At 32.1% G+C, this 70,726-nt stretch overlaps 10 protein-coding genes across 13 annotated transcripts; 7 read left to right on the top strand and 3 right to left on the bottom strand.

The window, feature by feature from the left end:
* The first annotated feature begins 2,153 nt into the window (after nt 1-2,153).
* LOC120261884 (chaperone protein dnaJ 11, chloroplastic-like) lies at nt 2,154-2,902 on the top strand. The gene has a single exon (XM_039269895.1). It carries the CDS (start codon nt 2,178-2,180, stop codon nt 2,634-2,636), a length of 459 nt encoding a protein of 152 aa, XP_039125829.1. The 5' UTR covers nt 2,154-2,177; the 3' UTR covers nt 2,637-2,902.
* Nucleotides 2,903-9,330: 6,428 nt separating this feature from the next.
* On the top strand, nt 9,331-10,468 carry LOC120261425 (glycine-rich protein 2-like). The gene is given in 2 exon segments (XM_039269313.1): nt 9,331-9,723; nt 9,725-10,468. Coding segments are annotated over 2 exon segments (711 nt in total). The 5' UTR covers nt 9,331-9,427; the 3' UTR covers nt 10,140-10,468.
* A 5,902-nt stretch (nt 10,469-16,370) lies between these two features.
* LOC120262397 (thaumatin-like protein 1) lies at nt 16,371-18,635 on the top strand (the record flags this gene model as incomplete). Its single annotated transcript, XM_039270503.1, has 3 exons — nt 16,371-16,464; nt 16,547-17,258; nt 18,345-18,635. Coding segments are annotated over 3 exons (984 nt in total), but the record flags the coding sequence as incomplete, so codon positions are not given.
* A 4,128-nt stretch (nt 18,636-22,763) lies between these two features.
* LOC120259941 (endoplasmin homolog) lies at nt 22,764-29,214 on the bottom strand. The gene is given in 16 exon segments (XM_039267401.1): nt 22,764-23,315; nt 23,648-24,052; nt 24,440-24,590; nt 24,697-24,838; nt 24,957-25,122; nt 25,228-25,443; nt 25,571-25,752; nt 25,880-25,997; nt 27,841-27,979; nt 28,080-28,206; nt 28,294-28,405; nt 28,489-28,569; nt 28,662-28,703; nt 28,705-28,816; nt 28,909-29,035; nt 29,130-29,214. Coding segments are annotated over 16 exon segments (2,451 nt in total). The 5' UTR covers nt 29,197-29,214; the 3' UTR covers nt 22,764-23,051.
* A 2,024-nt stretch (nt 29,215-31,238) lies between these two features.
* On the top strand, nt 31,239-36,984 carry LOC120264856 (peptidyl-prolyl cis-trans isomerase CYP21-1). 2 transcript variants are annotated; one of them, XM_039272723.1, is made up of 7 exons: nt 31,239-31,527; nt 33,688-33,766; nt 34,546-34,593; nt 35,738-35,761; nt 35,930-36,112; nt 36,381-36,456; nt 36,544-36,984. In XM_039272723.1, exons 1-7 carry the CDS (start codon nt 31,429-31,431, stop codon nt 36,704-36,706), a joined length of 672 nt encoding a protein of 223 aa, XP_039128657.1. In that variant the 5' UTR covers nt 31,239-31,428; the 3' UTR covers nt 36,707-36,984. The 2 variants fall into 2 exon arrangements, with proteins under 2 accessions (XP_039128657.1, XP_039128663.1); XM_039272729.1 differs by lacking the exon at nt 35,738-35,761.
* Nucleotides 36,985-37,436: 452 nt separating this feature from the next.
* On the top strand, nt 37,437-40,581 carry LOC120260342 (proteasome subunit alpha type-7). The gene is made up of 3 exons (XM_039267788.1): nt 37,437-37,734; nt 37,820-38,234; nt 40,166-40,581. The coding sequence occupies exons 1-3, from the start codon at nt 37,562-37,564 to the stop codon at nt 40,304-40,306; spliced, it is 729 nt and encodes a 242-aa protein (XP_039123722.1). The 5' UTR covers nt 37,437-37,561; the 3' UTR covers nt 40,307-40,581.
* A 3,956-nt stretch (nt 40,582-44,537) lies between these two features.
* On the bottom strand, nt 44,538-45,796 carry LOC120260348 (myb-related protein 308-like). The gene is made up of 2 exons (XM_039267801.1): nt 45,515-45,796; nt 44,538-45,074 (listed from the first exon to the last, which is right to left on the bottom strand). The coding sequence occupies exons 1-2, from the start codon at nt 45,775-45,777 to the stop codon at nt 44,624-44,626; spliced, it is 714 nt and encodes a 237-aa protein (XP_039123735.1). The 5' UTR covers nt 45,778-45,796; the 3' UTR covers nt 44,538-44,623.
* Nucleotides 45,797-48,399: 2,603 nt separating this feature from the next.
* LOC120261985 (protein POLLENLESS 3-LIKE 2) lies at nt 48,400-50,366 on the top strand. Its single transcript, XM_039270019.1, has 4 exons — nt 48,400-48,747; nt 48,824-49,036; nt 49,135-49,290; nt 49,389-50,366. The coding sequence occupies exons 1-4, from the start codon at nt 48,580-48,582 to the stop codon at nt 50,196-50,198; spliced, it is 1,347 nt and encodes a 448-aa protein (XP_039125953.1). The 5' UTR covers nt 48,400-48,579; the 3' UTR covers nt 50,199-50,366.
* A 33-nt stretch (nt 50,367-50,399) lies between these two features.
* On the bottom strand, nt 50,400-54,297 carry LOC120261965 (synaptotagmin-2-like). 3 transcript variants are annotated; one of them, XM_039269991.1, is made up of 12 exons: nt 54,118-54,297; nt 53,466-53,564; nt 53,337-53,387; nt 53,133-53,256; nt 52,442-52,560; nt 52,212-52,313; nt 52,042-52,116; nt 51,747-51,823; nt 51,415-51,661; nt 50,988-51,341; nt 50,771-50,899; nt 50,400-50,677 (listed from the first exon to the last, which is right to left on the bottom strand). In XM_039269991.1, exons 1-12 carry the CDS (start codon nt 54,226-54,228, stop codon nt 50,549-50,551), a joined length of 1,617 nt encoding a protein of 538 aa, XP_039125925.1. In that variant the 5' UTR covers nt 54,229-54,297; the 3' UTR covers nt 50,400-50,548. The 3 variants fall into 3 exon arrangements, with proteins under 3 accessions (XP_039125925.1, XP_039125932.1, XP_039125941.1); XM_039269998.1 differs by lacking the exon at nt 54,118-54,297 and adding an exon at nt 53,783-53,788; XM_039270007.1 differs by lacking the exons at nt 53,337-53,387; nt 53,466-53,564; nt 54,118-54,297 and having other exon boundaries at nt 52,442-52,564; nt 53,133-53,218.
* Nucleotides 54,298-63,883: 9,586 nt separating this feature from the next.
* LOC120263095 (protein MCM10 homolog) lies at nt 63,884-67,822 on the top strand. The gene is made up of 11 exons (XM_039271007.1): nt 63,884-64,032; nt 64,123-64,309; nt 64,392-64,466; nt 64,563-64,800; nt 64,900-65,024; nt 66,035-66,068; nt 66,166-66,212; nt 66,354-66,488; nt 67,142-67,206; nt 67,310-67,376; nt 67,475-67,822. Exons 1-11 carry the CDS (start codon nt 63,927-63,929, stop codon nt 67,596-67,598), a joined length of 1,203 nt encoding a protein of 400 aa, XP_039126941.1. The 5' UTR covers nt 63,884-63,926; the 3' UTR covers nt 67,599-67,822.
* Nucleotides 67,823-70,726: the final 2,904 nt, after the last annotated feature.

Here is a 70,726-nt window from a genome sequence, read left to right as displayed (position 1 = left end):
TTTAGAGTAACCATTGTTGTTGACAGTCTTCATAAGCCATTTTGGAAAATTTTTGCCTGGATGGAATAGAGAGGCAGTTTGCAGATTAAAGTTATGATAGGTCAAGCTGATGCCAATTTTGATCCAATTTGTCGGAATTAGATTAATCGTCGGTTAATTAATATCAAAATAATAATGGATTCTAATAAAATAATAAATCAGTGGTTTATCTACGCTATTTAAATATTTATATATAATATGAAATAGCAACAAATCAATTGCATGTGTTAGTTAATTAGGAGTTTTAGGAAAACCATGTGATATACATCAGCATCTTTGACATGCAAAGATAACAAAGCAAGCAAGGTTTCCATTGTAGGTAGAATGTAGTTGGTGCAAATGTCATACAAGCTAATAAATTTCATAACTTTATATATATATATATATATATGAGCTTTGCAAGCATTATAAAGTGAGAGAAAAGTTTTCTAAAAAGAGTGTGATGTAGTCCATGTGGTCTTGAATGCATTTCTTTTCTGTCTTAACGAACGTTTTCTTTTTCTCTAATTATGATATGTACTCATGCATAATTTCAAGAGGTAAATAAAGCTAGTTAGTGGTTGACTCGATAATTGGTTTTTTAACTCATGAAATATTTTAATTTACTGTGAAAAAAAATATTTGATCAGTTAATTAATTAATTGAGCTCACCTTCGTAATAATCTAGTAATAAAATATTTAACTTTCATATTAAAGGTGAAACATTTGACCCTTTCTTGATTTATGGTTACATGTAAATAAGTAATGTGTAATAGTTTATCTATATTATTAAAATAATATAAATAATTAATTAATACTTTATATTTAATTTAAATTTTGTCAATGTTGGGTAAACATATTTTATATATATATATATATATATATATAAAGGTAATGGGATTTTTACTATGAATATTTCATTGTATGTGCTTAGAAAAGTAAGATTTTGTTTTTAGTGGTTGTAATTAAGAGCATTTCTCAACGAATTACTAGTGATTTTAGGTGAGTTAAGTTTTTATAATTAATTGTCTTTTTTTATTTTAATTTTGAGTTTCTTATCACGAAATATGATTAAATAAAGAAACTATTTTAAAAACGGATACGCAAAATTTTGTTTTAAAAACCCAAAATAAAATTTTGTTTTAAAAGAACTTGAGACACTGCAGAAGCACGATCACTTGTGAGCGTGCCTATGAAATTTGGCTTTTTAATAAAATAAACAAATTACTTACCTAAACCAATATTATTACAAAAGGGAGTGATCCATCTACCTCTCATTTGATGTTCATTTCGGGGGATGTAATTTAAAGTAGGGAATTGAGGAAAATTTCACTTCAGTGAAGTAGGGGAAATGATATCATTTTTCAGTATAACTGATGTTTATTTGTCAGAAAGTAAAAAATAAAACTGAGAAATTTAGATGTTAGGTGAAATCCTATGATTTCAAAAATAATTTTAGAAGTGAAAGAAAGTGAGTTTTTATAAATTGACTCACTTTCTCTTATTTCTGTAAAAAAAAAATACCGAAATAGATTTAGTTCAAAATTCACTTTAATCGAAAATAGAGAAAATAATACTTTCACCACTTCTACACAAATGAACACTAAAATATATCCAACTAATCACATATTTTCAAAATCTAGATTTACAAATCCTTCAATACAAACTTAAAATTTTGACATCCATCATTTTTAATTACAGTCAAACAAACACTAGATTTGACTATTCTACATTTTCAACTCTATCATTTATAAATACACTGTAATTAAAAATCTACTGTATTTTCAATTACATCTAATTAAATATTACCTAAAAAATCAGATCACTTCCCCTCACTTTTTTCACTTTCCCCATAAAACAAAGAGTAATCCCAAAAAATAAGTTACCATTACCAACCAATTTCTCATTACTTATTTTTCTTTAAAAAAAAAAAAAAAACCTCAATTCCAATAATTTACTAGCATATATCCCTACACTCTACAAACTCATCCTTGGGCCCCACCATAATAATATATACTATTAACTCAAGGGTTAACCCTCATTATTAACCATGGTTAACTTAACCCAACCCCACTCTAACCCCATCATCTTCTTCTATAAAAGCCCATCCTCTCCCACCCTCCCACTTTGACCCTTTCTCTTCCCTCGTTCTTGCTCTCATGTTCTCTTCTCTCCCTCTCTCTTCCCCTCAAACCCTAGCTTCTCGGATCTCCGATCCTCGCCGCGTTAGCCTCTCAATCCCTTCTCGATCTCGGATCTCGGCGGCGTACACCTCGGCTGCTGCGTGGTCTCCTCCGATCCGATCAACCGTTGCCTCGGCTTCGCTCTACGACGTGCTGGGCATCGCGGCGGCGGCGTCTGGATCCGAGATCAAGGCGGCGTATCGCCGCCTCGCCCGCGAGTGCCACCCTGATGTCTCTCAACGCGCTTCTGGGGATGAGTTCATGAAGGTCCACGCCGCCTACGCCACTCTCTCCGATCCGGAGAAACGCGCTGATTATGATCGGAAAATGGCTGGGATCTGGCGCCGCCACCCTGCTCCGCCGCCTGGATCGGATTTCTCGTCGGCGTTTTACGGCCAAGCTTCTCGCCGGTGGGAGACTGATCAGTGTTGGTGATTGACGATGAATCACAGCCGTTAGATCTTTTGTTTTCCAGATCTTTCGATATGACCCCTTGATTTGTTGCAAATTCGGAAGACGAACTGTGGGGCTTTTAGAGCCGTTGGATTGAGATGATGAGTGGTCCTGATTACTCACTCCACCGGTTTGGATAATTCTGTTAACTTAGCAGTGGGATTTTGTGATTTTCCCATTTGTTTTCAGAGGATGTGTATATAAATTATTGAAATTAGAATTTAGAGTAAAAATGACTTTTTTATATATATTCTTGCGGGTTTTTAAAATTATATCTAATAAATTTAAATTATAAAAAATAAACTAAATTATAAGTATAGTTTAAATTGTTTATATATAATAAAAAAATCAGATTCCAAATTATAATTTTGTAAAAGTAAAGTACTAAAAAGTTTTGCATTGATTTTAATTTATATGTTAACCCACTTTTATGTCCAATCAATTAAACACTCTTTTAAAAAAAATCAGAAATATAATTGAAAAAAACTAAAGATTTATTTTTGATTATATAAACCCACATATGTAACTTTATTCTCATTTTATTTTATCATTTCAAATTTACACCTTCTTATTCAAATCCAAACATCCAATTAAGAGCATCAATGGTTTCTACAATGGAATCCAAAATGACAACAAAATTATTTAAACTACTGCTTAATTTTTTTTTAATATTATTATTATTATTTCAGTGCACTGTGTATTAAAAATAAATAAATAAATAAACTATCAAGACATGACATGTAGTGAATAATAAACAAAGTTAGATACCATTTTCACTCTAATAACCAACCAATCAATCACTTTGCCTCTTTCATAATGTTTATCAGACAAAGTGATTGAAAGTCAATGCATGCACATAAATACATAATAATACATTGGAGATAAGATTTAAGAGAGTGATGGGCATTGTCACTAGCTTTGGCATTGAGCCATATAACACCACACAACATCACCACTTGCAAATATTGTGCTGTGTTTCTCAATGAACTTGGACTGAATTTTATGCTTTCTTATTTGTCGGCAATGGATGAGCTCATTTACTTTGTTTTTACGGATAAATTGTTGTTACTTTTGTGACCTTCCTTTCTTTGTGTCAAACTTATAGCCATGTTCTCTTTATATAAATAATATATAATAATTTTTATTAATGATTTTGATGCTGTTTTTTAAATAGTAAAAACACATTTTGATCAATGAAATTTATTTGATGGCGCACTAGCTATCCAATGGTATCGCTAGATGTAGAAGAAAAATCTGATCGAAACTCTTTTTCTATATCGTCACACATTCTTTTTAGCAAAGATTATTTATCGATTGTTAAATGGATTTTATAGACCCCTATGAAAAGTATTAAATCCCTCCTTTTCAAGGTTGTATGACAAGAGAAATTTATTATTTTGATTTGATTCATAAAAATTTTCTAGGCATGCACGTAGCAAGACTTTTATCACCCAGTGTGACAGCTATCCTTGTTAATAAACTTGTTAATAAATTTCTAAATGGTTCATAAATCATGTGTGTACTATTATATCTCCTTGGTCCATAAGAACACTTTATTGAGGTTTTTGTCATATATATATATATATATATATATCATATATAGTATTTAAAAAAATCAAAAATTGTTCGGTAGTTTATTATTTTTTAAAAAAGTGTACTTTTTATAGAAAAAATTCACTATTATCTTTTTCATTATATAAAATATAAATTGCTAATAAAACTAGAATTTGTTCATGAGTTTAGTGTTGTGAATTTGTAATATATAAATAAATATGACAATAAAAATAACTTAAAAAGGTGAAAATATCCTTTTATAGTGTAGATATTAACTTTAATTTCTTAATAAACATGGGGAAAATGTTTGACATGTACTTAAAAAGATAATGCATTTCAATTTAAACGTTTTACTACATAGCTTTAATTTACTACCATTAAACTAAAGTTAGTGATTTACTCCACTAATATTTATCTAGATTAAAGTAATTTAATCATGATTTCTCACATCAACAAAACTATATCAAATAGGAGTTATTCTTATTTATCATTTAGTTAGACAAGTGATGACTAGTAAAAACATTAGCAAACTAACATAAATTAATCTTAGACTATAGTTTATATTTAATTATTGGCCTTTGGTTAATTGGTTGTTTCTTTGGAGCTTCTAGAAGATGAAGGCGATGAGGCATTACAATCAAAAGTCATAATCAGAGCCAGAATAATAAAAAATATAAACTAAGTTGAATTATTTTGCATGAAGGGGACCCTCCTACATATTGGCCACTAGTTTGAAGGTAGGGGCACAAGAATTGGAAAATATATTAATGATCAAAGAATAGCTATATAGACTTTATTATTATTATTATTATTATTATTATTATTATTATTATTATTATTATGTGAAAAAGACTTTATTATTATAAAAATATATAGTGGCCTTCATTATCAAAGGTGTTGGCATGGAAGCTTCTTATTGCCAACTCTTGCATTTGTGGAAAATATAAAAAACATTGAAAATTTTGTTTTTATAAACCATCATGTGACTTCATGGCTATGGATGGTTTTTTGTAATTACATATAAAATATATGCACATATGTGTAATTTTGATTGATGACTTTCATGATAAAAAAATAATTTGAGGATTTTTATGTAACTATGTTAAAGATTAGGAGAAGATAATTATTTGTATTAGGATGGAAAAGTTAAAATTTTTTTCACAATCAATCATTTATCATATATATATATATATATATATATATATATATATATATATATATGAGCTCACACCTTACGAATGTTTGTAAATTTTAAGTTTTGTACTCACTCTTCTCTTTAGGTCCTAACTCTACCCATCCCTCTCAAGTGCCTTTTCTCTTACCTTTTTTTTCTTACTTGAATGTCTATATATCTCCAAAAATTGAGTTCTAAAACCATCCCAAATTTTAATAGAGTTTCTTAAATAGGTCATATTAAGATTTGGTACTACCTATTAAACCATCGGAAAATTGCTTTCTCAAAATATAATTAAGGCTATATAAACATTTGTGAATTAATTTATACAACCATGCATGATGTATGTTACATGTATATATATATATATATATAATATACAAGAAAATTTAATGACATATGAATGCCAATAAATAGTTGTATGATTTTATTTTATTTTAGTCTTTTGTCAACGGCCTATGTGAATGTAAAAAAATTAATTATGATAATTTATTATGCATAAAATTCTTATATAGGAAGTGAAAATGATTTTTGCTGAAAAATCTTACTGATTTTTTTAAGGTAAAACCCCTGCTTAATTTTTTTAATAAACTCTTTACATTTTAAAGGAATTTTTATTTTTTTACTAAACACCATTTATTAGTTCTTCATTTTCTTTTCAAGTCAAAGTCATATAACTTATCCATACTTAAAAAAAAATTTTAAAAAAAAACACCTTTTAACAAAATTTTTCTCCAGAATGAAAGTTTTTTTATTAGAATTCTTTCCGATATGCACATGCGAAAGATATTTCTATTATTTTTATGTATATTTCTTTTTTGCTCCAACATGAACAGTCCAGCCCAATGAAATGAAGAGAAACCGGTGCAATTGGTTAGCCCATCATTTTAATTTATAATGTTCATATTTCGATATTAATTGAATCAAAAAATCTATCGAGGAAAAAAATATTATTATATTCTTATTATATATAGAGTACGAACAACCTCAGAATGTTCGTAAATTTTAAATCTATGAAATTTATGAAACGTTTGTATCAACTATTGGATTTAATCTAGACGGTTATGTATAGTTCATTCAACAATGATATTGTGCTTATGAATAGTTGTATAAAAAGTGAGAAACTTTAACTGTGGCTTTATAATTTTTACGGTGCTTAATTGTGAATATTCTATTATATATATATATATATATATATATATATATATATATATATATATATATTTGACAAAATGCAACAAACCATGTATAATGAGGGCATATACATGTAAAACAACTTTAGGGTATGTTTGGCTGCAAAATAAAAAAAAATATGACATAATTTTATAATGTAGGAGTGCAAGTGATTATTACAGAAATTATAGCATATTTTATTCCTACAGAATGAGTGTTTGGTTACCAAAATAAAAAAATTATTAAGATCGACCGATCGGCAACTAGACCACCGGTGGACCTGTGGCCGGTCGTAGGGGGTCGACTGGAGCACCGGTGGATCACCGGTGTGTCAACGGAGGCTAGCCGAGCAGATCACCAGTGGATCACCGACATGTCACCGGAGGTTGGTGGACCGGTGACTAGTTGCCGAAAGCCTGCCGGACCACCGGTGGATCGCCGACGTGTCACCAGAGGCCGGTGGACCGGTGATTAGACCGTCGGTTGACCAATGACCGATCACCAGAGGCCGGTTGGATCGTCGGCTGGACCGGTGGCCGGAGACTGGCCGAGCCACCGGTGGACTGGTGGCTGGTTGCTGGATCAAAAAAGAGAGAGAGAGTTTTTTTGCAATATAATATCAATAATGTTTATATTATGCCATAATTTTATACTTTAAAATAAGTACCCAATCAGCTAATATGACATAATTTCTCAAAAAATATTAAATTATGTCATAATTCTAGCCTATCCAACAGGCCCAAGTCTTTTACGTGTATTTAACTTGTGATAAACCCTAGCTTTGAGGTTTTCATAATATACTTCTTATGAAGTTGGGTCAATGGTGTTGGATCAAAGACTTATAAAGATAATTTGAGTGCTAAAAAAATTGATCCAAAAAAAGTTTGCATTAGAACAGTGAAGTATGAAAAATACATCTAAAAAGTAAAAACAATGCGAACCAAAAAAACACTGAAGAGTTGCAGCTTTATTAATTAATAATTATTAAAGTTGTCCAAGTTCCAAGTGCTGGTGCTTGCTCTGAGAAAGGCTAACAACTACTCTGCCATGCCATCAAAGCTCCTATTACTTTGGAGCTAAGACCACTCATTCTAGTACTCAAAATATCCTTCAAAAACCATAACCAAAAAAGAAATACTCCACAAGATAAAAAAGTAAAAAATAAATAATAATATTAAAATAAATTTTTTTTTAAAAAAAGGCATTGAAATAACACATGATTTGGTCTGGCTGACATGTCCCATCTTTTATACTCCATACAAGAGAAACTGAGGAAAAGAGAGTTATTAATTATTATTATATGCTTATTATAATTGCTGTGCTCTGTGCACTGTAACCTGACAGTGCCTCTTATTAAAGCATTTATCATGTCTATTTTAAATTAATTACTGCACTTCATGAGTTTAATTTAATTTAGTTTAATCATTATTTTTTTTAAATATCAAAATAATCCCTATATTTTTCATTTTCCACTTTTTTAGTCCCTCTAATATAAAATCCGTTTTTTTGATATTTATATTTACATATTTTCATCCTTTAGTTGTAAAATCCGCTCTTTTAATCCTTATATTTACATATTTTTATCTTTTTTTTGTCTATCTAATTCATTAACTGAAAGGACTAAAAGGGCAGATCCGTCAATTAGAGGGATCAAAAAGACAAAAATATGAAAATACGAGAATAAAAAAGACAGGTTTTATATTAGGGGGACTAAAAGGCTCAAAACACAAAATAAAAGGACCATTTTGATATTTTGACCTTATTTTTTTTTTAATTTACTATTATTATTATGAAATTATGGTGTGATTTTCATGTTAATATATGATCTAAAGAAAATAACCCAACATGCCATTCCCATGCCTCATCTTCATCCACTTATTTTTGGGTAGTGAATAAAAAGATAACAAATAATAATTAGGATTGAAATAAAACAAACAAAGAATAAATATTCATTATATTTAATTTTCAAATTAAAAAAATAATAATTTTAAGAATAAACCAATACAACGGATGGTTATTAGCGAAACAAAGCATAGTCTGGATCACGCATAGGTTCTCTAAATATATCGCATAATCATATTTTTTACTTTTAAGTAGAGAACTATTAATTGACATAAAACTTTATATTTAAATTACTTCTTCATCCTAAAATATAAATTGGTTGGTTTAAACAAAATCATTACAAAAATAGTTGTTTATTTATAATATCAAAATAGTATTTTAATATTTAATTTTCTAAATTATAAACGAAAAAAAATATTTATAATTTAAAAAATAAAAAAATAATTTAGTAATTTAGATAAATTTTTATTTTAAATTTTAAGATAATTATTGATATCTTTAATTCAACTACAACATCCTTAAACAATATTTATTTCAAGTGAGTATATGTTACTATTAAAATTTAATTTTCAGATCTCGAAAGGAAATTAATGAGAAATAATACAATTTAAAACTTAAAAAAAAACCAAAAAAAAAAGGAATAAAAGAATTAATAAAAAAACCACTTTGAAAGCGTGTGAAAGAGAAGCCGGCCGACGCTTCGGGAATCGTAGGCGATATCAAAACACGATCAAGTGGGTCCCACAACCCAAAGTCCGAATCACAAAGCGAATCAGACCGTCAGGATTCCAAGCTAAGCGAATCTCAAAGCGCGTCCCGTTGGACGGCAACCGTACGATGCGCTCTGAAACTGCTTACGTGGCACGCGATGCGGCATCCTCGGTCCATCTTGAGGCCCTTATATACACCTCTTCACCGCCGAGGACTGTATCGCTTTCATCGTTCTCTCGTTCTATAAAGAGAGAGAGAAACCCTAGGTTTTTTTTTTGTTTCTCTCTCTTAGGGTTAGGGTTAGGGTTAGGGTTTCGCGATGTCGACGATGGATCGCGTGCAAGGGACGGTGAAGTGGTTCAACGAGGTGAAGGGATTTGGCTTCATCACGTCCAACGATGGCAGCGAGTTGTTCGTTCATCAGACATCGATCAAGACCGATGGCTTCCGGACGCTATCTGAAGGCGAGGTTGTGGAGTTCTCGATCATGGATGGCGATGATGGCCGTGCGAAGGCTGTGGATGTGACGGGACCTGATGGATCTGCTCTTCAGGGAGGTAATGGTGGCGGTCGCAGGGATGGGTATGGTGGAGGATGGGGTGGGGGTGGTGGGGGGCCGTGGAGGCGGTGGATTTGGGGGAGGGTATGGGTATAATGGTGGAGGGAGAGGCGGTGGTGGCAGGGGTGGTGGTGGTGGTGGTCGTGGAAGGAACAGCGGAGGTGGTGGTGGTGGCGGTAGTGGAGCGTGCTACAAGTGCGGGGAGATGGGGCATATGGCTAGAGACTGCTTCCAGGGCGGTAGCGGCGGAGGCGGAGGCGGTGGCGGAGGCCGAGGTGGGTGCTATACATGTGGGGAAGCGGGGCATATGGCTCGTGATTGCTACCAGAACAGCGGTGGTGGCGGAGGTGGAGGGAGATATGGCGGTGGCGGAGGTGGCGGCGCCGGCGGTGGTGGTGGTGGTGGTGGTGGTGGTTGCTTCAACTGTGGGGAATCTGGGCATTTTGCTAGGGAATGCCCTGGGAGAAACTAAGGTTGGATAATTCCCAACCTTTGTCTCTATTTGTTTGGCTTGGCTTCTATCTGCGTTTTGGGATCTTTCTGCTATTCTGATCTTTGTTTTATCTTGTCCTTTGAAAGGATTTACTTTATGGTTCTAGTGTTTTTGGTTTGGTACCAGTACCGTGGTTTTGTTTTCCCGGAGGGGGATTGGGGGAAAAAAGCATTAGATGGTGATTTATGGTTCTATTAGGTGAGAACCAATCTTACCATTGTGTCCAAGTTTCTCTTCTCCATTTGCAATTTGCTCTGAATTATTAAAGCTTTTATAGTTTAATTTATACCATTTGGTGTTTTCCTGCATTGGTTTGCCATTGTTCTGCAGGTTCTTGTGATAAAGATTGCATTTTTATTGATTGTTTTGGTGGTGTCATATATATATATATATATATATGATGTTTTTCTTGCATTTATATGATCTCTGCTTGTGCATATGATTGTTTGAATGGGGTGAGTTCTTTGTTGTTCTATAGCATTTGCTGTTTCAAGTTTGCTGGTGATATGGTAAAGCTAAACTAGTCAATCTCTGTGGATTCCCCCAATAGTTTAATTCATGCATATCTTCTTATACTGTTTTTGAAGTTGCTTGTTTGATCACTGTTGCATGTTGTATTGTCATTATGTGTTTATTGGTAATTAATGTGTTTAAATTGTTTCTCTCTACCACCAAAAGTTGTCCCAATTGGTTGTGTTATCATTTGCAATTCCATTGTTTATATGACATGGGTGCCTTTTTTTCCCCTTTGTGATTGAAAACTTGTATACAAAGTCACAAACACTAATCCTGTGCCTTCCAATGTATTACATAAGTTTATTCTGGTGAAGTGACATGCTAATGAAATAGGTTACTATTTAGAGGTGGTCTTTTCACTTTCTCAGTGAATTGATTTGATCTAGCTATCAGGAACAGAGTAGGGCTAAAACCAAAATCCATTGTTTACATCATGTTTTCTTCTGGTATTTTACTTTCCTATTGCTGTCTTTGACCATCATGTTCAATCACATCCAAAAGATTTCTGCCCAACTTTCTTGTCTTGATTTTGTGCCTACCAGTAACATTTTATCTATTTTTGCTTCTTTGTTCAGCTTTTCTTCTCTCTCTGCAAGTTTCATGATATGATTACTCTGCTGTTGTGATGTCATTGTTTTTCATGGTTCTTGTGACTTGTGAGTATGTGATTGTAGTTAATTCATGAAATTATTGACCCATCCCACAACTATTGTGTTTTCTTTTCCCATAATTTTTTGGCTATTTGAAAATTCCAATTTATTGCTATTGTAATAAAAAATTTAATTTTCTTGTATATATTTCTTGGTCAATTTTGATGGCTAAATTTCCTCTTTTATCTGCCTGCCTCTATTTTGAGTCCAAATTTGAATTGAAGTCTTATATTATTTGCTTTTAATGGTATTTTAGTGGTTTATATTTTAATGGTATTATTTGAAGTCTTATATTTTAATGGCATAGTATTTATTGGTTCTTTATTACTTCTTCCTCCCTTCCATCCCTTTTATTTTTCATATTTTGAAAGTTATTTAGTTTTTTATTTATTCATTGAAAAAAAGATTTAAAATTTTTTTATATTTATTATATATGTATAACTTTTAATAAATTATATTTAATCACATATTTTTAAAATATATTATAAATAAAAATAGTTTCGAAAAATTAATATAATTTTTTATAAAATTTAGATTGCTAATTAACATCAACCAGTTTTTATTGATCGATATTTTTTTAATCAATGTGAATTAGATTAAGTGAACAAATAAAAAAAACTAGATGAGGGAATTTATATGATTGTGATCTTTTAGATGCTCTGGTTCTGTATGAAATGCTTAAAAAATTGATGAAACGGAGTATATTCATGACCATTGTGATTTTGAAACTCTGGTTTTGTATGAAATTGTTAGAATGATGATACGTAGCATGAGTTTGGAGAACCGTGCCAGCCTTTATTATTAAAGACTTTGAAAATTAATAATATTGATGAAATGCAACCACCTAATCAAAGAAGCACAAAATCATGGGCAAAGTAAAAGCTTAGAAGAAGAAGAATAGGCAAGTTAGGAATCCCTCCTTTATTCCCATTTTGGCTAAATCTTTTCAATTAAAATAGGAAATACTAAGGGGTCGTTTGGTTCGTGATAATATAGGAAGATTATCATGTGTTATGTGGTAATTTTAAAAATATTACCATGTTTGTCATTACTAAAGGTGGTAATTTAGATAGTAATATCATTTATCAACTTATAAGTATTACCAAGAAAATGGTAATTCTATTATCACCAAATTTGGTGTTTATTTTGGTATCACCGTAGTAATCTTATAATTTTTTTATATTTTAACAAATTGATTACTATAACAACCAAACACGGTAATGAATACCGTAATATTTTCAATTATATAACATTTTCACTCATATTACTATAGTAATCTCGTTATGTAGTAAAATATCATTACCACGAACCAAACACCACTAATGGTATTGCCTCACTTAATTTCTCCTCCTCAAGGACCTCAACTTATGAATATAAATTTAGAAGTTATTTTAATTCCTAACAAAACCCTCATAATGATAACTGACGGAGACAGGCCCAATATTGACAGTTTCTTCCCTTTTAAAACAATGGCAAACTCTGTTTATGCATATCACATGATGTGGTTTTCTTTTAATATGTATCAGTAGATTCAGTACAACACCTTTAAGAAAATTATATATCAGCCATAATCCCAAATATATATTTTTCCATATTCCTCTTAAAGAATATAGGTCTATAATGTAGCAAAAATTTTAAAAATTGTTAGAATTTATATGATTATGAACCCAACATACATTGATGGTCATGGCATCAAGGTAAGATGATGTAGTCATGTAGGTAGGTTTTTGGGATGTGAAAATCATCATCATATGAGATTTATGTGTATTTCTTTTGACATCAACACAGAGTGCAAGTTAGTGGGTAAATTTTTTTAATATGACATGAAAATTATGGTCTGTTTTTATTTTGGGTTCCAAATTGCAATTTGAATCAAAATGATGATTCAATTTTAATTTTATTTCACTGGTGGTCATCTAAAAAATTTTGATCTATTTTTTTTTATGATTTGATGTTAGAAATTTTTATTCGAATGTGAGATATAATTGTCAATTGAATGGACAATGTGTCATACATACGTTGATAAAGAATTTTTGACATTTATATCATCAAAAATAAAAAAATAGATTGAAATCTCTCGAGTAATCACTTTGTAAAACAAAATTAAAGTTGAATAATCATTTTGATTCATATGGGAGTTTAATCGACATAATAAAAAAAATAATAATTTATTACCTTTACACACCAAAGGTTTTATTTTGACCATTTCCCATGAGTGCACAGTTTTTTTACCCATTGTTTATAATGAAACTCCACTTCCGAACTCTTTTTCTTTTCTTCTTTAGTCCCTCCATTCATCTTTGCATAATTGCATGCATGTTCTCTCATGATCTTGTGCTTTTATTCCATTTGGAAGGATGAGTTATTTTTCATCTTTTCACATTAACCACTAATTCAAACCAAGTTAAATATCAAATTTATTTCAACTAAATATGGGTAATTCACTCTGTGGGGGTGGTGGACATGGAGTGTTATAAGCTTGGGAACATTTGCAGCATGAAATTAAAATAAAATAAATTAATATAGCGAATGTATTTTAATTTTTGAATCAAATTGTGTTTCATCTTAAATTAAAATTTTATTTATTTTGATTTTTCGAACTATACAATTTTTTTTCATGAGCATAAATTGCCTGGGTTCACATTTATTTACTCCCTCCGTTTCATAACTTTGCACAATTATTAAGATCGTCATTAAAACTTCTAAAATCTAAAAATATTTTATAATTAAATACTTTTATTTTTATTAAACTTATTTACTCCTATGAATACACATATATCTTTTTAAATAAGGAGAAATGCAAAATTGAAAAAAAAAAAATAATAATTAATGTTTTATAAAAATTATTAAAAATAATAAATAATTTGTAAAAAAAATTTAAATATGATAGTTAATACAAAACAAAGGGAGTACATAATATGAACTTTAAATAATATATGGAAGATAAAGTAAAATCCAAGGTTGTCAGACCCGGCCCGGGCAATGACCCAGCTAAGCCCAGGGGTCAGGGGTCAATGGGTTAGACCGGGTCGAACCGGGGTTGAATCGGGGTGAATAATAAAATTTTAAAAAATATTATAATAATTAATAATAAGCAAATATAATACTAAACCCATAATCATAATATTAAAAACTAATCAAATTTGATATTTAAATTGATAAATTATCTTATATATAATAGTGTTTTCTAATTATGTCATTTATTTTTATATTTTTTAAATATTTATAAATTTAATATATTAATATATAATTATCGAACTTCTCTCAGAGTCATTTATTTATTTATTTGTTTATTGGTTAATTTTGTTAAAATAGATAAAAAATTTAATTCACTAATTCTTATATCTTGAGTTTTTATTTTGTTTTAAATTTTCTTATATTTTTTATTTAATTAGAATACTTTATTTTTATATTTTTATAATAAAATTACATTTATTTATTGTTTTATTTTCTTAATAGATTTTATTTTTAAATGTTAATTTTTGTTGGTATGTTTATGATATATATATATATATATATATATATATTGTAATTCTATTTATTGATTATAAATTATAAATTAATATTAATAAATATACACGATTTTTGTGGTTTTACAATGAATAATAATAATAAATTATTAAATATTATAAAAAAATTTAAACATTATGACCGATTGATCGATCCAGATCAAACCGGGATTCCGATTAATTGCCCGGGTCATTGGGTTAACTCTTGGGTTTTTAATACGGGTTCGATGAGAGTATCACGAGTGGGCGTATAGCAGGATTCCTGTTTTTCGGTTGAACCCAGTAGATCTGACAACCTTGGTAAAATCTACAACTTTTTTTTAATGAAAACTATTTAACCATTGTCCAAAAATTGTGATTTATTTCATCATATTTGACAATTTAATAATATCTTTCATTTATTGCTTGCGTAGTCCAATAAATTTGATATTGTTGTATCCCAAAGTTGATAAGCGTGGATTATTACTCTGCTGTCATGCCACACTTCCTTCATTAATATTTTAGATTATTAAATGCCTTTTGGTTTTTCTGGTTTCACGTGTAGTGATTTTACTGTTTCACAGTAAACAAATATTTGTATTTCTAGTAGCAATATTCCATTTCAATCATGACCATTCATCATTTTCTTCTCCATATAAATGGTTAGATCTTCTTGTTAGCGATTGACTGCATTGCAAACCTGGTAATTAAAATATTTCATTTACAAGTTTAAAAGATTTTATTTTTTTGAAAATGTATGGTTGAAATATAAATAAAATATATGTATAATAATTTATTTATATTATAAAAATATAAAAAATAACTGATTACACATATGATATATTACTGGATTTAAACTCTAAAGAATTTTTTTTCATCGAAAAATCTTTAGAAAACTTACACCAACATTAAAAAAAAAAAAAATACTGAAAAGCTCAGTAAAATAATAGATTTTTTTTCTAATAAATATAAAAAATATTGAGCTTCTCAGTAAAATAATAATAATTTTTTTTTCTAATTAATACAAATTAACTCTGATATATGTGGTTAAATTTTAACTTTTTTTAATCATATGATTGAGACATAAATAATATATATATGTGATAACTTATTTACGTTATAAAATAATAATTAAAAATAACTGATTACACTAATAACATAATTTTTTTTTTTTTCACCATAAAAGTTCTCTGAAAATATACACCAAAACCAAATAATAAATATAAATCAGAATAAATAAAATACCAAAACTCTTAAAGAAAAAAAATAAAATAAAATAAATCTCTCCTAATAAACTTAAATCACTAAACTTTCATTAAAAATACGTGTCTTTATCCAACTATATATAAAGATAGAAACCAAAGACATAATCTAGTGGTTTTCTACCTTACTTATATTTAAAATATTTCGAGTTCAAAACCTCTCAAACACAATTAAAAAAAAAATAAAAAATACTACACTAATTTATAAAAAAAATATTTATATAAATTAATAACATTTAACTTTTTAACACCAATAAAACCAAAAAAACACACCTTTTATAATCAAACTCCCACATCTCTCCTCCTTCTCCCAAGCATCATCAATGGCATTCTCTCTCTTCTCCTCCTCCTTCTTCTTCTTCTTCTTCTTCCTTCTTCACCTTCAAAGGTATCTCCATTCTCTCATTCAATCAATCAATCATTCATTCACTCAATCATTCATTCTTTTTTGTTCTTGTTCTTGATGACAGTGAACAGCACAACCTTCACATTCACAAACAAGTGCGCAAACACAATCTGGCCAGCAACTCTCTCCAACTCCGGCACCGCTCCACTCTCCACCACCGGCTTCATCCTCCCTTCCGGCACATCCCTCTCCATCCAAGCCCCAACCGGCTGGTCCGGTCGTTTCTGGGCTCGAACAAGCTGCAGCACAACCCTCAACCACCTCACCTGCGCCACCGGCGACTGCGGATCCGGCCAAATCGAGTGTTCCGGCTCCGGCGCCACTCCTCCCGCAACCCTAGCCGAGTTCACCCTCGCTGGTCCATCATCCACAAAGGACTTCTACGATGTCAGCCTCGTCGATGGGTACAACATTCCGATGATGGTTGTGGCGGCGAATGGTGGGTGTGAATCGACGGGGTGTGCCGTGGATCTGAACAACCGTTGTCCGGCGGAGCTTAGGGTTGGAGAAGGGTGTAGGAGTGCTTGTGAAGCGTTTGGGAAAGAGGAGTATTGTTGCAGTGGAGTGTATGCAAACCCTAGTGTTTGTAAACCAACAGTGTATTCAGAGATGTTTAAGGCGGCGTGTCCAAGATCTTATAGTTATGCATTTGATGATCCTAGTTCTACTTTCACTTGTGATGCTCCTGCTGATTATTCCATCATCTTTTGCCCTAATCCTCTTGATCCTTCTTCTTCTTCTTCTTTTGGTGAGGATGATGGTTCTTCAAGTCCCAGGTGAGTGATTGTTCTTTTCAATTTCTCATACATGCATTGTTTTTTATTATTATTATTATTATTATTATTTTTTTTTAATTTCGTTAATTATTTTTTGATCTATTGGTATTGGGTTTTATTTTTGTTTCGAAACTCAGTTTTTGGTCTATTAATATTAAATTTTTTATTTAGGTTGATAATTTTTTTTTATTTGTAGTAGATGTTTTGTTTAGATTATTAGCGTCCTCTACCTAGAGTTATCCGTCAAAAAGCCGGGCAGAATCTTTTATTCGATTAAATACATAAATATGTTGAAATAATAATTTTACGCCATCTAAATAAATATTTTGCTAATAATTTTTTTTATTGGTATTAAATATTTTGTTTAGATTATTTAACTCGTCTTCCCTAAGTCATTTGGTGGTCATTTGGTTAGAGGATTTACGTCTTTCAAGAAAAAAAGATTAGATTGTCGATTAAATGCACAAATGTATTGAAATAGTAATTTTATATGCTCTAGATATAAAAACCTTTAGAGCATTTTTAGGACATCGGGCTTTATTTATTTGTGTTTCATAAAAAAAAAAATATTATTGATGCAATATTAGTGTAGTATTTATTTTCCCATGATAATTATTATTTATTTATTTAAAAGTTGTGAGTTGGTACTCTTCTTCTTCAGGGGTTATATGTTTGATTTGGTTCTTTTGAGAGTCTATTTCATAGTGGGGGAAAATAATTCCTTTAATGTGGTCCATAATTTGATAAATTCTAATTTAAACTGGTTTTTGTTTTTGTTTTTTTACTAGAAAAAGGTCATTGTTAATTGAAGAAAACATGTAGGGGAAAAAAAGAAAAAGAGAAAAGATAAAGTGAAAGATAAGAGGAGGGCTTTGTTCCTCTTTCTCTCTTCTCACTTTGTTTTATTCCCACCTTGTTTTCTAAACATTAATAAACTATTTATAAACTAAACCAACTAGCTCTATTAATAATAATCACAATTCCCATTAATCTAACCTTTATATATATATATAGATAATCTCTTATTCCAATCAAGCTAACAAATCTACACTGCTTTGTTTTATGGGTGGATATATTCCATTGCAGTCAGAAGTCAAGCAGAGATGGCACCACTGAACCAACCACAAAAGGAGTGGTATTAGAAGGTGGAGAATCTTGGCTTGCAAACTTGGCCATGGGTGATGATGCTCCATCATCAAGGAAAAATTTTTCTATTTTTCATCAATTTTTATTAATTTTCTTTTTAATCTATCTCTTGTTTTAAGTTTTAACACATTTAATATTAGCCTTGCTATTTTTGTTCCCCTGCTTATCATATATATATATATATATATAGATCTAGTTAATGTTTTGTTCTTTGCTTGATGAGCTCTTTAATTATGATGCAAAGCCATGTGATTAGTATGTTAATCACTTTTTATTTTTGTATTTATGGGTAAAGGTAAATGAAATTTGGGTGGAGAGAAATCATGAAATTAAGTTAAGGCTGCCAAAAGGACATAAAGTGAGGAATATGACATAATAATTTTTTTGTTTTACTCAAGGAAGATAATTAATTTGAGGATTAGATCAGAGTGACTAAGATGGACATATTTAATCAACTTTAAATAGACATTTAAATTTATTAAACATTTGGCAAACACTCCTAATTATGCTTCATGCCTGATGGTCTCCACAAAAGTTACACAAACAAATTACCATGTCTCAAAAATAAAAAGAGTAAAAGAGTAATACATCATCCCTTAAAACACTAGCCTTTACTTAAAAAAGGATATATATATATATATATATAAATTAGATATTTTCATCATTCTCATAAAAAGATGAGCAAGAAGAAGCACTCATGAAAAATTGTCATCTAGTTGGAAAATCACAGAGAATCTGGTCCACAGTTATCAGCTTATGTAATCAAGCTTTATAAGACTTTTATGATTTCTTTTGTGTCCAGATAATAATGTCAAGGTAGCGCTTGATTACCACTATAGACCATGTGCCCACAAATATATATATATATATATATATATAATAATATCAATGTCAATATATACAATTAATCATGGGTGGGCAAGAAAATATTTCTGTAAGTCCTAATCATAGTTGTTATGAGTTGCATCAAATAAACAACATTACCAACAAATGTTTTGAACCGTAAATTTTAATACTCCAAATTTAGATACCAAAACATACTCTCAAAATACAAGAAACAAAAAACCAAAGTTGTCAGACCCGGACCGGCCCGACTGATTCAACCGGAAAAACCAGGAACCGGCCATATGGCCGGCCCGGGTATACCCCTAATTTAGTATTATTTTTTTATTAGAAACCACAAAATCGTGTATATTTATTAATATTAATTTATAATTTATAATCAATAAATAGAATTACAATGTATATATATATATATCATAAACATACCAACAAAAATTAACATTTAAAAATAAAATATATTAATGTGTTATGTAAATACTTTCTAAAAATTTAATTTATTAAAAAAATAAAACAATAAATGAGTATAATTTTTAGTATAAAAATATAAAAAAATAAAATATTCTAATTAAATAAAAAATATAAGAAAATTTAAAACAAAATAAAAACTCAATTGAGATATAAGAATTAGTGAATTAAATTTCTTATCTATTTTAACAAAATCAATTAATAAACAAATAAATAAATAAATGACCCTGAGGGAAGTTCGATAATTATATATTAATATATTAAATTTATAAATATTTAAAAAATATAAAAATAAATGACATAATTATATATAAAGTCATTTATCAATTTAAATATCAAATTTGAGTAATTTTTAATATTATAATTATGGGTTTAGTATTATATTTGCTCATTATTAATTATTATAATATTTTTTTTTATATTTTATTATTTACCCCGGTTTAACCTCTGTTCGACCCGATCGAATTCATTGACCTCTAACTATTGGGCTTAGCCGGGTCATTACTTGAACCCGGCTATGACAACCTTGCAAAAAACCATAGAAATTGTCTTTAAAACGTTTTCCACATCAAACACAACCCCACAGTGTTGTGTTACTAATGTACACTGACACTGAACTAATTAATGGAGCTTGATAAAGTTGACTCTCTAGTCTAGTCCTGTGATGATTCCTTTAAGATATTGGAATTTGTATCCTATTTATTTATTTTTATATTATAATCTTCCATTAAGAAAGCACGCTTGTTTAATGTGACCAATAATAAAGTATGTTAAGTAGAGATGCCTTTGTGGCGCCTTCTCAGTGATAGAAAAAGAAAATATCTAAAAATTAATGAAAACCAAACATTTTTATTCCAGAAAAAGAGCAGCACACTCTCATCCACATTGATGATTCTCATTCACCAAAACAAATAATCTCTATAATGTGGAAATTTAGTCATAGTGCACTGCTATTACCCACTTGTCAATTGGATTTTGTATTTCCAATTTTAATTATGCTTATTATTAATGTTTTCTATTTTTAAATTTACTTATAGTGCCAACTGTGTTCTAGTCTATTAACAATATCCCTTGCATGTAAATGAGACCCAAGATCTACTCTCTGCAACGTAGGATAAGAGATAAAGTATATTTAGAAAACTACGAACGTCTCTTTCATATGGCTTGCCAACTTTGTTTAAAAAAAATTCTTTAAAGAATTATAGTATCGAAAGAGAAAAGAAAAAAAGAAAAAATAATGAATTTCCTAGACAGCTAAACTACAAAATTCAACGTTAATTTATCATGGTTAATTCAATCATTATATAAAGAAAATTAGAATACAGATCTTAAAAATCCTAATAAAAGTATAAGAAAAGTACTCGTAATTAATACAGTATATAATCACTAAAGAAAAAAAAAAAAGAAGAAGGAATCCAATGACATTGTTTTCATCTGAGTACAACACCCGTATTAATAATCACAGTGCATTGTTAAAGGTCTTAAACCCTAATAAAAGTTAGCCCTAAAGCAACCAATAGTTTCCAAGCTTTTGGCCAAAGTCACAACTATGAGGTAAAGATAAGGTTCTGATTCCTTATCCTTCAATTCATGTATGGAGAGATATCAGATGAGTTATAGTCTGACAGTGCTTTACTCTGCTGCACCAACATGTTGGTACTGAGGGCCATGCAAAGGACTACAAGAGAACAAAAAACTTTTTATATGGTTGAGTTGTATTGCTGCAATTAGTAACTCCTAGTGGTCCTCTCTAGTCAGAAATAACATTGGTACATTGCCACTAATAATTGTTCAATTGGTGAGTAATGGAGCATCCATACACAAGATTTACATGGACACATCTCTTCTACTGTCCATGTCTTTGTAGATGTACAAACAATTTGATTTCTAATTCTGGTAAAATTTGCAAAGGAAACCAATCAAGTAGTGTTTGACAGAAATTTCCAGGCAAATACCATGTATTTTACAGAGTAAATGAAATTCAATGCACAATTCAAACAGTGTAAATGTCCTAATACTAACTTTTGAATGTGCTTTCATATCATGTGAGAATGGTTTTAAGCACAAATACAATAACCAAGGGACAAGTAGAATAAAACAAATTTATCCTCATTGATTGTCCCCTTACTTTCAGTTTTTCTAATTTGTTTACTGAACGTTCCAAGCATATCAAGTCATCTAGTGGAAATTATAATGAACTCCTCTGGAATTGGATTCTATTCCCACTATATGACTTGATAAGCCAAATGGACATTTGAGTCAAGGTATATGAAAGCAATGTGACCATTCAAAACAAATTAAAGGAACACCACAAGAGCTAAATTCCTTGGCTGCCAAACATTTCATTGTTAATTTAAGTCCATGAAAGGCATGAGCATATTAACTTTGTCTTAATAACATAAAGCACACATTCACACACCTTAGTCACCTCCAAGCTGGTTGCTTTTCTGATATCTTTTGCCCTTTGATTGAAGTGAATCACTGGTTGATTCATTGCACGGCAAACTATGAGCCTCTGGTAAATATATGCATGTTGGCCCTAAAAGAGAAGATAAGGCACATTAAAAAAGTCTTGAGTAATAAAGAACAATCAATAAACAATTAAAAGAACGATTACATGGGACCTGCAAAAGACCTCCACCAAGATGCAATGTCCAGCAGCAATGAACTGAATTCTTTCTTAATTGTACCAGCTCAGCTCTCAAAATATTCCCTGAGTAAATAAATTATCACAAGAGATTGATTTGCATTCAAAGAATAATATCTATGCATATATACATAGAGATGTAAAAGGCCCTGCAAATAAGATTTTATGAAACAGTAAAAATTAAAGGCCTCCACTAGAAGTTCATAAGCAGTAAGAATACCTACCAACCAAAAGCTCAAACAAGCTCCATTAATCAATCTACAGTAACAATATCATGCAAGACATTTGAAGCCTGCTCCTGATTTCAGTGCAATATAGAACATATTTGTAAACAGGATTCCAGTGCAGTATTGAAGACATTTGAAAGAAGATATCAAACATAAACCTAGAACACAGAACATTGGTGAAAAAGTAAAGATGACACAATAGAGAATACCATCACAAGAAGTTGGATATTATCAAGAAGAACAACTTAGCATGAACTGATGGTCACAGCAACCAACTGAACCAGGTAAACCAGAATTAGGTCCAAGTTCAAGCAGTAAAGATGATCTCATTCTACAATAGTATCAGGGAAGAAACAAACATAATCTTCCGACAAGAAGGCAACCATAAGGAAACAGTGGTTTGGAAGGAAGATTTGCCGTGATGACCATTAGATCATCAATCTATGACTCCTAATAATAACACATCTATAACTCATCCTTGAGAGGTGAGGACCCGGCATCTTCAATATCAGCATCAGCTTCCTTGGTGGATTCTGATCCCTTCTCTTCAGCCTCAGTTTCTTCTGTATCATTGTCCTCTTCTACTTCAGCGTCAGAACTGATTTTCAGACTTGCCTTTACAGAATCATAAATGCTTGTGGCAAATTCTTTTGGATCATTAAGCATGAAGCCGCTCTCCATAAGAGCTGTTTGGTACATGAGCTTCGCAGCCTGCTTCGCACTCTCATCCTGGAGGTTATGAACATGAAATGGATTAGCCGAGTTCATCAGTATAAGAGCAATAAGGAAATAGGAGTTGTAAGGGAAATGAACCGGAAAATAAAGAACAGGACCAGCTCCAGGAAAACTCATTCCTTTATCACATGCATATACAATACAGGCAAAGCTTTGAAATAATAAAGAGAAGATGTCAGGAGTAAGAAATAAGGTGCGGAGGAATGGTAACTTGAGATGATTCTGGCTAAAAAAAACAAACAGAAGGAACACAACTTTGCAACTTGCATAAACAAAATATAAAAAGAAATGGAATAAAAGCTCTTCAATTTCATGAATGTAGGTACCTTCGAATCCAGTGCTACTCTCTCACGGAGTTCCTTGATGATGGGATGGCGAGGGTTAACTTCAAGAACCCTCTTGCCACGCATATAAGCTTGCTTGCTCGCATCAGAAAGAGTTTGAGACTGCATAATCTTCTCCATGTTTGCACTCCATCCGTATTTTGATGTGACAACCACACAGGGAGAGTTTTCTAAGCGGTTGCTTATCTTCACATCATCAACATTCTCACTTGCAAGGGCATCCTTCCACCATTTGGTGAGTTCCTTAAATGATTCCTTAAGGTCCTTCAACTTAGTCTCTTTACCAAGTTTGAGGCCCTCCTTGGAGATGTTCTGGAACTTCTTGTCTTCATAGTCCATTAGGTATTGCATCAAGTATTCATCAACTGGATCTGTGAAGAAAATAACCTGCAAATATATAACGATATTCTCTTAGTACTTATCAGAACTTTGTGTAGATAGATACAGACCAATTGCTATGATACATGTCGGAAGTCTTGGTCAAGAAACTTAATTGTGATGATCATGCTGCTTTAGCATATGTTGCACAAGGTAACTCTAATTAACTAGTACTTAGTACAAGTGATCTGCACAAGTCATGATCTAAAGCATACCACCAGAATTTCTTTTTAAGAAAAATCTCTTTAAATTTTTTTCTTGATGTTTGATGAAGATTCAAGAATCTATATTCTGGAAATACTTCAACAACTGATGGTAAGCCAACAGGTCAAATATGCCTTTCATTCATGCAAGATTATTCAGCTTAAATTGTGGAATTTAGGCAAGAAATCTGACCTCAAAATTCTTTTTTATAAGCCTCTCAAGGAATGGAGATTTCTCTAACTGCTCTTTGCTGGTCCCTGTAATGTAGAATATGTCCTTTTGGCCAGCTTTCATTCTAGAAATGTACTGATCCAGGGAGGTGAGTTTTCCTTCAGACTGGGTGCTGAAATAGAAATAACAAATATCTTAAGATTGCAGTAACTTCGCAAGACCACAAGACTGTTGTACATCATATATATGTATAGAGAGAGAGAGAGAGAGAGAGTTACGTTTCAAATCTGAGGAGTTTTGCAAGGCGATTTCTATTATGTGCATCTTCAATGATACCAAGCTTGATTGATTTACCAAACTCATTCCAGAATTTTGTGTACTGTCCCTTCTTTTCATCATCCTCACTGACTTCTTTTGAATCTGGTATACCATCAGTAGCGATGAGAAGATAGCTACTAACTTATTCTACCAGGAAAAATTGTGATCTCTAACCCTAGAAGCAAACAAGCATTTGAATCAATAAGATTGTTGGGTATACCAGACTTCTCTTTGCTGCCAGGCTCATCAGGATCCTCATCTGCAATTCGGCGAATCATATCAAGGGCCTTGCGAATAAGCTTCTTCTTGATGGTCTTCAAACTGCTGTGTTGTTGAAGCATCTCTCGTGACACATTCAATGGTAACGTGTCAGAGTCAACAAGACCCTGCGTGGATTAAGTCATGTCGATTTGATTAGCATACAGATCCAACTCCACCAGAAAACAGGGTTGAAACAAATAATAGACACCAATGGATGTCTCCGTGCTTACCTTCAAAAAGCTGAGATATTTTGGAAGAAGTTCATCAAACTCGTCAGAGATGAAAACCCGTCTAACATACAACTTCAAGTTGGACTTGTTAGAGTTGTAGTAACTTTCATAGAGATCTTGAGGAGCTTTAGGAGGTACAAAAAGCACTGCCTTGAACTCTACATCGCCTTCAGCAGTGAAGTGGCTCCAAGCCAAAGGCTTCTCCTCACTAAAATCCTGGATAAAATAAAGAGAGCTTTATCCATGGAACAAAATCAAGCCCTTTCCATACAGCAGTAATCCTCCAAGGATGAATAACTGTTACTATACAGCATTTAGTAAGTACGCAAAATTTTATTTTTACCTTAGCAATAGAGTGGTAGAATTTTGTGTATTCTTCCTCTGTCACTTCCTTGGGGTTTCGCAGCCAGATAGCCTTCACATTATTCAAAACCTCCCACTCAGAAGTTGTTTCCTTCACGGTCTTTGTCTTGGGCTTTTTCTCGGTGCCATCCTCTTCAGTTTCTTCCTCTGAAGTGGTTTCAGCTGTTACAACCAATAAAAGAACAGACAAAGAAACACATAAAAGTTAAGAGCACATCCAAAAGCAAAAATGGTTAGCCTGAAGGAAATCATTCAATTGGGTGAAAATGGTGTTAGCATAAAAACATACAGCTTTCCTCTTCATCAGTAGATTCCTCTTCATCAGAAGGAACTTCCACATCCACCTCTTTGGTTACCCAAAGATAAATAGGGAAATTGATGAATTCAGAGTACTTCTTGACCAATTCCTGCAACAGAGGTCAAATGTGATGTGCTGTCTTTCTCAATACAATTCTAGTCATAGATAAAAGCATAATCTCAACCATGAAACAATATCAGCATGCTGAGTTTAGAATAAAAGGAACCGATGGCCATTTTTCAGTAAAAGAAATCTACTGGTTATTACATCTAATGCGAAGCTATTCTCCACAGATGCGAATTGAAAGAAAAATACATTTTCTAATACAACTGAACCAGAATATTCAAGATAGTCATTCTAGGCACAAGACAGGATTTAATGCAGCCAGTAAATCATGAAAAGCACACAAGCAAACCAAAAGATTCAAGTAGGGATGACAACGGGTAGGGTATGGGTAGGGTATGCCAAACCCTTACCCGTACCATAACCCTTACCCCATACCCGTACCCTTACCCGTATCTTTTTGGGTAAAAAAAATCATACCCTTACCCTTACCCGCAGGGTACCCGCTTACCCGTTGTTCAAATTATCGAATTAAATTTAAATAATAATAAAAATAAATTAATTATACATTATATTACAATCTTTAAACACATGTCCATAAATTCAAAATTACAAGTTGATATATATTTGTTTATCTTAAATTATATAATCACATAAAAATGACGTATATTTAGGACTCAATGGTAACTCTATCTTTTGTTTTGTTCGTGTTTAACCATCTTGGTTTTTGTTTAAAATTTTTTCATATATCTATTATTTATATTTTATATAGCTTCAAATTTTATAAATATCTAGGAAGATTTTGAATATAAAAAACATTATAAGTAATTCTCATAAGTTATATCCAATTGATTTTTTATTAATATCTTATTTTTCAGGATGTTCTTATAATTTATAGAATAAATTATTATAACATTATTTTTTATATTTGTTTATTTTTTAATTTAATTATGATTCTTAATATATATCTAAAATTCAATTTTGATAATATTATCAAATATAAATATAGAAATTAAATAAAATTTAAAAATAATATATTATGAGAAAAATTTGAAGTATTATTTTTCAAATTAATCACTATGAAAAATAGATATTGAGTAAATTGTGAGTAAATGTTTAGTTTAATAAAAAAATATATATATATATATATATATATGAGAGGGTAAGGGAATGCAGTGCGGGTTTTTACCCTGCACCCTCTTCAACGGGTAAGGGCAAGGGTACGGGTAGGGTAGGGGCATACCCTTACCCGCCCCGTACCTACTCAAAAACTAACGGGTAATACACTTACCCGTACCCGTACCCGGTCAAAGAGAGTAATACCCTCTTTGACCGAGTACGGGTACGGGTATACTCGTCGGGTAGGGTACAAATTGCCATCTCTAGATTCAACAGGTAACTTGTCAGAGCAAATTGGCAAAAACATGTGCTTCCTATTGTAATATTATGTACACGATAGAACTTATATATTCTTTTATTTCCTCTAATTCATTTTCATCAACCAGAATGTTATGATATATTCTAAATCCATAATTGGATTTTCAATTTCCTAGGGCTCATAAGTGTTTCTGGATCTTGAAAACTAAAGGTGGTTCTCACACATTATTTCATACATTCAACTGAATTGGCAGATTCAACCATATTCCAGATAATTATTTATAACATTAAACTATGTTGCCAAAAGGATTACCTACAAGTTTAAAAATCAAAATGAACGATCCTAACTCCCAAGTCACCCCTGGCTTGAATCAGTTATCAATTTAACGACTTAAAACTCTCATTCTTCTCAGCTTATTGAGTTCAGCATATAATAAATTTTAACTTCTGAAATTCACAAAAGTAAAGGAGCGCATAATAGTTCTAATGATTAAATATATGGTTATACATACTTTCAGCTTGTCTTCCTCAAGATACTCCTTGGCTTCATCCCTGAGATGTAATCTAATTTCTGTTCCACGCCCTAGGGGCTCATTCCAAGTATCCTCCGAAATCGCGAAGGACCCATCCGCCTTGGACTCCCATACATACCTGGAGCACCACAGGGAATCCAAATTAAAGTTATTTCAGCATTTAAGCACACAAATGCTTTAATAGGTAAAACAAATATAATTGGGCCATAAAACCATACTGTTTATCATCATTGTGCTTGCTAACAACTTCAACATAGTCAGCAACAAGATACACTGAATAGAACCCAACACCAAACTGCCCAATAAGATTCAGGTCACCACCTGTCTGCATCTTCTCCACAAAAGCTGATAAAACGGCACAAAAATCAGTACAGAACACAGCTCCAAATGATGGAAAAACAACGAATTTTCAGCAAAGCGGCAGAAATATACCAGAAGTTCCTGACTTGGCGATGGTTCCCAAGTTCTTGATCAAGTCCTCCTTTGTCATACCAATTCCTCGGTCACGAATTGAAAGGATCTTCTTCTCCTTGTCCAACTTAATCTGAAATTAAATTGAACCCACATGAACAACATAATCCTTTAAAAGCAACATCCATTCCAATCTCAATCAAAAGAGGCACAAACCATGATCTCGAGCTTAGTGTTGTCGCCTTCCCCTAAGATCTCTTTGTCCGTCAGAGCAAGGAATCTAATCTTATCCAGTGCCTACATGAACACAAATCAAATAAACAAGCATCAACAAAATCACCCAATAACAAAAACTAAAAATGAACCAAATTTCGAGAAAAATAGCTTACATCAGAGGCATTAGATATAAGCTCTCTCAAGAAAATATCCTTTGTTACTGTACAACGAGTTGATGATGATATCCATCAGCCGTGAAACCTCGGCCTGGAACTCAAACTTCTCCGCGCTACTCCGCAGACTCTTCCTTGAGATCGACTCCGCCTCTCTAAATAAAATAATAAATCAAACACAGATCATACACCGGCGCCAAGGATCAAACACAGTGAACAACGGGACGAGAGAAATGGAGATGAATACCTCTTGGCAACATCGGCATCAGTGGAAAGCCCGCTGGGGATGGCCCCCAGCTTCTCCTCGACCTTCGGGGGGTCGACCGGAGCATCCGAATCGTCGGTCTCCTCAGCATTCGCATGGTGCTTATGGCCTGCATAGATCCAGAAGAAAAGTTAGCAAAACAACAAGGAGATCAAGGAGAAGCGATTGAAACCCTAGGGAGAAGCCATAGATCAGTGGATCACCGGGATCGGGGACGGTGGAGAGGAGGAGGAGGAGCAGGAGAGCAGAGGCAAGCGCCCAAGTCTTCATCTTTCGATCTTCGCGATCGAGTAGGGCTCTCTAGTGGTTTGTTTATAAAGGGGGTGTTGAGGGACCCCTAACGTAGACTTTGGAGTTGACTTACCCGTTGGATTTGTCCATCGTGGAGAATCGGACGGATGAGATTGGAGGAAGTGATACGTGGCGGTTTATGAGTGGCTGGGCTTCGGTTAGTGACGCGGAATTTTGTGGAGAGTGGGTGACGTGGAATTATGTCATTATTCTGACCAATCAGAGAGGTCCATCTGGATAGAAGTAATTGGGGATTTTTTGTGAATGAGTCCCTAGATTGTTTTTTAATTTTAAAAAGTCCCCGTATTATTTTTATAATTAAGATTAAGTCCACGTGGAGTCTCGTGATCGGGTTTAAGGACGTGGAATGTTCTGATCTGGGCCAATGAATGGCGTCCATCTAAGCTATCTACGTGTAAACTAAACTTTATTGTGGTCTTTTTATGAATACGTCCCTTATATTTTCTTTAATTTTGAAAATATCCTTGAAAATATAGTTTGATACTTTGATGGTTTATTTGGATTTTAAGTTGCAAATGATTGCATGTGGATAATACTTTGGTTTAATAATTTTCGAGCCTCATAGATTTGCATAGTTGATATTGATTTTATTAATTCAATATATTAAAAATAATATCGATGGATACTTTACTGATCACTTATGTCATATGCTATATAGTTATTGTGATAATTTTAGAACAATTATATATTTACTTATTAAAACACATCCAAAACCTTATATATGGAGCAGGTAACACCGTTTTACTTATATATTTTTATTTTATATGTTAAAAATAAAAATAAAAAAAAAAATTCCCAATTCAGAAGGTTATCCCTTTGAGCTGTTTAAAAATGTTGATTTGTAATGCGTCTTTTAGCAGCATATGGTGCAACAAGTGAAATTATAAGCCATTATTTTTCTTACATTGAAAATGGGATATATTTTTGGACTCTCACGTCTTTTAATTTCTATGATAGAGGTTTAAACATCTTTAAAATCCAATTTAAAAATATGATGTTACTTTTTGAAATACGGGCAATTTTTAGAATATATAATCGGAGAAATAATTATAAATTCAAATAATGACTTGTCTTTCACAAATTTCAATTTTTATAAAAAATAATTCTATGTTTCTCTCTTAGCTATTTGTAGTTCATAACATGAAGATAATCAAATCAAAAAACTTAAATACAATTATCAAACACAATTTTATTTTTTTTTACACCAGCACTCTCTGCCTACTAATGAGATTTATAATATAAAACAATCCTAATTTGAAAATTAATGGCTCGCTATATACACTATCTTTCAGCAACAATTCTATAGTTTTTTTCCCACATTTTATTATTATGTGAGATCATCTACTCATCGCTTGTGATCAAGGCGCTTCTCAATTTTATTCGCATGCTTTTCCCCTTATATTTGTACTTATATTCATTCTTTTTCTTAATATATTTTTGATAGCTAACCCAATTCTAAAAATTCCAATTTGTTATAAAAATTCTTCAAATGAAAGTTATAGTTTTATTTATAAAAACAATTTCATAAATCATTTTTTTTTGCATTAAAAAATTTATATAAAAAACTAATTATAATTTTCTATGTTATGAGAAAGCGATAAGCGTAACAAAGACGAACACGTACTACGTGGGAACAACACTCACCACCGAACCGTGCCTCCAATTTGTTATAAAAATTCTTCAAATTAAAGTTATAGTTTTATTTATAAAAACAATTTCATAAATCATTTTTTTTGCATTAAAAAAATTATATAAAAAATTAATTATAATTTTCTATATATATATTTTATTTTTTTGAGAGGCGATAAGCTAAAAACATACACGCGATGGAGAAGACTACCATCGAACGCGCCTCACCCTACGCGACGAGATCGAACTCGCCCAGCTCGACAATCGAGGCGAACACTTTACGCAAGAGACCCAAATGTTGTTTTCAGTTGTTTTATAAAAATAAAAAGATTTATATTTATATTTATATTTTAGTCCACATTTTCCTTTCCTCTGTTATAGAATCATATAGATCTCGCTTTCCATTCGCCCGGGGTTCTAGTGATGCACAGTAGTGATATACAAAGAGACTAGAAACAGCGAAGAAGAAGAACGAATGCGAGAAGCGGAGCCGGAGTGTAAGGTGGTGATCGGAGAAGAGCTCAGCCGGCGGTGAGCACGATCGGCGAATCGAGGGCCACGATGAACCTCAAATCTCTCACCGTCATCGCGTTCCTTGGCCTCATCTTCGTCTTTACCTTCTTCTCCTTCAGGCGGAGGGAAGCTCTGGTCTCCATCTCGGTACTTATTTTATCTCTTTGGATACAGTGATGCGATTCTTGTCGCTTTATTCCATGCTTCTAGATCTGCTTGTTGTTTTACCGGATTGTTCTTTTGAGTGTTTCGATCTCACATTTAGCTTCTTGGCACGATTCAGAGCGATCAGATTTAAGTTATAATTTTTTTTTTGGGGCATAAATATGACAAATAGTAATTAGGTATGTAGGATTTGTATTAATTTATTTATTTTCCTCAAGAAAGGATTTTTTTGCAGCTAGTGTGACATGCATGTAAATTTCAGTGGAATTTTGTGGAATGAATGGAAATTAGGTTGATCATGATGCTTCAGTTTGTTATTAAGTGGCAACAAACTCTTTGTCCATTAGCACCGGGTCCTGCGTAGATTGTTTGAGAAAATGAATTCAAATCTCAGCTCATATAGAGTGAGGGCACAAGTGTATTGAATTATTAACTTCATGTCTGTGCATGTCTCTGATGTGGTTTGTTCACATTGGTTAAAGAAAAAGTTTGCTATTAAATGAATAGGAATAGGAATGGTAATTCTTTACAGTTCATTGGAATGTTGGAAATGGTTACAATAGGGTTGATTGTGATGTTTCACTCTATTACGAGTAAATAGGAATGGTGCTTCTTTAAATTTCAGTGAGGTTTTGTGACATGGTGAAAAATAAGGTTCTTAAGCTTTCGTCTATCATCAGTTAATAGAAATGGTTTTTATTTGATTAGAGAACAAAATTCCTGTAACTTTCATTATGTTCTACAAACACGAATGAGGAAGATTATGTGGCGGATGTTTTGGAGTTTGAGATTCCATTATTGTTTTTGTAAGTATTGAAGAAAATCCTGTCTAGAGGTTTTGTTGGTTCTAAAACTCCCAAAGGAGGGAAATGCATTTTCATGATTTCATAGCCATTGAAACTATGCTATCTAACTATGTTTGGCTTCATGTATAATGATAGTGTGCTTTTGTCTCTCACCCCAGGTTTTTCTATCATGGACATTGTAACCATAATTTTAGTCTAAAGCCTTAATAAGTTTATGCGAATCATTTACGAGCCTCTAATTTTAATTTTTAAGTAAGCAAAAGAAAAAGGAATGGCCATCCTTCCCTCCGAAAGGAGATAAGAAAAAGGTACGTTATGATTTGTTACTCTAAGTTGCATTAATTGTGATGCAAATTTAAAGCAATGATCTTATCTCTTCTTCGTTATAGAGTTTTATGAGTTAAAACCACTTTTAAATCCTCATATTTTGGAGTGATTTCCAATTTAGTACCTTAGGATTTGATTTAAGAGATGATTTTAAACCTAATGTTTTAGTGGGTTATTTTCAAAAGCTTGCTAGTTCAAAATTGACCTAGTGGTTTAATGATGGTATAAGTAACCAAGTTGTAGAATTTATGGCAATTTGATGATGCCATGTTAGAGAAAACCTTATTAGATGTTAACATTATTTTGAACTATCTAAAATCATGATTTTGACAATGTCTATCGTGTTTCCATTGGTAGAATCATGTGTCCAGAGATGTCATCATCAATGTGTTATGCTGAAAAAGCAACCCAAACCAACCTTATATTGAAAAATTATTTCTTAAGTTACTATTTAATTTAAAATTACAAAGAAATGCAAGAGTACAATTATTTTATTCAACAACAAGAACAAACCGTTAGGGTCACTTCATGAAATTTTTTTCCTTCCTCGTTACTCTATCAAGAACCAAAAGACAAACCAAGATCAGTATCTCATAAAGTTTCTATTAAACACTTTTTAAATCTATCTCCGCCTTTTCTATAACCCTCCACTTGAATAGCTTCTACATTTTTTACGGGGGCTTCTATTGGTCGTTTAAGGATACGGCCATATCACCTTAATTGATTCTCTCTTAGCTTATCAGTAATAAGTATCACCCCTAATCTATTTCAGATAAATTCATTCCTTAATCTTCTCTTTCTAGTAACACCTGATAATGATAATTATCTCAACATTCTCATCTTAGCTATGCCCATCCGTTGAGAATGTCGTTTTTTAGCTGTGTATATCATATCTGGTCTAACAAACGTTCTATAAAACTTACTTTTCAATCTAAGAGTATTATTATTTTATTCATTTGTGTTTGGGCATGCTATCTTACAAATCAAGGCCTACTTGTTATTAATGTAGGAGGAAGTGACGGGGGAAGTGGCACATGAGGTTACCCATAGAGTTTATTTGGATGTTACCATCGATGGGCAGCAAGCAGGTATAACTTAGAATATGCTAAAATCCTTTGTTTCTGAAAAGCTATTGATCTTCTTTTAATCTGTGCTACTAAAAGGATTGCCCAGTCATTCTTCTTTCTTATTTACTTTGTTAATATAGGACTGGTTTATTAACTTTATTTATTTAGAGTGATCTAATATCTCTGTTTTTTATATTAAATGAGATCAAAGTAAATCATGTGGAGTGAACAGCACCAGGTTATGCCCATGGTGTTGCATGATATGCCTAGTGGACTCAATTACTTAATGCAATTGTTGATTGTTTAGTGGACATATTTTTGCTGTATTCCAAAGTTAGACCGCCTATCTAACCACCACCTTAAAGTAGTCAAATTGCTTTTGCTATGACATTCAATTGAGAAGGATATGCATATTCCATTACAGGTTTCAGCAGTTAGTGTTAGAGTTTATCTGAACGTGTTCTATTGTTAGGCTCTGAGAGAGTTTCATCTTAATTGTTTAAACTTTAAAGTTTAAACAATTCATATATGGACACTTTGAAGATTTTGAAATAATTAGGTACATCAAATGCATTTTATAATTTTTTTTTTGTATTTAATATGTTCCTTACGTTTTCATGTTCTTAAAAGACAATTGCTTTAGCCTTTAGCTCTACTTATGGTAATTGAATTTCATCAGATGGCTTTGAAATGCTTAGCAATTGAATTCATGTAATTATATTTTTGCTGATTGTTCCATATTGCAATCATTATTGTCATCATCTTTGTCATCTTTAATATCATCTGTTTGCATTCTCCAGGTAGAATTGTTGTTGGATTGTATGGAAATGTGGTTCCAAAAACTGCCGGTATGCCATATCCCAATACTTTATTACATATCTTAAAGATCCCAGAGTGTATTTTCCTTTATGTTATTTAGTTATTTGCTTTAGTATACTGCTTTGAAATAAAAAGATGGTGTTGTTATAAGGTTTCTGCATATGTTCTGATTCATATTTGTACATAGTGGTTGTCTATGTTGCTTGTGGTAGTGCAATATTTGCTTGGATTTTGTGCCTTTCCAAGTTATCTGTGAGTACTAATTGTTTGGTCTCTCTTTTAAAGGGTATGTTTCAGATGGTTAAAGACTAAAAAAACAGAACTATGAGGAACATTTATATTACATGTTGAGGACTTCATTAAAGAAGGGAGAGCATGATACATATTTAAATACCATAGTAAAGGGTATGAGCATATAAATGACTATGTGCAAATAAACACACTCCAAAACTCAGACCAGCATGATTGAGGAGAACTCGAATTTTGCGCACAGAAGCTAAACTGTGCAGCAGTTATAATATTCTTGGTTCATGGGCATTTACTTCTTCTGATTGATGAATTTTATATTTTTGACACATATTTTATTTTATTTTTTATTTTTTATTTCCCACCTATATGATACTAGGAAATATCATTGATTTTTAGCATTAGCCATGCTTGGAAAAGTTGTGCATGGACATATGGTTCTCCCCTCAAGTATAATTACTGTTTAATCTTGCCTGATTATAAGAAATCATATAATATAGACTTTTTACACGGATAGTTAATTGCAATCCTTATCCTCTTTAACTTTCTGATGTTCAATAAAAGAACGCTCTGGTCTGCTTACCAGGCTCCTTAACTGAAATATATGCCATGACCAATGACAGCAAATCAGTACTTAGTCACTGTTTCAATAATTTATTGACACCTATGGTTTTAAAAGCTCTCTCACGTAAATGTCTTCCAAATCAGACATGTTCACAAACTAAAATGAGCCATTATTAATATATATACCTAAACTGTTGTGGAAAGAGTTCATCTTGCATTTTTACCCTCATATTGATTTAGTCCTGCTCCTCATGAATTTCGTCAGTTAGTTAACCATTTGCATTTTTTGTTATGGCAATGCACTTAGTTGTTCCTAATTATTTCTGCTTGATGGCTGATGGACACATATCTTTGTTGATGCAGAAAATTTCAGGGCTCTTTGCACAGGTATGTGGGTGCTTCAAAAATATCTATAATTCATTTTGTTTCCCATGGATGGATTTCTAAAGCTCATTTATCATGAGAAATCTTATCCGTTACTGAAGAAAAGGGACATTTTTTACCATCTGAATAGCACACATTAATGGAGTTATATGAATTGTTTTTCTCTTTTAGGTGAGAAGGGTAAGGGAAGCAGCGGAAAGAATCTTCACTACAAGGGTATACCATTTCATCGGATCATTTCTGGCTTTATGATTCAAGGTGGTGATATTATTCGTAAGGATGGGAAAGGCAAGGTTTCAATCTATGGTGGCACCTTTCCGGATGAAAATTTCATCGTAAAGCACTCACATGCAGGTTATATACTTCTATTGCAATTTCTGAGTGTGTGACCATATTATGTCCCTTGGTAGTGTGTACTTCTGTTTAGTGACTACCATTCCCATTGACTTTCATCTCCACTCTTGCCTACTGATAGAGAGCACAATCCTTCTGCAAGATTCAGTTTTTATTCAGTTTAATATCCCAAAATGACATAATAAATCATGCCCTGTGATGCAAATACATCTTTATTGATTTTGACATGGGCTACACCACTTGGCTGAAACTTAGATTCTGCTTTCAGGCATCGTTTCGATGGCAAACTCAGGGCCTAATACAAATGGTTGTCAATTCTTCATAACAACAGTCAAAGCAAGCTGGTAAATTTCATCTGGCCTAATACAGGTACACAAAGTTATTACAAAAAACAAAAAATTGATCCTATCTCGGTACTATTGGCATTCCAGGTTGGATGGCGAGCACGTAGCCTTTGGTAAAGTCATTCAAGGTATGGACACTGTTTATGCCATCGAAGGAGGGGCCGGAACTTACAATGGGAAGCCGAGGAAGAAGGTTCTCATAGCTGACTCAGGTGAGATACCGAAGAGCAAATGGGATGAAGAGATGTGAACATCAACTATCATCAGTTTGCAGCAATGCTGAAGCTAAGAACATAGAGACAGTTATCTATGAAGAACTGAATTGGTTTTTCACAGCATGTATATTTTCTTAATAGTTTCCTATATAATTCTTAGGTGAATCACACCAAATGTGTGGACAAATGACATAGAAAAGCATATATTCCTCCAAGCTTGTATAAATCCTGTATCATTCGGAGAAGTTACACTTAATCATTTGTGGTCCATTTAACATATCACACAATCTGAGTAAAAACCAAATCCAATTCATATTGTTTTTTATTTGTATTTAATTTAGCAATGCGGGACTATAACCTTAAAAAGACCGGCCTAATCAGGCTAATAGGGTGAGGTTATTTTTCACATATATGCTATGGACTCTCCAATTAGGTGATGCGTGACTAAACCGGATTTGTAATATTATTCCTTTGACGTTTTTATCAGATCAGGCATTCTTCACTCAGTGACATTGGACTTGTCAGAATCCTTTGTTGATCAGTCACTCAGCCCCGCATCACCAGCTCTCAATGAAAGCATTAATGTGATCTTGTGAGGTTATGAATCTCGTTTATCTTCCTAATGTTAATAAATGGGCCGGATTCGGATCCACTACAGAAAAAACCCGCTAACCCGTTTTGATCTTCGGATCATTTCAATCGGATCCGGGTTTGTATCTTTCAAACCCGACCCGTTTTCAAGCCCGCTGCCTTGCTCTCCAAGTTCACCTCGTCTCTTCTTCACTTTTCTCCTTCCATTCTCCCTCTTTCTTCATCGAAGAACTCCATCCAAAGATCGAAGAGAAGAAACCCTAGAATCCTTGCGAGATCTCTCATTGATCGATCCATCCATGGCTCGCTACGATCGCGCCATCACCGTCTTCTCCCCCGATGGCCATCTCTTCCAGGTCGAGTACGCCCTTGAAGCCGTCCGCAAGGGCAACGCTGCCGTCGGCGTCCGCGGCACCGACACGATCGTTCTAGGCGTTGAGAAGAAGTCCACTCCCAAGCTGCAAGACTCTCGGTACTACTCCCTTTTTCTTCTAGGGTTTTAGGGTTCCGATCCGCGCTGTTGAAGTGGCCTTGATTCTTGGTTTGCTGATTTGCAGGACGGTGAGGAAGATTGTGAACCTGGACAATCACATCGCGCTGGCATGCGCGGGGTTGAAGGCGGATGCGCGTGTGCTGATCAACAAGGCGAGGATCGAGTGCCAGAGCCACCGGCTCACTGTAGAGGATCCTGTCACCGTCGAGTACATCACTCGCTACATCGCCGGACTGCAACAGAAGTACACGCAGAGCGGCGGTGTCCGGCCGTTTGGGCTGTCTACGCTTATTGTCGGGTTTGATCCCTACTCTGGTGTGCCATCACTGTATCAGACTGATCCTTCTGGGACCTTTTCAGCATGGAAGGCGAATGCGACTGGGAGGAACTCGAATTCTATGAGGGAATTCTTGGAGAAGAACTATAAGGAGACGTCCGGAAAGGATACCATCAAGCTTGCGATCAGGGCACTTCTTGAGGTATGTAGTTCTCTTCACTGATTTGGTTAATAAGAAAATCTTGTCTCTTTTTTGAAGTCTCCCAAGTGGTGTGCTATTCTTTGCAACTTGCAAGAGCTAGGGTTCATGAGACTAACAGTTTATTACTTTTGATGGACACTGGTTATTTATTTGGAGTTTCTTTTGTATGTTAGTGATTACAGTTTTTGCTATCTTTTCTTTGATTATAGAATGTTAAAAATGGTGAAATTCATAATCACATCACATGATTCATAGGATTAAGGATTGAGAAAACTACATGCATAATCCTGCATTACAGAAATCTCCAATTCCATATCTTTTGGGATGCCCATTGTCATGAGTAATTGTATGTTATTTTAGAGATCTGCTTAATCATGATCCTTTAGGATTTGCAAATGAAATATAAGTAGGTATCCTTAGTGATTCAAACATTTAGATCTTGCATAAATTGAGTTTCTTTCTTATTAGGTTTGCTTATATTTGTTTCGGCATATAGGAAAGCATTTCATACTTGATTTAAATTTGATAAAACGTTAAATATTTAGAGCAAATTGATTCTTACATAAAAGAAAAATGTGTAGCTTTCATCCTTCTGTCCTTGATTACTAAGCTTTATATATAACTTCCGGTGTATAGTCCATTGAGTAGAACATGTTCGTTGATTTTCTTTAATAAGTTGGTAGTTCTTCTACAAAACTTATGGGCTACGCTACATATAAATTTAAAATTTTTATTATTTTTTTCAGGCTATTTTTACAGTAATTTTTTTAGACACTCCATCTCTTTCAATACTAAATTTTGTTTAACATTTTATTAAGTTATGCTGTTTGGTTTAGTCCATTTATTGCTAGTTCATATCTTTCATTATTGTTTCAAGCAGTTCTAGTGCTTAAGGATTGCAGATTGGGTTTGTTCATAGGAGACATGTTGTGATATATATTAATATCAGATTTGTCGTGTGGCCACATTCCACATTTATGATATGCTGATCCTAGAGTGCCCACGGAAGTATTATTTTTTGAAACATGGATGAGTCTTGTGCAATTTATTTTATTATATGATGGGTATATTCATCTTAAACTTTGACCTAGAAGGCACTTCAAAAATATAGGGTTCTGATTATTTTGGACTGACTTGGTTTTGGTTTGGTTGCGAATCTAGCCGCACTTAAGTTACCTCTTATCGTTGTGACTTTTGGAAGTTTGATCGTCATGTTCAATTTATTATCTATATGAGTAGATAGTCCTCATGACAAGTTTTTATAATACAAAGATTTAGTTTTCTTACTTGTGGAAATGGTATTAAGAGTGGAAGGTTATTGTCTTCTTTAGGAGACTATGGAGTGGTGAAAACTGCCCACCTTTCATACAAAGTAAAGTTCTTCCTGTTATGTTTTCAAGAACCGTCCACAATCAAAATCTTTTCTTTGACTGCATCCTATGCCCATATGAGTGATCAAAATCTTCTAAAAATTTCGGCTAAGTTATGTTGTCTGTTTTCTGAAAGGATTGGTCTACTTATTCTTTTGCTCCCATTTTAAATTGCATGAACTTTTTAGCTTCAGATGCTAACTTGACATGGAATATTCGAAAGGTTATCTTCTGAATTATTGGTAGTTAGTTGTTTGTATATGATAAGCATTGCTATTGCATAATGATATGCTTCTTTTAACCAGAGGGCTGTCTATCAAAAGTTAGGTTGTTCTTGATCATATAGCTGCTATCTATAGAAACGTAGTGAGACACCTACATTTCTGTCAGTTTTATGGGGCTTATGTCATTTTGTGTGCAATCACCCATGCTCTACATGGAAAGACTGAAAATTTATATTTCAAGCTCCTCATTTCCGCTGTTGATCTGTTGTCTTTTCATTATTTATTATTGTATTTGATATATTTTTGTAGTTGTTATATGACATCAATTTTATTTTAGGTTGTCGAGGGTGGGGGGAATATTGAAATTGCTGTGATGACTAAAGAAGGCCTTCGTCAACTAGAAGAACCTGAAATTGAAGCAATCATTGGAGAGATTGAGGCAGAGAATGCTGCAGCCGAGGCCAAGCCTAAAGCCTAAATGACCTTCCAAAGGAGTTTATAACTGTATCTGAAGTTCTTGATTACACCTTGGCTATGTGCACATCTGATTTACTACCATTATTTTTTCTTGCCAAATTCTCATGCTGATGCTGGATCACCAGAGATTTAATTATTGCCTCTTTTCTTTTAATATGTGTAGTTTCTAAGACATCAGAATCAGAAACATGCCACACTCCTGCAATCATCTATATTGTTATTGGTCTGCTGCCATTTTGCTTACATCTGTTTGATATCTGAACCTTTATATTATCATCTTCATCGGCTTCATTATCATCATCATTATTCAGTATTATGATGTTCTTTCGAAACTTTAAATTGCCATGATTTCAGTAGTCTAAGATGTTGTAAAGAATCTGTGATCTAGGGTTTTGGGAGTTGATGATGTCTAGTGAAATGGGCCAGCAACATGATTTTTTGGGATAAGTTAAAAACTCTTAGATTTGTTCTTGTACACACTGTGTTGGCTTCTTGGTTTTCAATATGGTTAATGTATCTTGTTTATTTTATTTTGATTTTGGTTGATTAGATTTCTTGCATCAAATAAATCATTTTAAAAACCTTAAAAAGTCTGATTAGGAGAATTAAATAAAATAGTCATCATTTTGAAATGGTTATATATAATAAATGGAAATCAATTTTACTATGAAACATGCTCTCATTGAACACGGCAACTATGATGAGGTGATAAATTATCTCATAAACAAATAGTATGTTTTTTTATATATATATATATTTTACTATATATTACCTTTCATTTTCAAAGTCACAACAACATTCATCAATCTTATCTTCATCATAGAAATTAATGAGTTTCTAAGTGACATGTTAGAGAAACTTCCTATGTTGTTTTCATTTGGAAGCAACGCTAATTAAATTGTATTTGAATCTTGTTTTACAATTAAGACAACCTCAAAGGAAGTATTGACCATCAAAATCAATGGAGTATCACAATGAACCTTCTCAAACTTGTACCCTTTTTCAAGTAAGTTACTTCATTATAAGATTAACAAGATCATAAGAAACCAGAATGTTGGTGGACAGAGTGATGTTACTTTTCTTTTCTTCAAGCTAAAAATGAGTTTAATTTTCCCAATAATATATGTATTATTAACTAAAGTGTAGTTAATTATACTATGAGTTAATTGAGCATTAATCAAATGGTAGAGATAAACTTCACTTATAATGACATCAACTTAATTAACACTATATATTGTGCTGAAGTTGCATAATTATTTATTTATTTTATTTTTTTTAATTTCAGTTTCACACGGAGGCCAAAATGACTACTGTGTCCACTTAATGAAAACAAGAATAAACAATGAACAATAAATAGATATAAGATATTATCAAATTCAATCTTCTCAATATTAATCTTTCTTTTTCCCTCAATGTAAACACATAGAAAAGTGGCTACCTAGTGTTATTCTCCCACCACCCACTTCCAGTCAACTTAGAGATTCACAAAGACACTCTATTTATTTATTTATTTATTTATTTATTTTTTATTTATTTTAAATTAACGCTTATAAATAAACATATCAAGATAAAGAAACTTTTTGAAATACATGTGCTAATGACTAATTAATGTATCATTTTATGGTTGTACTCAAAGTAATTGCTTTGGCCTCCTTAATTGATCAACATGTTATGTAAACCTCTTGTTAACTAAACAACTCATGTATACATTTATTGGTGATTCATCTTATTTATTAAATAATAAATGGATCTATTTACTAATCAAACACTAGTAACATGTAATGTAATAGTAAAAAATATGTGTGTGTATATATATTATGTCCCCCTTCATATTTGGTATTTAACTTCAATTTGTTTGGTTAAAATAAATGTATTATCTGTTAGTGGAGAAAGTGGATTAATACTAAGATTCAATTAAGTAAACAATATTAACCATTGAAAGAGTCAAAGGCCAAAAAAGAAGATATTTTCAATCATGCCAAACAAGAAGATATTTAATACTAATCAATTGTATTTGACCCATGATTAGTTTAACCCTCTTAAATTTTAACATAGTAAATCCCTATTAAAATAAGAAGATATTTTTAGCTTTGATTGGTCAAGTGAGAAGGCCTGTGTTAGGTGGATGTTGGAAAATGCATGTTAATGCATATAAAATGGATTAATAGATAGTTTTTTTTTCTTTTTTTTATGAATTTGTTACTCATATTGATTCTCAATTTTTTTTTTTCTATTTTTCATACGTACTTTGTGATAATTACCTTAATTTTAAGCATAACTAAATGGACCCTAGTCAAATGACTTTTTACACCCTTTTCATGCATATATATATATATATAAACACACATACAAAGGAGCTTTGCAAGGTTATATATGTAATTTTGAGGTTTAATAAGAAATTAAGAAAATAACATCACATCATAATAGAGTAATACCATTAGGCATGTTTTTTTTTTCATTGTTAAAAGCTTCCATAATTCATTAATCAATGATATGTTAATCTATTGGCACGAAGTGTCTTTGTATAGAATAAATCATGTTGAGGAGGCGAGTTTGAACCTCAGTTCAGGTAAAATATAACATATGTCTATGAGATATTAACTCTATATTTGTGCATTGCTTGTTTATATTTGTCAAAACAAAAAAAAAACATTAATTAATAATCGAAAATTGCCAACCTAACATATATATATATATATATATATATATATATATAGGAAAAAGAAAAAGAAAGTGAAAGGTGGCGAGAATGTTAGAAAGAGACTTGTTTCTACCAACTATGAAATTATTCACAGCTAACCAAGTCATTAAAGAACTTTGATCCACTTAAAAGGTAAAGAAGAAATTAGTTTACTAATATATACCGGCAAATTTCAGCTGTCAATTCCTTCTTACTTATCTCTTATATTTGTTCTATTAATCCAAAGTTCATCTAATAAAATATGTTTTGATAAATTGATAAAATGGTATTAAAAAAAGGATTTATCGCAGTGAATAATCTAAAAAAATTTAACCCATTTTCATTGAGTTAATTTGGGTGGTGTACGTTCTAATGAATATTAATTACAAAGAGATACTAACAATTTAATTCCAAAGGTTTTATTTATTCTTGAAAATGACTTTGATTACTTAGAATATTATACATGGCTTTTTAGTTCAAATTCATCCACGAATTTCTTTATTTGATTATTTTTCTCGAGAACATATGACAATTAATGAAACAAACAAAATAGATAACTAATTAAGTCTAACAACAAATACAATTAAAAACCATCCCACCTACTCCCTTACCAAACATTACAATGATTCAAATAATCAATTGAAAAATTATACACTTAGAAAAGTATTAATAGAAGCTTCTATTAAATCTTTAGTTTAAGTCACGAAAGCAACAATTCATGTGGTATTGAAATGATACACAAACTAATTATTTCATTTTCATTAATATTTAAGCATGTTACATGTTACCGTTTTCCACTAATATTTAAGCAATACAGTACTTAGCTTACCGTTTTGTTTAAATATGTAATTATTTCAAAAAATATCTTTTTTTATAATTAAAAAAATAACATGTAATATTTTTTAAAAAAAAAGCGTAGCTAGCTACTCACTCATAATAAATATTAAGAAATAAAATATAGAGATGAGAAGTAGGGGCAGGAGAACAGGAGAATATAATTTATTATCAAACTACTTTTATAAATTCAAAAAATTTAATAATAATAAATTAATCTAATAACAATATCAAAAATAGAGTTTTTCTAATATACTGAGATTCTAAATGTAATTCAACAATAAAAGAAGAAAAAAAATAGAAATTATATAGAAATGAACTAACTAATTCCATAAGTTTCAACTTTATGGGGACCTTTAATTAGTTCCTAATTCCAGTGAGTTGGCCCCAACATCTTTGTCACATGTGATCAAACAGCGTCATCACGTGTTCCTAATGACGTCTAATCATCTGGGTAGTGTCATCTACCACGCCTCGTGTTCTTAATGATGTCTAATCATCTTGGTGAATATCTTTCTTGTCGTTATTACATGTCTTTTAAACCAGGACGACTTTCCTCCGTATTTTCTTTCTTGTCTTAATCGTAATTCCTCCACAGCTAGTAGAATTTCTTCTTCCTATTTTACATTATGTTTTATATTTCATATTTTTATTTTGTTTCAATAAACTGTGATTTATTCACTTTTAATAAAAAAATTTCATGGCAAATAACAACTAATTAAATATATAGAACAAAAGATTTCATTCATGCATATATACAATACAAAGTTAGGGTTTCATGGTGTATGTAGTGAAGAAGGATTCTTACATATATTTAACAAGAACACTATTATTACTAATACTAAGAAAGGGTTCATAACATTGGCATTCTTCTCTATTCTGCAACCCAGCTGAACTGCAACTAAAACACATGAGAGTTCTCTCCTTGCCAACATTAATATTATCCAAATACTTATTATCTTGAGAAGGAGGGCTAATGCAGAGATCTAGATTCAAGTCGGGGCATCGATGATTTTGTCGTCGAAGAAGTTCTTCTTGTTGATTCCATATTGGAGATATTTCTTCTTGAATGCTCTTGTCTTGCATGTTCTTGAATGATATTGTGAGATTAGAAACATTGTCAATATTATTGATAGGTTTATGAGTTAATGGATCTATTCCTCTACTTAATAGCTTCCTCCTTATATGTGTGTTCCAATAGTTCTTTATCTCATTATCTGTTCTTCCTGGCAGTCTTGCAGCTATCATTGACCACCTACAAATATACACACACACACACACACATGATGAATCTATTCAATTTTATGAAAAGAAAGTGTTAATGATATATATACACACATGATGAATATGTTAATAAGCATGAAGAGAAAGGGTTGATATATATATATATATAGACACACACACACACACACACACAATAAGGTTGTTTATTATAAGCATGAAAAGAAAGGAATGATATATATATATATATATACATGATGAGCTTGTTAATAAGCATAAAAAGAAAGGATTGATCTATATATACATGTACACATGTTGAGCATGTTAATAATCATGAAAAGAAAAGATTAATGATCATGAGTTTGATCATAAGCATGAGAAGAAAGGATTAATGATATGTGTGTATATTATAGCATGATGAGTTTAGTGATAATTAATTAGTAAGAATGAATTAAGAAAGGATTGAAGAATTACTTGTTGCCAAGAAGACTATGGAGCTTGATGATGAGTTCATCTTCATTATCAGAGAAGTTACCACGCTTGAGATCAGGACGGAGGTAGTTAATCCAACGGAGGCGGCAGCTCTTACCACACCGTTGTAAACCAGCAGCCTTAGGCAAAGAACGCCAACAACCTTCACCATGTACCTTGATGTGAGCTATTAACCTTTCATCTTCTTCTTTAGTCCATGCTCCTTTGTTTGTGTGTTCTTTTTCACAACATGGTGATCTCCCCATCTTCTTCTCTTCTTTCTTTCTTTTTATAATTACATGAACTTCTTCTTCTTCTAAAGATATATTAAACTTGCTCTTCTGTTTCTTTTAATGATTTGAACTTCTTCTTTATAAGAGATGGAGTGCAATGTTTAAAGAAAGGGAGGAGGGGATATAAAGGCATTTGACTTGGAGAGGAAGTGGGAAGCTTTGATCTTCTAGATGTGAGTTGGTGGGGAGTGGCCTCCTCCACTTCTTTATCATGTCATGATCATTAATTGTTTAGTATGTGCACATATATATATATATATATATATATGATATATATGTATATACCTACTAATAATTAATAAAATAGTAGTAGGTAATCTTTTTGTTATTAGAGATTGAAGTCATGAGTTGTGGGTTAAGAAGAGTAGTTAAGACTTTGATGGGATGATTGGTTTGATAGCATTTGTCATTGATCAATAACTAGAAGCAATCTATGGAATATTATTAATCTTTTTATTAATCATGGCCATTGATTTTAATATCAACATGTTAAATATATAAATAAGGCTTAAAATCTAGAGATACAAGTGTTTGAAAATGATTACAATTGGAGAAGAGGAAGTTGGTTTGGAAAGAGAAAGATGGTGGGTGGTGTTAATTAGTGGCATGATGAACTTTGACAGATGCTGAAATTCCAAAATGGCCCATTGGATTTAACATTTATTCAACATGTCAAAATGTCTCCAAGGTCACCCTCTTCATTTTTGTTGAGCTCAACTTGTCTGGTTTGAGAATCAAGCAAGCCCTGGTTCTAATCTATTATACAATGTTACATGTCCACATGAAAAAAAATTAATTATAATAAAAAAATTTAATGGACATATAGCAGTTGGTGATAGGCCGGGACCAGAGATTTGCCTGGTTCTCAAACCAAGCAAGTTGAACTCTTTTCGTTAGGTAAGATATATATATATTTGTGGCTTGATGAACCTTGATAGATGCTGAAATTCCAAAAATCTATCAATATATATATATATATATATATACACATATATTAGTGGCTTGATGAACTTCAATAGATGCTTAAATTCCAAAATGGGCCATTGGCATTATCTACATAGATAATTTTCTCTTTATTATTGTAAATTTTAAAACATGGTTGAGATTATTTAATATGATCATTAAGTATAAAATAAAAAAGTTTAAGATTTTAATTTATTTTAATACATAAATAATTAATATATCTCCAAAATTCTAATAGTTTAAAATTATTATTAAAAATTTTAAAGCTTTAAAATTAATAATGAGATCTCCAAAATAATACCATTGTCATCTTTAATTACAATGACCAAACTAAGAAAACATTTGACTCCCATGCAAGAGGGCGAAGATTCAACTTTCTCTCAATGCGTGGTCTAAATGACCATGAATTTTAATAGTTTTTAAAAAGATTAACGAAAATCTACATTGCATTTATTAAAACAAATTAAAATAAAATTTTTAGTTTTTATTAAATAAATTAGAAGGCCTAATTCTGAATTTTGGATTTAGTCATTTAATTAATTCCTTTGAGACTTCCCCACGTCATATAATTAATAAAACCTTTTTCTAAATTATTCCACGACAAATATTCCTTCTCTGGAGTCTTCACATAGGCCCTTTAATCAACTTACCATGCTTTTTTGTATAAAAAAATTATAATAATTATCATGGTGACTTTGAATTATTATGGTAAATATTTTTAAAAAAAACCTAAGATAAAAAAAAAAAAAAACAAAAACAAAACAAAAACCCTCCATGCTGGTCAAAGTGTCAAATAAGATATATTGATCTGGTATGGCTCACTAACCTCGAAGTGGACCACCATGGGCACATTGCGAGCTAGGCTGGTTTTAATTTTTATTTAAAAATATACAAATATAAAAAAATAATAAAATAATAAAAAAGTAAAAATTAGAAGCAATTAAAAAATTTTTAAACTAATCATGCCTCTAAGAGACAAATCATATTTAATGTCACTCTTTTTTTAATTGAGATAAAATTATGACAAAATTTTATGTGTGTGTATAATATACTTATTATTTTGAGATTATATATATATAAGAGATATTTTCACATATTTTATTAAAAAATCATTTAGTAAAATTTGATTTCACCTCTCATTTAAATATAAAATACAATTTCGAAATTTAAAATCATAGATATTTGATAAACCAACTACCATTTGGTCTATATTAGCACCATATTCCTACATAGGGTGTTTATGTTCTGCTAAAAAAACGAGCTTAAACCTCAATTCTAAAGAACGATAGCATAAATATTGTAGAGCTTTGTGCACAAAGCTCCTTTTCTGTGCACGTGATTTTATTTTTATTTTTAGATTATTCACTTAGTTATAAAAAATTTAAAATTTTTAATTAATTTTTTTCACTTATTTTATTAAGAAAAATTTTATATATAGATACAGAGTGAGAAGGTTGGTCGTAAAACCTGGCAGGCCTCCAGCCCAGAAAGGCCCAGGGTTCCGTTCCGGGCAGGGCCCGTCAGGGCCGAGGGCGGGACGGCCCGGATGACCCCTAGACATAACGGCTAGTTTTTCAAACGGTCATTTCCAACGTTCGAATCTCCAAATAGACTCCTCTTATCAACACCCCCCACTCTCCCTTCCCCTCAAGAGAACCTACAGAGAAAGAGACAGTGAGTGTGAGACATAGAATCCAAAGCTCACTTCTCCTTCTCTTCCTCCATTCTTCATCTTCATCTTCATCTTCATCTTCATCTTCATCTTCTCTAATTGACATTCAAAAGAATTTGTCAATCATTCTTTAAAGAAAGATGGTTCAAGAACTATGGAACATGAATGCACCACTAGGCATTCGTCCGAGCAAATCAGCACCATCATCTCCCATCAAACCCATCCTCAGAACACGTTCTGAGTCCTTCCATGTTGCACACAAAGTCCCTGTGGGTGACACACCATATGTCAAGGCTAAGAGAGTCCAGGTACATTCCCTTTCGATACTTTGATATAAAGTTTCGATCTTTCTGCTTGTTTTCTAACTGTGCTTTTGGTTTTTAGCTTGTAGATAAGGACCCTGAAAAGGCGATAGCTTTGTTTTGGGCTGCTATTAATGCCGGTGACCGAGTTGATAGTGCTTTGAAGGACATGGCCATTGTGATGAAGCAGCAGAACAGGGCAGAGGAAGCCATTGAAGCTATCAAGTCTTTGAGGAATAGGTGCTCAGATCAAGCTCAGGAATCACTTGACAACATTCTCTTGGATCTCTACAAGGTTTCAGACTCTTTTCCTTTTGATGTTTTAAGATTCAATTGAAGGAATTTAGTGCTCAATTTACTGAATTTGTGTTCTTGGTGGTGATGAATCAATAGAGGTGTGGGAGATTGGATGATCAGATATCTTTGTTGAAGCACAAGCTTCATTTGATTCAGCAAGGATTAGCATTCAATGGGAAAAGAACTAAGACTGCACGTTCTCAAGGGAGGAAGTTTCAGGTGTCTCTAGAGCAAGAAGCAACTCGTTTACTGGTACTAAACAAAGCCGAAACTTCATCTTCTTTGAATCTTTGCTTTATTTATACTCACTGAAAGGTTGCTAAAGTTGTGAACTTTGATAATGATGGCAGGGCAATCTTGGATGGGCTCTAATGCAGAAGGATGAGTATATGGAAGCTGAGGCGGCATATCGAAGAGCTCTTTTGATTGGTCCAGACAATAACAAGATGTGTAATCTTGGCATTTGTTTGATGAAACAAGGGAGGGTTGCAGAGGCAAAGGACACTCTCAAACAAGTGAAAAGGCCGGTAAACTCCTCAGATGGTCTCCGAGGTGCTGATTCTCATCTTAAAGCATTCGAGAGAGCTCAAGAGATGCTTAGAGATATTGAATCAAAAATACTAACCAGTGGTGGATCCAGGCTTTTCGAAGCTTTCACCGGATCATCATCGATTTGGCAACCTCAGCCTTGTAATGACTATCAAATGCCATTGCCAGAGTTTTTCCCCGATGAAAATGCCGCAAAACTTCCTCCTCCTCCTCCTCCTCCCCCTCCACCTCAAACATTGCTGCCTTGTACTAATTCACTTAACATCGATGCGCCGCCCTTTTATTTAAATTCATTGAAGAGCCACAACAGTCTTGCCCAGTGTCACGATCCTTTAGGAAACCTGAAGAGAACAAGATCAGGGAACATGATGGAGGAGAAGAAGACAACAGATGAAACAGTGAACAGAAAAAAATCGGTTTTTCTGCCGGAGTTACCTGACAATGACGCATTCAATGAGGCGATATTGGCGGCAGTGTTGGCTCCGGTGCTTGAAGACGCGGGCGGGGAGACGAGCAATAAAAGCCCAGCATTGGCTGGGGGGAAGATGGGGAAGAGGCTAAGAGTTTTTCAGGACATTACTTTGTCTTTGAGGTCCTCATCCAATGCCTGAATGCATACATACATTCATGACTGTTTAGTAGTAGTTGGTTAGGAAGGAGATGGTCTTGTTCTCCAGCGTTTTTTTCCTCAAGGGAAGCGTGGTGGTGTTCTATTTATTTAAATTCTCTTATTTGTACTTCCTGTTTAACAGAGCCAATAAATCCTTGAAATTTGATGACCTGATTTGTAGTCCCTGTTTAACAGAGCTAAATAAATCCTTGAAATTTGATGACTTGATTTTTTGTATTAAAAATCATCTATTATCCGCAAACATTACAAGAAGCCAAAGGAATGTATTTCAGAAAACAAGCCTGAAAATGCAGAAACAAAGAAATGAATTTACACATGTAAAAATTCATTCTATGAAGTTCTCCATTGTAGTTCAATCTGAATCCGGCCATTCTTCGAGTCAATGAGATGAAAATTTTCATTTATTCGCTTGTTAGTAACAACATCGGCAAGGTTAATAACAACATAACCAAGGTTTTCCTGGATGAAATAAGTAAAAGAAAAGCGAGTTCATCAAGATGATTTTACATCTACTACAGTAATGCTAAAAAACAGTGTATGAAGAGTCCAAACCTTGGAGTGTATGCCAATTGTCGATGGCCGACTAAAAACCTCTGCACGTATTTTATCTTTAACAGGTGGTTCTTCACACATGAACTGAAATTCTTCTCCCCAGCGAGGATCCCTGTTTTTCTTTATATGCTGCTTCCACGATAAAGAGAGACCTTTGTATATATATATATTTATGTTCTACTCTGAAACTGAATTCCAAATTAGTTTGGGTACGTACCTTGGTTTTCTTCTGGTCTCCTTTGAAAAGGATTTTAACGTAAGGATTTGTGTGATGCTTTCCCTCGAGATCTTGAGCTTCATGAACTGTAACCACGAGCAAACCACCACCTGATGGAGTACCATTAGGAGCCTTTTCAACATCATTTGCATCTTCAGTCATATCATCGGCTATCTCACTCTCTTTAAAAGGGTTATATGTTACTTCGACAACAAGCTGTCCTCGTGACTTCTCGTTTTGAGGATCATTAGAATCCATATTTTTAAGCAGATTTAGTGTCAACATTCTTGGTTTGTCAGGAGTAAGATCTCTCAAAGGAATAACATTTAAGCCCATTTTTTCATGTTTCCCAACCTAAAGATGTGAAAACTTGAATATTCAATGAATTGCAAATAGTAAATTCATAAATGAATAGATGGAAACATACCTTTTCCCAATCATAAACAAGAAGTTCCAAAGCCTGGGATTCAGGATCTTTAACAACCAATTTGAATTCCTCATTCCATTCAGGATTAAGGTTACTCTTCTTCACAGTCGTCTTCTTCGATGACAGCTTGTCTTCCGTGAGCCTTAGTTTCACATAAGGGTCTGATTTACCCATAAGGTCTTTCTTGTTTAACTTATGAGCCCTGATAACCTTTACATTCAGAATACCAACTGACTTCTTCAGGGCCCTGTTAGAGGGTAACAAAGCTTCACTAAGTATGGCCAATCAGGATGAAGATACGCTAGAAATTAAAAATTAATGAACTAAATTACTTTGAAATATCCAAAAGTGGAACTTCAAGTTGTCTTGGCCATAGATACATATTTGCTACCTGAATCTTGATGGTCTCCTGCAGATATATATATATATATATATATATGTATGTATAACATTAGAGAAGACAGGGAGTGAAGACGCGAAAACAGAGAGGATGTAAATTATTACAAAGATTAGCAAAAATGCATGAATAAGAATTTTGTAAGTTAAAGTTATTTCAAACTTCCGACTGATTCTCACAGCACATGCAACACTAATTCCAGTGAATAAACAAGTCAATAAATGAATTACCTGAACAAACCTGTAAAGACCAGGTATAGACATAATATCTGCTCCAAATAGTTTAAGCCCAAAGTCCACATATGGCTGAAAAGGAAGAGATAAAAGCTAAAGAAATTGCAGATATATGATCATAAATACCAATGAGATCAAGTACAGAACATCAATTTTCTTGATCTAACCTTTTCCATGAGAGAAACAAAAATATTTGCGAAACAAGGAAAACTAGGAACCAGTGGCTTTAAAGTAATACGTGGTGCAGCAAAGATTTGCAAATCTACCACCTGAAACTCCCAAAAAGAAACCAGTTACTAAGCATGCAAATTTTATTAAAGGAAATAAATATCCAATACTGGACTTTCATTTATGGGGTATTTTTCATTTTCATGAAGTACAGATGCAGATCAATGACCTGTGCAGTTGCTCTTAGTCCAAATGCTTTCAGCTTAACAGTGACATTTGGATTTCCAGCCCACTTGAATGAAGGTTCCATTATCAATTCCTTCTCATCAGTAATGTAAACTTTCATTCCTGTCTAATGTTTTTCAATTGGTAACAGAGAAAGAGAAATATGCACTTTAATAGTAGCATAAATATACAAAACTTGCAGGAACATCACCAGAAATGTCCAGAATCTGTGCTTACTGTGTTTCAAAGACTAGTCTCATAAAAAACTTCAGATCAAATTTGCAAAGGTTAATCATTTCGGAACAAGAAATCAGATGAACATTAAAGGAATAAAGAAAGAAATCAAATCAATTAGTAAATTAAGAAGGTCAATTGTTGAATTGCATTCATTTTATTTGAGAAACCTTTGCTTTTAACTCCCATTGGTCAGGTTCTTGCTCAGATTATGAGTGTTCTTTCTGCTACTTCTATTTCATACTTTCACTGGTGAACAGTAGGTCCTAAGAGTGCTACCTATTTGACACTTCTTGAGTCAATGGTCACAAAGATTTTGCTATTATAGTTAAGATTCAGTAAGATGTTAACCAGTGGTATCATTCAAAATGAGAAAAGGCTAGAAATAACAGATCGGTAAATCATCACATAGAAACTAGTACCTTAGAAAAGTAAGCAAAGAGATGGCTAAATAAACTGACCTTGAAAAATGGGTGGTAAGGAGCCTAATGTAAAAGTGCTAAATTCAACAGAGTCAATTTTATACTTTGCAGCATTCTCATCAATAATAGGCTTTGCAATTTCCTTTGCTGTTCTGCATATTGCCTTTAAACAAAACAGACATATCAGCAGCAACAAGAAAAAGCTCCAAAAGAGAGATTCAAGAGCTTGCAATAGCATCATACCTTATCTAGATAAGGCCACAACAATTGTAAGAACCTATTCAGCCAATCAACCTTCAAAGCAATTGAGAAAACAAGTTATTGGATAACAATCAAAGCTAATAAGATCAAGTTAAGCATGTAGATACAGACTCGATCATAGTCTGGGTTTTTCACCCAAAGGGGAATCTCAGGCAGCATCCGCTCTATCGCCATAGAATCATGTTCCACCAGTGGCCGAATCAAGGGATCCTAACAGCAAAAATGGCAAAAAATAACATCAATTGATTATATCATCTTCAAAATATAGTGAACCTCCATTGATATGCTTAAATTAAGATAAAATTTCATTGTTTACCCTATTCTCCTCTGTTTTTCATCAATAAAAACACACCTTGAGATTATTCATATAGCTAGAAACTTCAAATCAAATCCCAAACAAGCAAAATTAATAATTAAAAAAAAAACACCTTGACATCAGTGGGCTTGAAGTGGATGACAGATAATACTAAAACATAATTAATTTCCTTTATTCCAAATCAATCTAAACAGAATATATAAGATTACTCATCTTTTCACCAATACAAAAACATTAAAAATATAAAACTAGAAAGAATAGCAAAGCATGAATCCACACAACCGCGAAGCTAAGAAGTCAAATTCCACAAGATCACTCATTTCTTAATAAGAACCATGCACCAAAATCTTCAATAAATAAAAAATATAAAAAAGAATATGAAAACATAAATCCATGCATGAAAAAGTTCAAAATCAAATCCTGAACAGATGACAAAAAAGGAGGTACCTTGACATCAGTGGGCTGGAAGAAGATGAAGAGATAATACCCAAGAAAAACACCGATGGAAACACCGGCACTGAATCCAAAGAACCCAAAAATGGGACTCAAAAATCCCATCAAAATCCGCACAAATCCTCCTTCAATCCTCCAAAAAAATAACAACTTTGGAATTCACGAGCGAGAGATGAATTATTAGAGGTTTTAAAGAAGTATTAGGATTGGGTTCCACGACGAGGGAACATATGAACGGCTGCGATTCAATATCAGTTATTGACAATGACCTCGGGATGTGGTTTTCGGTGCAGACAAAGCTAAGAGCTGGATCAAAGGCCCAGCCCACCATGCGGGCCCTTAGAAAATATAGTGTAAAGGTGATTTTGTATATATACCCTCAACATTCCAAAATTAGATAAATAACCCATTTGAATTTACATAATGAAAATAAATGTTTAATTCTAAAAATAATAATAATTTATGTTTTCAAATCATCTAATCGTTTTCTAGATAAAATTAATATCTTATATGTATGTGTGTGTATATATAAGAATGAATCTACGCACGCTCATAGATTTTAAATCTAGGGAAGTTATTGTCAATCATTGTATTTCCATCCAATGGTTTTAATCGAGTTTTGAATTTCTGTCAAAGTTCTTATGAATAGTAGCATAATGAAAATTGGGATGCACAGTATTGTAAACAACGTTTAATATTATTTCTACTAATTTTCAACTCTAGGAATATTTTTATGAACGTCTGTAGATGATATTTTCTCGTATATATATATATATATAAAATAAAAAATTAAAAATTAAAATTAAAAATATTGGTGTATAATTGAATATCTCAATTTAAAAAATAAAAATGACAAGTGCTAACGATACATGCACAAACTGGGAATAAATCATTTAACTTATGTGCACTCACCTGACAACACAGATTTGTGCAGCAAATCATACTCACAATTAAAAATTTATTATTATCACTATATCCAATGAAATTCAAACTCAAGATATTTTAAGTGTCAATTTTATTTTGTACTTCAGATGCTCAGAATTTTATATGTATATTCCAATAAAATTTACATATAATTTTCAAATCATGTGCCAGCAACCCACGCCACCTGTCCAAATCTGGTTTTCAGTCTTTTTCAATGTAAGGAATTTATTTTTTTATTATCATATAAATGCACAATTATAAACTTTGACTTATGATTTGGTACAAAGCGGGGGTTATAAATATATTTAAAATCAAATATAAATATCAAATAATGGGACCATAAACATAAACATTTGATGTATAATAATATCAAGTAATAAATTATAATAAAAACCAAACACTATTATTAGACTCATAAAGTGTGACATATTATTGTTCAGATCAATTGCATCTTTATGGACAGAAACTAGCATCATGCTAATGCCATCATACTAAATAAATATAATATAATCTAAACAACAAGAGGAGCTACTTTGAACAAGCACATAAATAAAGGGTAACATTTATTTGAATATATAAATAAAAAACTAGACAATTTCATCTTACATAAGTTATTTTTTTACTATAAAAAAAATAATATATCAATCAACAAAAAAATCCCAAATTTATCTTCTTTTTTTTATACTTGTAATCAAGAGAAAACGATGTACTCTTTAAAAGTTTAGATGTTTATCCCGCCATTCAAATGTTGAGATTAATTTGCCATATTTTTTAAAAATAAAATTTGATATTTAATATTTATTTAAATCATACTGACATTCATACATGTTGTACTTTATTAATTTTGGTAACAATATATACTAAGATGAAATATACTAGTCTTCATATTAGATTGTATTATTTTTATTTTTATTTCAGGATTTATTTTCAATCAAAATCAGATACCACTAATAAAGAAAAAGGAGTTGAAAAAGCTTGAGCATAAACCAAATTATTTGTTTGAAAACTTTCTTAAAAGTTTTAGCAATTGTTTAAAGGAAAAGTAAAAAGCTTAAGGTTGGTAGAGCTTTAGCCTGCAATATAAATATTAGCCATCTTTCACATTCTGATTGCACCGTGAGATGGATGTTACTCTCAGTCCTACGTGGGACTATTACTTTTCTTACTGGTTCTTGTATCTTGTGTTGTTAAATGTAATATACTCTCAATGCCGTGGTAAATTTTAGATTTGTATTAGTAAATTTTACTATATGATTGGGCTTTGATAATTCAAATAGAAGTCAATGTACTAAAAATTTCATTTAAGCTATAAAAACCCTTTACACTTTTCTTGTTTATCGGATGTGAGACTATTATCCTATTTCCTATTTTATTATTATTTTTTTCTTACATTGTAAAAATTTAATGGGATTTTATACTGTATTGAGTTTTAGATTTACATTACTATTATTATTTTTTGTATGGTTTCTAATATCATGGTAGATTTTAGATTTATATTATTATTATTATTTTTTTGGGCTCTAATACCGTGTTAAATTTTAGATTTGTGAGCTCAAATATCTTGTTTTAGTTTTTATCCGATATAATTCTATTATTAAGTTCCATTGACTCTAATACTATGTTAAATTTTTGCTTTATGAATTTTGATACCATGCTTTAATTTTTATCCCATATAAGACTATTATTAAGTTCCATGGCCTGGGATACCATATTAGATTTTATATATTTATTAGTAGATTTTGCTAAATGATTGGATTATAATAATTCAAATGAAGACTAATAAATCAAAACCTCAAAGGTTATTAGTGCGTTTTTACTTGAGCCATATAAACCCCCTTATAATTTTAATTTTCATCCAACGTGGGACAATTATCCCACTCCATGATAAAATAATAATAATAATAATAATAATAATTAAATTAATAAAAATTTATAATAACTCTTCATTTTGTGAACCCATATTCAAAAGTATTCAGTTAAGGTATGTTGATCGTAAAAACTGAATAGATCACATGTTAATTGGTAAGTCCATCTAATGGCACTTATAACCCATATAATATATTAGTGTACTATTAAATTTATTTATTTTTAAACCATAAACTCTAAATTAATTAAGAATATAATACCGAGAGAAATATAAAAGGATTTGAACTAAAAGTCACAAGTTTTAATTATTTTTATTATATTTGTATTTTTATGTTTTTTTATAAATTTTTTTATATTAGTAATCAAAATTAAATTACTAGTAAACAAAGTTTTTATACATATATATTTTTTATCAAAATATTAAAAAATCTAGCCATCCGCCACCTATGGCCATCGATGACTTGCCTTAGCATGGGCGTGACCATCACTATCGCCCATTAACGGCTGGCGGGCTTCAATAATCACCCACATGTCATCCCTGCCACCAGTGACTATCAACACAACATCACCGACCACTGTCAATTAGCCTGTCTTCGGAGATCGGTGTCTGCTTGCCTACCGAGCATCTGTGTTGACTGACAATAAGAGATAATGATTCAAAAATTTTATTCGTTAGATTTAAAATCAGAAAACCGATGTTTTAGAAATATTAAAAAAATAAAAAAATATAAAAAAATTGTTTTTATTGTTATTTATTTTTTAAACACGGTGTTGTTTAAAAAAATAGATTGATAAATATGTTTTTTTAATTATGTTTTTAAACTTTAAAATTGATATAAAAAAAAATTAGTAACAATGCGGGATCCTAAATTAGGAAAAAAACAAAGAATTAGAAAAAATACGTGGACCCTTAATTGACCCAAGCTTTTAGTTAGTTGAGCCAATGCTATCAGTATGTTATTAAAGTTTTACTAATAAATGATCAGATAAATTTATAATAATTATATTTTAAATTTAGTTTACTAATGGTTTTATAAATGCATATTAATTTATTATTTGATAATAAAATATAAAAACAAAAGATTAATGTATCGACATGACTCCAACCTAAACCTGATTTTTTTTTTTTGATTAAATGTGGCAGATTTATTAAACCTAAACCTGATTTGCCCTTTTGAACCTTTTTATTGTAATTTCTAAATTTTTTACATAAAAAATTCTTATAATTCTTTTGAAAAGTGAAATTAAACACAATGATTTCACATAGATTATTTAAACAAACGGGATGGGCCCAACGATGAGAAGATTAAACACGGGAACTAACTTTCCACGTGTGGTCTCCAAAGTTAATGACAAAACTAGAGAGCATCAACGGCCAGATAAGTTCCAACGGTAAAGTTATCCATAATCCGACGGTCACAATCTGTTAGGCGGTTGCCGGCCTACGGTGGATGTCTCGGTGTACGGGAGCAACACTGCTTTGTTAGTTAAATTGAAGTTAAATTAATTAATTAAAACAAAAAAAAGAACAGATTCTCACTAATGCCCTTTTTCCCCTGTTTCTAAATTTATCCTCCTCTCTTTTTTTCTTTTTTTTTTTTTAATTATATATGCACATATATCAATAATTTTTTGGTCTATTAGATTTTAAACACTTATTTCACACAAATACACCTCCCTAATTTCTCTTAAATAGAATAGCATTTATCATCTATTATTGTCAACAATTAGATACCGATGTATGAACTAATTATAAAGAGGAGTCTAGGGTTTCAAATCCCTCACTAACTGATCTGCTCATCGGGGATTCTATACTATTTTTATCTCACTGCATATCCGGGGTTCAGATTGTTCATGCTTTATATTCATATAAAAAAGACTTTATCTATTATTAAAAAAAAATAAATTATCCGTTAAAAAAATATTTATACATATATATCATGGATTTTGTTCAATTAAAACTAACTCTTCTTATTCATATTTTTATACTTATTTAATAATTATGATCAATTATTATTATTATTATTATTATTATTATTATTATTGTTATTGTTATTATTAAATGTGAACAAAATAATTGGTAAGATCCAAACTTTCAACCTTTGGATTGGGTAGAGTATGAAAATACCAATTACCATATTACAGAAACAGTATTATTGTTATCATTGTTACAAAACACTAAAATCAAAATTAATAATTTATTAATAATAAAATAACAATTACAAAATTCTTCATCAATATTTTATTCAACATAAAACTAAATCCAGTAAAACTAAATAAATATTTTCATGAATAAAACTGACTTTAACATCTAACTCAACACTACATAAACAAACAGACAAACAAAATACATTTTTCACTGTACATATTAGTTTTGTTATTAATTAAATATCAAATTATTCTGTAAATAATAATAAATAAATAAAAATCAACTTCTCATGATTTTTGCGTGAGTCTCATGAATACCAACCAACTCTTCTGTACAGAATTTACTCTTTCAAAAAGAGAATAATGAAAGTAAAGTTCTAATAACTTCTAAAAATAATAATAAATTTAATATACATCGATCCAGATAGTTTTCAATAATTTTGCTTGTAAATTAAACAAGTGTCAAGGGCATTCCTTCAACCTACATAAAAAAATATATATATATAATAATAAAATAAAATTAATTAATTAATTAAAAAAAAAAGCAGTTGGAAAGATAGAGAGGAAGTATCCGTTGAGGCCTCTGTTTTTCCCTCTATAAAAAGGGAGCCACAAACATCACCAACCTTAAATCCAATCCCCAAACTAGGATCAATCGCTGTCATTTTTCTTCAATTAATCTTGTGTTTTTTCTTCGATTTCTCACAGATCGGTGTGTTTTTTCCCAATCGATCTAGTGTTTACGCTGTAAATTTCTGTAATTTTGCTAAAATTTTAGTTTTTGAAGCCCTAATCGATCGAAAAACAGAGATGGCGGGTGTTCTTATGGATCAATCGGTGGCGAATCGAAGAGGTGGAGCTAGAGGGATTGTTTTCAGATCTTATTGCCATTCTTCATCACCAAACCATCAAGGATTTCATCCTCGACCTCGCTATTCCACTCTCCCTTCTCGAATCGCTCCTCCTCTTCTCCCTCTCCCGATCCCCACCCACGGGATCGCCATGAAACCCCAGAGAAAACCTAGATCGGGTTTTAATTCGAGAAAAGAGCAGAGATCGAGGAGAGAAGACGTACCCGGAATCGTCGCCCATCGGAGGCCGGTTGAGATGCGCGATGATGAGGAGGAGGAGGAGATGGTGTTTGATGGATCGTTGTACTCGATCTCGCCACCGCCAAGTAGCCTCCCGTTGCCGAGGTTCTCGATGGCGAAGCCGAAGCCAGGGCCGGCGCCGGCGTCTTGCGTTGTAGAAGCCATCGGGAGCGGTGGCGGAATCGACGCCGGAGCCACCGATGATCTCCGCCGACTCCTGCGGCTTTAAAAATGGATCTTTTGAATCGTTGGCGGTGGTGATGATCTGTTTTTATTGTACAGGTGTCACTGTGCTATTGGCTGAGTGATGTTTATTTTTTATGTATTATTTTTGGTTGTTTTTAGTTTCTATTTTTCTATTTTTGCGCGCGTTTTTTTTAACTAAGGTGTGAAAAAATAGAAATTAGTGTATGGCTTTGTATTTGACTGCTTTATCTTGTTATATTACGGCGAAATATATATATATATATAGATAGATAGATAGATAGTGGTTTCTGACTTATGAATTTATGGAATAATTGATTGCTTTTATTCGAATTATAATATATATATATATATATATATCTATGGCTTTGTATTTGACAGCTTTATCTTGTCATATTAAGGAGGAATAAAAAAAGATTAATAAATAAATTATATATATAAGTCTTTCGAATGAAAGTAAAATTTTATTTATTTATTTATTTTAAATTAGTATACAAATAAGTAAACATAGGCTGTTGATTTTTATGGGAAGTTTTGGGCGGGCCAAAAGTGTACTAGATAATGCCATGTTATTATATGAATTGTATGTATATTGACAAAATTACCTTTTAATAATACAGAATTTATGTATATAGCAAAATAAATAGATCACATCAAATCAATTAAAAAAATCATCAAACTAGAAAAAAAAATACATGATTAAAGAAGATATTTAGATGAAAAGCTATTTGTTCAAGCATAAATATCAACCGATAAACCGTTTAACTGTTTTAAATTTGAGAAAATCTGGTGGCCTATGTAATTGTTGATAAGCTTATTATCCAAAACCTTGGGTTCAAAGATCAAAGGGATATAATGAAACTGGATGAATGAGAGAAACCAAATAAAATGGTAAATGAGTCAATTTAATTTTTTATTTTATCCTACTCGTTTTCGTCATGGCCCTCTCCATATGATTTGTTATCATATAGCCAGTAAGATGAAATAGGTCAATAGAATAAGGCTATCATATTCTATTGGCTGATAAAACAAAAGATAATGACCGAACATGATAATCTATTATATCCTACCGTCCTTATGTTATCTACCAAACGGGCTCATAGTATATAATTGTTTAAGTCAAATATTAATTATTTTAAAATTTTAATTATTGACTTTTTTTTGCTCGAATTTCTTTATAGTAACTTAAAGAAACAAAGTTTACAAAGATTGTAATTACTAATGAAAACTTGCAAAGGAAAAAAATATTTTTTTTTAGGATGATTGAGGACATTAAGCATCATTATCACTATTCAACAAGCAATTCATCATAGAATTTGACCTATTTTTTTATTTTATTTTATTGTGTCAAACATATTTAGAAAGTCATTAGAATATTTTTAAAATAAAGAGGTATGATAATTAAATAGTAAAGATAATATAAATATGTATTTGTGAAGAATTGTTAATGCCGAGATTTTGCAAATTAAAGTTGAGCTATTTCACAAACAAGAGAAAACCAAAACTAAACCTGCAAATAAATTGAAAGAGGAGGCCAAGGATCTTTAACCCAAAATGCTTCTCTGATATTTGAACTGTACAATCCTAAATTGACCATGATAGATATTGATGTTTGATATATGTAAGAAAGAAAAAATGAACGAGCCTTGATTTAACTAAAAAATTACTAAAATTAAGTACTCTTTCATGTTAACATTGCTTATAAACTCAATGAAATTTAGATCCCAAGGTATCATTCTATACAAATTTTTTTTTTTCTCTTTTCTTCACTTATTTATTTATTGAATTATTTCTTAAATTTGGTAAAATAGTACAGTGTTTCAAGTGATAAAAAGATGATCAGCAATGAAAAGTACAATATACATTAAATTTATAAATTTCTCTTTGTATGGAAAAAAACCTTGTGCAAATCCCTTTAAAAGTATTTATATATATTTTTAAAATATTTTTATTTTACTTACATATAAAAATATTGAATGAATTCATGAAAATATAGATTTATTTCTCCAGTATCAATAAATATAAAATAGTGAAATAATTTAGTCTTTTTAAAAAAACTTTTTAGTTGATCTTCAATGGGGAAGATATATAAATAATTAATAATAATTTGTTAGTGATATATATATATATATACATATATTTGGCAAAAACAAGATTTGGACTACAAGCCCGCATGCACAACCGTCGATCCAATACCATCATTGCTTCCATCGAGTCTTAAATTTGAAATTTTTGAATGCCCCATTACTGATTTTCACAATGGGATCAAGTATCATTTTGCTATGAGAACTTTGGTATTTATAAGCTATATAAACAAATATCATTTTTTATATGGTTATTAAATTACATTCATACTGTAGGGATATGCAAGATAAAAATACTTTGAACATTGTTTTAAATTAATATAAAATATGGTTGTGCTAATGAGATTTTTGTTTTTAATGTTTCATAGCTAGCGTGACATTATGAGTTTGAAAAACAAAATAATTGTGATTATTTCATTATATATATACTTCTTTTGATAGTAAATATTTTTACTAACATATAAATATATTCATTGGAAAATACAATGAAACAAAGTAGGTTGTGGGATGAAATATTGAAGAATTAAAGTTTTGTTTTTCACTCGATGATGAGTCCAATGATTCAATAGGCCAAGAGAACTTTGAATCATTAATCTTGGCCTATTAGTATCGGGTTCTTTGTATAGGGTGCTCATTTCGGATGAGACCCGAAATTGAGTTTCAAAACTTAGTTATGGTGATGTTATAAATGTGTTGGGATATTAACTCCGTATATATCTAATTACCCTAAAATATTTGGTACTTGTCTAATTATTAAAAAAACATATGAGTGGCCATTATAGTCACCCTCTCATAACAAGCAGTTTGAGCAGATAAAATATCAAAAGGGTTCTTCAACCACTTAGGAAGGGAAGAACACGGGGGAAGTGATCTATCACTTATGGCATGCATTTCGTCGAAAAATGAGAGTGAGGCCGTGGAATTCAGATGTTTAATTGGATTTCTATAAGATTAAAAAATATTTTGAAAATAAAGAGAAATGAATTTTTATAGGATGACTCGAGTCTCCCATTTCAAAATAACCAATTCCCCCATTTATCCTTAAATGAAAACTCTCTGGCATGAAGAAAGAGCCGCAAAATGACTCTCTCTGCCTTTATTTTCTCTTTCCATACACTATGATTTTTTACCGACAAATTAAGCAATCGTTGCCCATCCTTAATTCTCTACATGCATATAAACTAATTATTTCCTTATAAATGCCGAGTTGTGACATTCTAATGAAGTAAATCATAAATTTTCAATTAAGTAACTAATTCAATAATTATCCCCCCGCGCCATAAAATTCAAATTTCCTTTACTCCCGCCACTCAAGTCCGCTATTCCTCAAATCAAAATCTTAACCCTACACGCGGCACACTCCCATTGGTCTTTAACTCCTTAAATCTTTTGTCCTCTTCTCTTATCCTCTATCTCAATCTTGTCCCGCCGGCACAGACTAACACTCTCTTGCCTTTTCTTCAGTTCTCTCCCTCGCTCTCTCGCCATGGCTTCCAATGGAGACGACCTCGATCTTCTCCTCTCGCTCCGAGAAGATCGAGTCCCAGAGACTCCTCCAGGTTCCCCATCGTCTCATCCTTCCGATCTACCAGGTTTTTCTCTTCACGCCATTCTGTCTTTTCATCAATTCATCTCTAAAAAGAATTGAATTCGCTCATATTCGCCGTGTTTTTTAAAATCAGGTTATTTTTCTGATGATGCTTTGCCAAAGCGGACCGGATCAGCGAATATGTCGGTGTTCCGGGACGCCGTGAAAGATTATCTTGATGAGGCCAATCCCAGTACATCTGGCCCCGTTGTCCGCAATCCGAAAAAAGCGAGGAAATCCCATGAAGTGGAAGCTGAGAAGTTCTCAGATCTTCGGATAAGGTAAAGCTTGAATCTTGGCCTCTTAATCCAATTCAATTGAGGATTGTTTGATTTAGATCATCGCATTTTTTTTTTCTATTAGGAATTCGTTGATATCCTCTGTGGAGCTGAGTAATCGATTGTCCGATCTTCGGTTTGTTAGATTGACTGCAATAAGGTCTGAATGTGATTCTTGCATTGCAAAATGATGTCTTTTCTTTATTTGAAGCTTGAAATTGTGATGTGATTGTGTCATTATGTGCTTAATTGCTAGGAATTTGCTCTCTGGTGACACACTTTCTGGTTGTTGGGCCACTATTGGGGTATTGACTGAAAAAGGAGCTCCGAAGTTGAGTTCTGCAGGGAAAAACTACTGTATTTGGAAGATGGGGTGTTTAGATGAATTGAATGTCTCTGTCTTTTTGTTTGGGGATGCTTACTCAAGATATTCAAACGAGCCTTTGGGATCAGTCTTTGTGCTTTTCAATTCTGTAGTTCGCAAAGACAGCATGGTATGCTCTTGAATCATTGGCATTTTTGTTGGTTGTTGGAGATGATAGTTTTATATAAACCAGATTGAATGCTGATATATCTCGCCACAATTTTGACAGGGAAGTGGGTTTTCATTGAGTATATATTCAGCCACTCAATTCCTTAAAATCGGGACATCTGCAGACTTTGGCATTTGTAAAAGCAAAAGGCAAGATGGGAATGCTTGCACAATGGCCATCAACAAGTACGTTTGTTGTCTTTGAAATGATTCCGAGTTCATTTATCTGTTACACACCATAAAAATATCACTTATGCAACTAGCCCATCTTTAATAGTATGCCTTTGGTGCTCTAGAAAAAGATTGTATCTCCAAAATGCTTTGGCATTAAAAAACGATGCCATCCTCACTTAAGGTTTTTTTGTATGTTTATTGAATAATTCTTTCTTTCTATTTTGTTCTCATTCACTTTGGTTGTTTTTAACACTAGAATTACGTTCTGGACATTGTAGACTTGATGCTCTTATCTCGTGTGCAATTTTAGCATGATATCTCCAGATCCAACTAGAGTGCTTACTAACTAGCTGTATAGTCATTGCACAACTTAATTTAGCTGGTTATACTACCAAGGCTGATGTTCAAATGAGATGGGAATGCAATATAGTTTCCATACTTCACATCATATATATTAGATAATATAGATATCCTGATAAAAATAATGCTAGAAAATTAAAGTTCTTTTTGTTTTGTGAGTAGCTTATGTGTGACATCTTCATTCTAATATCCAAGTCAACTCCAATTCAAAGTTGACTACGCTGAACGTCCCAGTGAAGTACTCCTTATTCCTTTCCTTCCTCAGTATTTCAAGTTAGATCTACTGCTCAAGCTGTGCCACTAACAAGTGCTCATTATTTTGATCTTTCACAATCAAGGACTCCAAAGTGTTTTCTAGTTCAAATTTGATAGAATAGATCAAGTAAAACAAGATTATAGTCTTAATAATATGAAAATGGCCAAATCGGGCATGGGTTTAGAATTTTTTTTTTTGGGGTCATAGGAGCACTATCTGCGGTTTTTCTAAACAGTGAAACAATAGCATCTGATAATATTTTCATTTCTTGAATTGTTTAATTGGTCTAACATGCAGATTTCATATTTATTCTTAGGATTAATCACCTTTTGCTTAGTTTTCTGTGATGTTGAACCTTTGCTTGCCATGAACTCCATTCAGTGACTAGCCTGTCTTCTTATTTTAGGCATCAAGGACAATATTGCAAATACCACACAACGGTAAGTGTGCAACTGTGCTCTCTACTTCTATTCCTTCAACATCAAAGTTACCAAATATTCTTTAACTATGCTATTTATTGTTTTGCTCTTTTGGCAGAGGGCATATCAAAAATATTCTACCATGCGTTCTGAGTTCAAGGGTGGGTAAGTGAATGGTTTAATTATGTCTTCTACATTTTGCTCTATTAGGCTTTTTGTATTTTTTTTTTTTATGGCTTCACAGTTCAACAAAATCAACAATCTCATTGAATTTCTATGTGCTTGTTATTCGCTCTGTTTCATCAGGAACCTGCAAAGAATGTTCAAGCTCCAGTCAGAAGGGATTTACATGGTTGATCCTCTAGCTAGCAAGTCAAATTTGAGAACGTCTACTCAGCGAGCTAAGGTTCTGTCTGTCGATGGTCTTAAGAAAGCTCTCAGGTCCGCTATACAATCTCCATCATAACTTAATTAAAGTCTTAGTTATTTATATGAGCTACCAATCCTGCTGATTTTTTTTGTGAATACTGAACTTTCTTCTATCATGAACTTTTATTTTTGAACATCAGGAATTTTGCTTGTAGCTTGATTTCTATTACCCATTAGATTGCATTCTTCAATTTTATCTTAACTGCTCCCTTTTCAATGCAACATATCATGCTACTAAATGAGGTTTGCATTTTTCTAAAACAGATGGGGTTCTGACTTTGTCAAGTATGTTTCAAACTTTCATATCATTTTAATGGCCCTGGCATGAGCTTGGATCTGATATGTTGGATGAATGCTTTGTGCATATTTGACAGTATATAGAAGTAATAGAACACTTTGAGATGAGTTGCCAATTCATATTTTAAAGCGAAGGCCTTATTTGATTCACGCTTGACAAAACTCATGCTAAATATTCACTATGTCCCAATGCAATTTAAGTTTGTCCGGATCTTTACTTTCCTTTTCCCCAGCGGCACGCTTCCCTGTGCAGAATACCTTCCTTTTATTATAGGTTCTTACTGAATTATCTTGTACCTTTGAAAAGTAAAAAATATAGCCTCCATTTTTGCTTCCTGACTACCTGAGAGCCAAATATTCACGTGCAGTAATGCAGAAAATGTCACTAGCAATCGCTACTCACAGGGAATAAGATTTTTATCGAAGGTCACAGGTAAAAGCTATCATTTCCTTGCTCATCTATTCTGTAAATTGTTTGTAAGTAAACCTTTACCTTAACGTTGGCTGCATAATTGATGTTTTCCCCAATCACTCAGCAAATACGCAACCAAAAGTTGTGAGCAGGGAATCTGCAAAAGATAACCACCTCAACTCAAAGAAAAGGTACTCAGCAAATGCTTTCTCATGTATATCTGGTTTTTATCTTTATGATTCTGTTTCTGGTTATCTCATCAAAGCTAATCTAGCAAAAAATTTCTCAGGCCAACCTCCTCTATGGTGAAGGAAAAAATTCAACTGAATGCAAAAAGAAATAAGACAACGCATTCTTCTTCCACTGGAAACATGATTGAACTTGATATTGTCAACTCAGATGAAGAGTGTTAAAGACTGATAAATTTTCCAACTTTTATGCAACAGACTTACCATCATTTCAACTCTGTAACAGCCTCAGTTGAAATGCAATCAAGTCCAGCTAAGCATATGCTTTCAGGTATATTTATGTAGAAAGTCAATCTCAAATTGACTGTTACTGTTTCCCAATTTTGACAATGTCTTCCATCAAGTTAATTTTACTATTCCAATTTTCAAGTCTCTTTTAAGAGTTATCTGCAAATGCACATGTTTGTCCTCAAATAGCACTGAATAATATATCATGTTGAGGTCTTAAAGAGACATAATGCAGTAGTACTAGAGCAACTTGGATAGCAACTTTAAGGACAGCCGACAAGATGAGCAGTTCATCCTTGACTGGCAGGAATACAACCTGGCCATCTTTCTCAGTTTCAAGAGGACAAAAACAGGTCTAGAGTTAATAAAAGACAATGCAATAGATTGACATACTGAAATCTCATATCTTTTCAGAGTGTGATGGGTCTTGATATGACTTGTCCTTTGACACTAATCATGCATGTGAGTACTATTGACCAAAATGCTAGTTTCAGGTGTAATTCTGTGTTTAAGTGCAAATTTTTTTAATTCAATATGATTTATATTTTTCAGACTATATTTATAGACAATACATCTTCTATAAACGTCCACAGATAAAAAAAAGTCTATAGATGTCTAATTATCAGCTATTGGATTGTGATCTAACGGCAGACATCGATAAACATTAACTACTGTAATAATTACTGTTCATCAATATTGGCCATTGGATCGAAATCCAACGACTGATAATGGACGTCCATACTAATTTTTATTTATGAATGTCCATAGAAGAATGATCCTCTATATATATTTAATAATAATGTTTGAGAGAGAAACTTTTATGGTTTAAGAGTATTTTATAAATTAGATGATAAGTGGACATTGAAGAGTGGTCCCGGGTGAGTTCTTATTTTCATCGGGTATAGCTGGAATGTGATTGAGATAAGTAATGGTCCATGATGTGGAAAAAAAAGAAATCAGGGTTAGGGTTAGGGTTAGGGTTAGGAATCTCTATCAAGACTAGAAAACAAGAGTTGTGGTTGTGGAGGTTGGGGAGTTGGATGGAGTTTGTTCACTATGCACATGGTGGTAGGATGGTTGGTTGGGGAACTTCCATTATTTAATTATTATGATGGTGTTTAATTAGTTGTGTTCCAATTTATGGATTAATCTACATTATTTCATTAATGCGGACATTCTGCATTACAATTTGATGAGGATGTGTGCACCATCTGTTCACTGGGAATACTTTCATGTGATATTTTATAGAATCTGTACTACTATAAATATTTTGTTGGCTTTTTAATATTGGTAGAAATAATGCTTAAAAAAAAGGATAAATTGTACCTACTACAAGGATTTTTTGGAGTTTTACATGTAAGACTAACACAAGATTTAATTAACAAAATTTGGAATTTTAAGATGGTGTTTATGGTGGTAGCTGAGGACAGCCAAATGTTAATTCAAATTAAAATTTAAACATTTGCACGGTTACTTTAAATCCGTTTCCATGTAGATATCAACATTTATATCATTTAAAAGAATGCTCCACAGAGGAGATTTTAATATTTTATTTTATTTTATTATTATCATTTTTAACAAAAGTGATAACCATCTTTCTACTTGGGAGGTGTAAAATATATATATATAGGTGCATCAATTATTGTGGATTAATGATTTTTAGAAATTTTTTATGTGGAGTAGGTTAACATGTGAGGTAATTATAGTCTGTTAAATACGCTCTAGATGATATATTAGTGTATATAACTCCGTAATGGTAAATATCGCTATTATGCAACTTTGAAGTCATGAATAGTAGTTTATAATATTGAGATCTTAGTAGACAGTATTACATATTATTTGGGAGCGCAGGGTTTTGATCTTGTATCTGTTCACTCATCGTGGTTTTTTTTTTAATAATAAAAGATTTTAAATGAAAGTGTTGATTATAGTAAAGAAAATTGCGTGTGTATAGATATTCGTATAGTCCCACTTTGGTAAAAAGCGCTATTTAACATTTTTTTGTCTCCAGTTTCATTTTTCTTAACTTAGACTTAATTTAATGGGTAAATATGTCAAAAAAAAAATTGAGATTTTTAAAGTGTATTTTAAAATTTTTCAGGGGTATATTACAAATGCCCGTATTTAATATACATGCGTATCATTTAAATCACATTTTCTTTTAAATAAATTATAATTTGACCTATAACAATTGCTCATCCTTTCTGAGAACTTCTGCTTAATTTCAATTTGAAAATCTTTTTTTTTTTTTAATTATATAAATCGTATCTAAGTTTTCATTTTGAATTTAAAATTTCAAAACAAGTATCATCAATTATACTTTTATTCTAGTTTTAATTTTTTTTTCAAATAGGAATGAGTCAAGAAACAAATGCAATAATAATCCAGTGAATTCAGTTTGGTAGTAAATATTATAGGACAAATGGAGATAGTTCATTTTTAGTTATAGGTTTTTAGATTTTGATAATTGTTTATTATATAATATAAAGATAGATTGATAATTATTTTAAAAAATTGCTATTTTTTATTTTAAAAGTCACTAAATTGAGATAATCGAACAGGTAATGATAAACCATATTTTAGTTTTGTGATAATTATTATGGAATTGAATTTGTAGGACAAGAGTTAATATATAAAACCTTATGTGTTTCATTTTTAAATGAATTAAAATTTGAATTTGTTTTTTTTACCAAAGGCCCTAACAAACCAAGACGTTCTTGGCACTCACATTCTCACCCTCCCAAATGAATATATATTTATATACATTAAAAAACCAGGAATTTGAAGTAACTGGATCATAAAAGGGACGTGGGGAAGGGCAGCCAATGGTCACGAGGAAATTGAAGCGCAAATAATAATAATAATAATAATAATAAATAAATAAATAAATAAATAAGAATTACAAAGCAAGTCTGGCCACATTCATTCGTCCTGAATAAGAGATTTGGTCCCACCCATATTTACCAACACGCTTTTTTTGATTCTCAAAAGAAGAGTTTAAAGGCAAGCTTTAACATCAAAATTCAAACCCTATTTTGGCCTCACATTACCAACATCTATTACCC

Source organism: Dioscorea cayenensis, chromosome 1, assembly GCF_009730915.1.
Source record: "Dioscorea cayenensis subsp. rotundata cultivar TDr96_F1 chromosome 1, TDr96_F1_v2_PseudoChromosome.rev07_lg8_w22 25.fasta, whole genome shotgun sequence".
Taxonomy (NCBI): domain Eukaryota; kingdom Viridiplantae; phylum Streptophyta; class Magnoliopsida; order Dioscoreales; family Dioscoreaceae; genus Dioscorea; species Dioscorea cayenensis.
This window is presented reverse-complemented; position numbering and strand designations above follow the sequence as displayed.

Coding starts and splice junctions, on each gene's coding strand:
- LOC120261985 (XM_039270019.1), top strand. CDS start 48,580: ATGGTTCAAGAACTATGGAACATGAATGCACCACTAGGCATTCGTCCG. Junction 48,748..48,823: donor TCAAGGCTAAGAGAGTCCAG/GTACATTCCCTT, acceptor TTTGGTTTTTAG/CTTGTAGATAAGGACCCTGA. Junction 49,291..49,388: donor AAGAAGCAACTCGTTTACTG/GTACTAAACAAA, acceptor TAATGATGGCAG/GGCAATCTTGGATGGGCTCT.
- LOC120260342 (XM_039267788.1), top strand. CDS start 37,562: ATGGCTCGCTACGATCGCGCCATCACCGTCTTCTCCCCCGATGGCCAT. Junction 37,735..37,819: donor CCCAAGCTGCAAGACTCTCG/GTACTACTCCCT, acceptor GCTGATTTGCAG/GACGGTGAGGAAGATTGTGA. Junction 38,235..40,165: donor CGATCAGGGCACTTCTTGAG/GTATGTAGTTCT, acceptor ATTTTATTTTAG/GTTGTCGAGGGTGGGGGGAA.
- LOC120264856 (XM_039272723.1), top strand. CDS start 31,429: ATGAACCTCAAATCTCTCACCGTCATCGCGTTCCTTGGCCTCATCTTC. Junction 31,528..33,687: donor AAGCTCTGGTCTCCATCTCG/GTACTTATTTTA, acceptor TTATTAATGTAG/GAGGAAGTGACGGGGGAAGT. Junction 33,767..34,545: donor CATCGATGGGCAGCAAGCAG/GTATAACTTAGA, acceptor TGCATTCTCCAG/GTAGAATTGTTGTTGGATTG.
- LOC120261965 (XM_039269991.1), bottom strand. CDS start 54,228: ATGGGATTTTTGAGTCCCATTTTTGGGTTCTTTGGATTCAGTGCCGGT. Junction 53,388..53,465: donor AAAACCCAGACTATGATCGA/GTCTGTATCTAC, acceptor ATTGCTTTGAAG/GTTGATTGGCTGAATAGGTT. Junction 51,824..52,041: donor GTCTTTACAGGTTTGTTCAG/GTAATTCATTTA, acceptor ATATATCTGCAG/GAGACCATCAAGATTCAGGT.
- LOC120261884 (XM_039269895.1), top strand. CDS start 2,178: ATGTTCTCTTCTCTCCCTCTCTCTTCCCCTCAAACCCTAGCTTCTCGG.
- LOC120260348 (XM_039267801.1), bottom strand. CDS start 45,777: ATGGGGAGATCACCATGTTGTGAAAAAGAACACACAAACAAAGGAGCA. Junction 45,075..45,514: donor CATAGTCTTCTTGGCAACAA/GTAATTCTTCAA, acceptor GTATATTTGTAG/GTGGTCAATGATAGCTGCAA.
- LOC120263095 (XM_039271007.1), top strand. CDS start 63,927: ATGGCTTCCAATGGAGACGACCTCGATCTTCTCCTCTCGCTCCGAGAA. Junction 64,033..64,122: donor TCATCCTTCCGATCTACCAG/GTTTTTCTCTTC, acceptor TTTTAAAATCAG/GTTATTTTTCTGATGATGCT. Junction 66,213..66,353: donor CGTTCTGAGTTCAAGGGTGG/GTAAGTGAATGG, acceptor CTGTTTCATCAG/GAACCTGCAAAGAATGTTCA.